General features: G+C 42.3%; 3 protein-coding genes across 3 annotated transcripts; 2 read left to right on the forward strand and 1 right to left on the reverse strand.

Annotated features, from left to right (window-relative positions):
* Positions 1-13,465: 13,465 nt before the first annotated feature.
* Positions 13,466-35,112, forward strand: LOC311124563 (trace amine-associated receptor 13c-like; the record flags this gene model as incomplete). The annotated part of the gene is made up of 2 exons (XM_084198682.1): positions 13,466-14,287; positions 34,987-35,112. 2 exons carry the CDS (start codon positions 13,466-13,468, stop codon positions 35,110-35,112), a joined length of 948 nt encoding a protein of 315 aa, XP_084054808.1.
* A 9,539-nt stretch (positions 35,113-44,651) lies between these two features.
* On the reverse strand, positions 44,652-45,608 carry LOC311124566 (trace amine-associated receptor 6-like; the record flags this gene model as incomplete). Its single annotated transcript, XM_084198685.1, has 1 exon — positions 44,652-45,608. The coding sequence occupies one exon, from the start codon at positions 45,606-45,608 to the stop codon at positions 44,652-44,654; it is 957 nt and encodes a 318-aa protein (XP_084054811.1).
* A 23,632-nt stretch (positions 45,609-69,240) lies between these two features.
* Positions 69,241-70,197, forward strand: LOC311124565 (trace amine-associated receptor 8b-like; the record flags this gene model as incomplete). The annotated part of the gene is made up of 1 exon (XM_084198684.1): positions 69,241-70,197. The coding sequence occupies one exon, from the start codon at positions 69,241-69,243 to the stop codon at positions 70,195-70,197; it is 957 nt and encodes a 318-aa protein (XP_084054810.1).
* Positions 70,198-72,089: the final 1,892 nt, after the last annotated feature.

Raw genomic sequence — 72,089 nt, forward strand, 5'->3', positions numbered from 1 at the left:
TGAGTAAAGAGTCTGAATATTTTTAAATTTACATTTTAGTCATTTAGCAGACGCTCTTATCCAGAGCGACTTACAGTTAGTGAGTGCATACATTTTTCATACTGGCCCCCCGTGGGAGTCGAACCCACAACCCTGGCGTTGCAAGCGCCATGCTCTACCAACTGAGCTACAGGAGGCCTATGTAAATAGATTATTTCCTTCTTTTTTTTATACATTTGCTAACATTTCTAAAAACCTGTTTTTGCTTTGTCATTATGGGGTATTGTGTGTAGATTGATGAGGACATTTTTTTTTTTTAAACCAATAGGCTGTAACGTAACAAAATGTGAAAAAGTCAAGGGGTCTGAATATTTTTAGAATGCACTCAGTAAAAAGTATGGTGGAAAAAGAATTGGGTACATCAATTTTTTATAAAATAATACTTATTTTGGTGAAAACTATGATTTCATTGTTGACAAGACACTACATTAGGCAACATACATTGGTTTAACAACATTTCATGACCCATGGGATTAATGAATCAATATTCAGACTTAAGGTCGCCTATAAAATAATACCTATAATAGTAATAAAAACTGCACTTTGTCATATATTATCTCAACATGTAGTCTGAACATGTGGGAAACATTGTGGAAGGACCTGGATTAATTGAAATTTAAGAAAACCAACACCACCTGAAAACGCATTCATTTAATACATACATATGCAATTAACGTCATTTACTAAAATGTGACATCAGTCCTCATTTAACAATGCTTAACCTGCATACAGTATAAAAGCCATTGGTATCGCTGGTATGACTCTCTTGACTTCTCAACTGCCAGGTAGAATAAACAGCAAGTTAAAGAAAAACACTATTGGAAATTCCTGTTTGAGTTGTTAGTAACAGGAATTTAAGATGAAATAATTGTTTCTACATGTTTTTCTAGAAGAGACAGTTAAAGAGATAAAGAACCATGATCGTAAGGTTCTAATTGAAACCTTTATGGTGCTTTAAAGAACCCTTTCCTAAGTTTCTATAAAGGTTCTGGGAACTAGTGACAGGTTGCCACTTATCAAACCCATCAAATATTTTGCATAGATGGAGCTCCAAACAGAGGTTGTGTTTCTGAAAAATGTTCAGCAATAAGCTAGTTATCATAAGATACAAAACTACCGGTGAGCGTTAGATGCCAGCCCTGCGATTCAAATGCAAAATCTTATACTGAAGTTCTTTAGACTTCCAATACTCAAGACAATGAAATTAGATTTGGAAGGAAGGCCTTGATAAACTACAGGACAGATCACGGCATATGTCATTTGGCCAGTGCATAATAAAATTGACAGTCAGGCAGTTGATAAGATGGCATATCTTTATGGTGGATGCACTAATGGCATTCCATAGGAACATTACATAGACTTGTAAAAATGTCCATCTGAACTGAATTATGAAATAATTATTCAAGTTGAGGGAGACAGTTACATCATTGGGACACATATTTGTCAGACATCAACCTGCATTATTCTGATCCAAACATATTTTTTGTCTGGTTTGTTGTTCTCTCAGATTCCAGAGGGACCTGTTAGCACTAACATGCAAGGCTCTGTAATAACGACACATACATCACTCTACCAATTAAAGGTGTCAAACAACACACACACACACACACACACACACACACACACACACACACACACACACACACACGCACACACACACACACACACACACACACACACACACACACACACACACACACACACACACACACACACACACACACACACACACACACACACACACACACACACACACACACACACACACACACACACACACACACACACACACACACACACACACACACACACACACACACACACACACACACACACAGTCAGTCAGTCACACAAACACACACACACACACACACACACACACACACACACACACACACACACACACACACACACACACACACGATTCTCAAAAAGCATATTACATCAGCAAAACTCAACCTGTGCTTTGTGACTGATGTCACTGGGACTATAGTGTCTCTACTGGGTAAGTGAACAACTCTTTAATGATGCTAGTTTGACTTGTTTAAAGTTTCTCACATCAGAGGGTCCTGTTATCACCTGTATGCAAGGCTCTGGAATAATGAAATGGCATTAATCAAGACACTCATGAAGAGGTAGGTTTTCAGACTACACCTCCCCCTAACCTCACTCAAGTCTCAATACTACACCCCTCTCTTTAGTGTTTTCGACAAATAACAAATCATTTTACAAATAACGTTTTTTATATGGCCTCTCTGAGTGGAACATCCTGATTTCATGGGGCATGATCCAGGATGAATACATCTAAACAACAATCCAGGATCAACACTGTTATATGACAATCCAGGATCAACACAGATGTAATATAATCTAGGTTCAACACAGATAGAATATGATCCAGTGTTAACACAACTAAATAATGATCAAGGATCAGCACAGATATATGATCCAGGATCAATATAGACACATCTTACATGCTAAATGCTTCTTTCACAAATGAAGCACTGATTTCACGACTTGAATCAGGCATCTGATAAGGCCTTCCCAAGCTGTGAACTCAAAGTAGCCATTAATTAGCTTTTTGAGATGTTACAACCTTCATAGTGTAACCCTAACTGGTAGCACTTGATAATAACACATTGTAATAAAGCATTTATAATTGGTTAGTAAATCGTTTATGTATCACTTATTAATCATTGCTCCCACATTTGTGACTTGTTTCAGGAAACTAGGCGTATGTCGCAAGTCACTACTTCACAGGAGATTTTTTATCGAAATGCGTTTTTTGGCAGAAACGCCTTTGGGAACATGTGAACTTTCATGTGCCATAATAACAAATGTGTATGCCATCTGTAAATACGAATTAAATTGTTAAATTACGAGCCTAGTTTGTTTAGCCACGGAAAAAGACAGGAACTTCCCGCTAGCCATGATTGGCAGAGATAAAGGATGGGCTGGACATGCTGAGAGATTGGTCTGACATGTAGCCTGCTTCTGTCTATAACATGAGCTGCTCAGTATGAGTAGGTAATCCTTTCGACAGCGGCTTTTTTAACAGATATCATGAAGAACTGCAAAAGTGTTGCTAATGCTCTCCACTTTCTGGAGGACGATCATGCCATGCTGACTCTCTCTGACTCTGAAAATGAATCAGACGTTGAGGAAATCCCTGATTTAGGTCAAAACATTTTCATTGAACCAGACATTGTAGAGTCTTCTGAAACAACGATCAAGATTGTTGTTGTCAAGTAAGAAGTTGACCGAGTTTAGAAATCAGTGGAATTCCTGGTGGAAGCAGAGTTTGATATCTAAGGAGATGGAGAAAATTCTGGCGTTTGATTGCATAAATGCAGAGGGAGTCGAAAAGAGAACACTCAGAAGGCTGTTGTATAAAACACCTGTCTCTGGATTACATCTTCAAACTAAGGGCAACCATGGCATCCGTGACAGAGAGGGAGAAGGGTTCATCCATGTATGCGGGTAAGAGAGTCTAGCTAGTTACATTTTCAGTTATTATACATTTCTAATTTTGTCAGAAAGTCATTTCCATTGCAAGTTAAAGCATACTGTTAGCTAGTTAGCTAATGTTAGCTGGCTGGCTCACTAGCTAACGTTACATGTATGATCTGTGTAGTAATATTGTTTGTATCTCAGAAAGCCAATTGCATTGCTAGTTGGTTAGCTTTAGCTTCCTGCAGAGTCATGCATGGTGGCTAGCTATGACAATCAGTTTGTATTGCTAGTAGTATGGGTTGGGATTATTGCCGCATTCAAAACAACTGGGAACTCGGAACTATGAAATCGCCGACTTCAGTGTGTTCAAGAAAACGGGGAACTCATAAAACAACAACACTCAACACTCGACAAAAATCAATTTGAACGGTCATCCAACTTGTAATTACAACTCGGGAACTCGGGCCTATTTCTAGAGCCCCAACTTTCCGACCTGAAGATCACTGACGTCATGATTTGACCTCAGTATTTTCCAAGTTCTCAGTTGTCTTGAAAGCACCATTAGGTTCATTGTTTAGCTAGCTAACTAGCTACATGTCTAAACAAAAGATTCCACTTCGCCAGATGATTACATGACCCTTTAAGGTAGCCAGGTGTGTCTGGGGGTGATTATGGTCATCTATTGTATTTCATGAACATGACCCATCCACTTACAGTGGCTTGCGAAAGTATTCACCCCCCTTGGCATTTTTCCCATTTTGTTGCCTTACAACATGGAATTTAAATGGATTTTTTGGGGGTTGTATCATTTGATTTACACAACATGCCTACCACTTTGAAGATGCAAAATATTTTATCTTGTGAAACAAACAAGAAATAAGACAAAAAAACTGAAAACTTGAGGTAGCATAACTATTCACCCCCCCCAAAGTCAATACTTTGTAGAGCCATGTTTTGCAGCAATTACAGCTGCAAGGGATGTAGAGCATGGCGTTTGCAACGCCAGGGTTGTGGGTTCGATTCCCACGGGGGGTATGAACATTTAAAAAAAATATGTATGCACTCACTAACTGTAAGTCGCTCTGGATAAGAGCGTCTGCTAAATGACTAAAATGTAAATGTAAAATGTAAGTCTCTTGGGGTATGTCTCTATAAGATTGGCACGTCTAGCCACTGGGATTTTTGCCCATTCTTCAAGGCAAAACTGCTCCAGCTCCTTCAAGTTGGTTGGGTTCCGCTGGTGCACAGCAATCTTAAAGTCATACCACACATTCTCAATTGGATTGAGGTCTGGGCTTTGACTAGGCCATTCCAAGACATTTAAATGTTTCCCCTTAAACCACTCAAGTGTTGCTTTAGCAGTATGCTTAGGGTCATTGTCAAATCAAATCAAATGTTATCTGTCACATACATGTGTTTAGCAGATGTTATAGCGGGTGTAGCGAAATGCTTGTGCTTCTAGCTCCGACAGTGCATTAATATCTAACAATTTCACAACATATACCCAATACACACAAAACTAGTAAGGAATGGAATTTAAGAATATATACATATATGGACAACCAATGACAGAGCGGCATGGACTAAGATACAGTATATACATATGAGATGAGTAGTGCAAGATATGTAAACATTATTAAAGTGACTAGTGTTCCATTTCTTAAAGTGGCCAGTGATTTCAATAGGCAGCAGCCGCCTCTAATGTGCTAGTGATGGCTATGAGAGTCTGATGGCCTTGAGATAGAAGCTGTTTTTCATTCTCTCGGTCCCAGCTTTGATGCACCTGTACTGACCTCGCCTTCTGGATGATAGCGGGGTGAACAGGCAGTGGCTAGGGTGGTTGAGGTCCTTGATGATCTTTTTGGCCTTCCTGTGACATCGGGTGTTGTATGTGTCTTGGAGGGCGGGTAGTTTACCCCAGCTAATGCGTTCGGCAGACCGCACCACCCTCTGGAGAGCCCTGCGGTTGTGGGCGGTGCAGTTGCCGTACCAGGCGGTGATACAGCCCAACAGGATGCTCTCAATTGTGCATCTGTAAAAGTTTGTGAGGGTTTTAGGTGTTAAGCCGAATTTCTTCAGCCTCCTGAGGTTGAAGAGGCTCTGTTGCGCCTTCTTCACCACACTGTCTGCGTGGGTGCACCATTTCAGTTTGTCTGTGATGTGTACGCCAAGGAACTTGAAGCTTTCCAACTTCTCCCCTGCAGTCCCTTTAATGTGGATAGGGTGGGTGCACCCTCTGCTGTTTCCTGAAGTCCACGATCATCTCCTTTGTTTTGTTGACGTTGAGTGAGAGGTTATTTTCCTGGAACTACACTCCCAGAGCCCTCACCTCCTCCCTGTAGGCGGTCTCATCATTGTTGGTAATCAAGCCTACTACTGTTGTGTCGTCAGCAAACTTGATGATTGAGTTGGAGGCGTGCTTGGCCACGCAGTCATGGGTGAACAGGGAGTACAGGAGGGGGCTGAGCACGCACCCTTGTGGGGCCACAGTGTTGAGGATCAGCGAAGTGGAGATGTTGTTTCCTACCTTCACCACCTGGGGGCGGCCCGTCAGGAAGTCCAGGAATCAGTTGCACAGGGCGGGGTTCAGACCCAGGGCCTCGAGCTTAATGATGAGCTTGGAGGGTACTATGTTGTTGCATGCTGAGCTATAATCAATGAACAGCATTCTTACATAGGTATTCCTCTTGTCCAGATGGGATAGGGCAGTGTGCAGTGTGATGGCGATTGCATCGTCTGTGGATCTATTTGGGCGGTAAGCAAATTGAAGTGGGTCTAGGGTGACAGGTAAGGTAGAGGTGATATGATACTTGACTAGTCTCTCAAAGCACTTCATGATGACAGAGGTGAGTGCTACAGGGCGAGTCATTTAGTTCAGTTACCTTTGCTTTCTTGGGTACAGGAACAATGGTGGCCATCTTGAAGAATGTGGGAACAGCACACTGGGAAAGGGAGAGATTATAATTAATATGCATGCTCTGAGGACGCGGCTAGGGATGCCGTCTGGGCCGGCAGCCTTGCGGGGGTTAACATGCTTAAATGTCTTAATCACGTCGGTCATGGAGAAGGAGAGGCCACAGTCCTTGGTAGTGGGCCTCGTCAGTGGCACTGTGTTATCCTCAAAGCGGCGAAGAAGGTGTTTCGCTTGTCTGGAAGCGAGACGTCGGTGTCGGCTGGTTTTCCTTTTGTAGTCCGTGATTGTCTGTAGACCCTGCCACATATGTCTCGTGTCTGAGCCGTTGAATTGCGACTCCACTTTGTCTCTATACTGATGTTTTGCCAGTTTAATTGCCTTGCGGAGTGAGTAGCTACACTGTTTTGTATTCTGCCATATTCCCAGTCATCTTGCCATGGTTGAATGCGGTGGTTCGCGCTTTTAGATTTGCGCGAATGCTGCCGTCTATCCACGGTTTCTGGTTACGGTAGGTTTTAATAGTCACAGTGGGCACAACATCACCTATTCACTTCCTGATAAACTCAGTCACTGTTTCAGTGTATTCGTCTCAATTATTTTCAGAAGCTACCCGGAACATATCCCAGTCCGCGTGATCAAAACAATCCTGCTCGAAGGTGAACCTTTGTCCCAGTCTCAAATCTCTGGAAGGCTGAAATAGGTTTCCTTCAAGAATTTCCATGTATTTAGCACCATCCATCATTCCTTCAATTCTGACCAGTTTCCCCGTCCCTGCCGATGAGAAACATCCCCACAGCATGATGCGGCCACCACCATGCTTCACTGTGGGGATGGTGTTCTCAGGGTGATGAGAGTTGTTGGGTTTGCGCCAGACATAGCGTTTTCCTTGATGGCCAAAAAGCCCAATTTTAGTCCCATCTGACCAGAGTACCATCTTCCATATGTTTGGGGAGTCTCCCACATGCCCTTTGGCAAACACCAAACGTGTTAGCTTTTTTTTTATTAAAGCAATGGCTTTTTTTATGGCCATTCTTCCGTAAAGCCCAGCTCTGTGGAGTGTACAGCTTAAAGTGGTCTTATGGACAGATACTCCCATCTCCGCTGTGGAGCTTTGCAGCTCCTTCAGGGTTATCTTTGGTCCCTTTGTTGCCTCTCTGATTAATGCCCTCCTTGCCTGGTCCGTGAGTTTTGGTGGGCGGCCCTCTCTTGGCAGGTTTGTTGTGCTGCCATATTCTTTCAATTTTTAAATAATGCTCCGTGGGATGTTCAAAGTTTCGGATATTTTTTTATAACCCAACCCTGATCTGTACTTCTCAACAACTTGTCCCTGACCTGTTTGGAGAGCTCCTTGGTCTTCATGGTGCCGCTTGCTTGGTGGTGCCCCTTGCTTAGTGGTGTTGCAGACTCTGGGGCCATTCAGAACAGGTGTATATATACTGAGATCATGTGACAGATCATGTGACACTTAGATTGCACACAGGTGGACTTTATTTAACTAATTATTTGACTTCTGAAGGTAATTGGTTGCACCAGAACTTATTTAGGGGCTTCAGAGAAAAGGGGGTGAATACACACCACTTTTTCTTTATTGTTTTTTTTCATTTGACTTCACCAATTTGAACTGTTTTGTGTATGTCCATTACATGAAATCCAAATAAAAAATCAATTTAAATTACAGATTGTAATTCAACAAAATTGGAAAAACACGAAGGGGGATGAATACTTTTGCAAGGCACTTTACATTTTCAAGTACATAACTATAGAGAACATACAAAAATGATATGGTAATTCAAAATGTAAGTTTACACACTCCCAAGAATGTCATACATGATGGATCATTAGCTTATACACTAACTTTCACACATCTAGATGGCCGGGTGGGGTGGGTGTGGAGCCAGAGACAGCAGGGGTTCAAACTGATTTTATCAAACAAAAATATACTACATTTTATCTCTGGGACCCTTAGGATTACAAATCAGAGCAAGATTACTGAATGTATGTACAATATTTACCTTCAGAGGTGAATGTATCAAAGCATTTGCCATGATAAGTTTTTGTTGTTGTTGTGCACTCTCCTCAAACAATAGCATGGTACTCTTTCACTGTAATAGCTACTGTAAATTGGAGAGTTTTGTTAGATTAACAAGACTTTAAGCTTTCTGCACATATAAAACATGTCTATGTCCTGGAAAGTTTGCTGTTACTTACAACAGTCATAATAATCACATTAGCGCACGTTAGCTCAACCGTCCTGTAGACGGGATACCGATCCCATGGAGGTTCACATCTTCTCTTTTGGCTAATGCTGTTGGTTTATTGTGCTTGGCATCACTGATTGTGCAACGTGCAGCATGTGAGACACTTCCAGACCATGCCTTAGTATAGAGCTTCACAAAGCCCTTGGCATTCTTTATCAACTCATTATCATCAGCCATTATTGCCAGACATTCCAACATTTCTGCCTCGTCTTTTAGGGAACTGCCTAACTTCACAACAAGTGTAGGAAATCCATAGGTATTTTCACTTTCGTTGAACTTACCAGTTTCTTTGACAGCTTCAATAACTTCATAAAAATTGTCTGGCTTGATGGATTCTAATACAGTGATGAGTGACATTGACTTTCTCAAGGTGACCAACAACCACCCCAAGTTCCCAGATTTTTTGTGAAATATATTGGTGCTGTGTCTTATCGTATCCAAGCCTCTTGAATGAGAACTTTGCATACTCCAAGGTCTCATTGTGATGAACATCTTGACAAGTCCTTCAGGTGTCTCTTTTGGGAGATGAGCCAAATCAGCCATGGACAAAGCTCTTTGCCTCCAAAATGGCTCCTCACCTAATGGACCATCTGATTTGGTGATACATCTTTTCATATGCCTCCATAGCTCCAAGCAGACAACCATGCTTTTGCAATGAGGGAAATATTAATATTTTCCTGTTTCCCCTTTCTTTAATAGTCTTTTCACCTTTAGGGCCCATGTTCCACCGTTGAGAACTTTATTGTTGTGAAGAAACTTTCCTTTATTCCGAAGTTGTTCAAGCTGTCTTCGAACCTGGAGGGGTCTATTTCTATTTCTGAGTTGTCTTTTTCATGCTTTTTGAAATGCCTTGTGATTTTTTGCTGTGGCTTGTCGCAAACAAAACAGAAGTTGTGCTTGTTTTCTTTCGACAGTGAAGATTCTGTATTTAGGTAGGCCTGGGATTGCGACGGTTCACAGTCTACTTGAATTGTAGACTATTTTGTTTGTATTGTGTCTTCTTGACCTTCATCTGATTCCTGAACTTCATCAGAAATTCAAAATTCAGATCTTTAAAAAATCACATTTTCTGAGTCTTCAATATCATTAGTGTAGTCTAGCACGTACTCCTCATCAGATGTACAGGTTTCTTCTCCACTGGATTCCTGGTATTAGTGGCAAGACAATTGAAGCCATATATTAGCAGAAACATAGAACCAATGGAATTGTATAGCCACAATGTTGCATTAGTTGGTATTTTACAAGTGGCCCAACATTTCTAGATGGAAACTTACACTTGAATCCACCCTTTGTATATCCGTTGTTTTGGAGAAACAAGACTTATGCCAAGCAGTGGAACAATCCGTAAGAAAACACAAAATGATTAGTGCTGTATGATCCTTTCAAAACTCAAGACTTCGAAGCATTAGAAGGCTCTTAGTAATCCTTCTTCCCCCACCCCCCATAAAAAAAAATAAAAAAAAAAAGAAAATAAGGTCATCGTCCCACTGGCTATCATAAGTTGAATGCACTAATTTGTAAGTCGCTCTGGATAAGAGCATCTGCTAAATGATGTAAATGTAAATGTAAATGTTGGAAATCTGATATCCCCCTAGCTGATCATTGTCTGCAGCCGGCTCTGATCGTATTGTAGGTCTAATGAAACATGCAGGGAGATTGAGCTCATCCGTGGTGGTCGGCGAGCCCTCAACCTTCTGGCCCGTAGCCCTGCGTGGCATCGACTGTGGTGGTCGGCGAGCCCTCAACCTTCTGGCCCGTAGCCCTGCGTGGCATCGACTGTGCCACAAAAGCATGCCGAAGTGGCAAAGTCGATACCCACGTTTTTAAACACAGTTATTATTTATAGTCATAAGCATTATTTAGAGTTAATTCTATGAGGGGGAAGGGTGTGTACTTTCTTTTTTACAGTACAAGGGGAGGGTCATGTGAAAATATTCCCAGAATATTTTTGAATTGTCCCTAAATACTTATCTCATCAACTGCCTGACTTTCAATTTTCTTATGCACTGTCCAAATGACATATGCTGTGATCTGTCCTGTAGTTTCTCAAGGCCTTCCTTCCAAATCTTGTTTCGTTCTCTCGACTGGAAGGATGGAGGAGTTTAAGGATGGGGTTTGAAGGGGAGGTGCTGGCTGGCTGCTTACACTCACCGTTAGTTTTGTGTCTTATGATAACTAGCTTGTTGCAAGTCAGAACATTTATCAGAAACACAACCTCTGTTTGGAGTCTGGGCTTCCGAGGCTATGTCTCCTGAGGTTGTGGATTATGGTCCAATCTGAGCACTGACATCACCCAAAACAGTTAGTCTTGAACAGTTATCCTGTTTCCCATGTAAAATAGCCTTTGAGTGACCAAAACATAAACCATACTATATTTTCTCCATTTAAATGGTCAGTTGAGAAAATGTACCTTTTCTCTGATGTCTAACTACAGTGGGGGAAAAAAGTATTTAGTCAGCCACCAATTGTGCAAGTTCTCCCACTTAAAAAGATGAGAGAGGCCTGTAATTTTCATCCTAGGTACACGTCAACTATGACAGACAAATTGAGGGAAAAAAAATCCAGAAAATCACATTGTAGGATTTTTTATGAATTTATTTGCAAATTATGGTGGAAAATAAGTATTTGGTCACCTACAAACAAGCAAGATTTCTGGCTCTCACAGACCTGTAACTTCTTCTTTAAGAGGCTCCTCTGTCCTCCACTCGTTACCTGTATTAATGGACCTGTTTGAACTTGTTATCAGTATAAAAGACACCTGTCCACAACCTCAAACAGTCAAACTCCACTATGGCCAAGACCAAAGAGCTGTCAAAGGACACCAGAAACAAAAGTGTAGACCTGCACCAGGCTGGGAAGACTGAATCTGCAATAGGTAAGCAGCTTGGTTTGAAGAAATCAACTGTGGGAGCAATTATTAGGAAATGGAAGACATACAAGACCACTGATAATCTCCCTCGATCTGGGGCTCCACGCAAGATCTCACCCCGTGGGGTCAAAATGATCACAAGAACGGTGAGCAAAAATCCCAGAACCACACGGGGGGACCTAGTGAATGACCTGCAGAGAGCTGGGACCAAAGTAACAAAGCCTACCATCAGTAACACACTACGCCGCCAGGGACTCAAATCCTGCAGTGCCAGACGTGTCCCCCTGCTTAAGCCAGTACATGTCCAGGCCCGTCTGAAGTTTGCTAGAGTGCATTTGGATGATCCAGAAGAGGATTGGGAGAATGTCATATGGACAGATGAAACCAAAATAGAACTTTTTGGTAAAAACTCAACTCGTCGTGTTTGGAGGACAAAGAATGCTGAGTTGCATCCAAATAACCCCATACCTACTGTGAAACATGGGGGTGGAAACATCATGCTTTGGGGCTGTTTTTCTGCAAAGGGACCAGGACGACTGATCCGTGTAAAGGAAAGAATGAATGGGGCCATGTATCGTGAGATTTTGAGTGAAAACCTCCTTCCATCAGCAAGGGCATTGAAGATGAAATGTGGCTGGGTCTTTCAGCATGACAATGATCCCAAACACACCGCCCGGGCAACAAAGGAGTGGCTTCGTAAGAAGCATTTCAAGGTCCTGGAGTGGCCTAGCCAGTCTCCAGATCTCAACCCCATAGACAATCTTTGGAGGGAGTTGAAAGTCCGTGTTGCCCAGCGACAGCCCCAAAACATCACTGCTTTAGAGGAGATCTGCATGGAGGAATGGGCCAAAATACCAGCAACAGTGTGTGAAAACCTTGTGAAGACTTACAGAAAACGTTTGACCTGTGTCATTGCCAACAAAGGGTATATAACAAAGTATTGAGAAACTTTTGTTATTGACCAAATACTTATTTTCCACCATAATTTGCAAATAAAATCATACAATGTGAATTTCTGGATTTTTTTCTTCTCATTTTGTCTGTCATAGTTGACGTGTACCTATGATGGAACTTACAGGCCTCTCTCATCTTTTCAAGTGGGAGAACTTGCACAATTGGCAGCTGACTAAATACTTTTTTTCCCCACTGTATATATAGATTTTTTTTGTTGTTGACATTTTAGTCACTTAGTAGACACTCTTATCCAGAGCGACTTAAAGGAGCAATTAGGGTTAAGTGCAAGGGCACATCGACAGATTTTTCACCTGGTCGGCTTGGGGATTAGAACCAGTGACCTTTCGGTTACTGGCACAATGCTCTTAACCACTAAGCTACCTGCCGCCCCATAAATACTACCAGTTAAATGTTTTAGAACACCTACTCATTCAAGGGTTTTCTTTATTTTTACTAATTTCTACATTGTAGTATAATAGTGAAGACATCTAAACTATGGAAGAAAACATTTGGAATCATGTAGTAACCAGAAAACTGTTATACAAATCAAAATTACAGGCCTCTCTCATCTTTTTAAGTGGGAGAACTTGCACAATTGTTGGCTGACTAAATACTTTTTTTCCCCACTGTATCAGTAAGAATGAATGACAGGCTAGGTGGCCATAGCAACATACAATCTTGTTTTACATTACATCATGCTTTCACAAATTATTTGTTCATTTCTGTGCTCACTTGTGTGTGTGTGTGTGTGTGTGTGTGTGTGTGTGTGTGTGTGTGTGTGTGTGTGTGTGTGTGTGTGTGTGTGTGTGTGTGTGTGTGTGTGTGTGTGCAGAGAGACGCTGGGGAGGGGAGTGTGTGTCAGTCATTCAGGGATAAATAGAGAGGCAGAGCTCAGAGTTTGTCAGAAGGCTGACCTGACAGGGTCACACACAGGACCAAGCAGGAGCAGGACCTCAGCATTTGGACCCTTTATTACAAATGGAGACACAGGAAGATGTTCAATACTGTTTTCAAGACAGAAACTCTTCTTGCAGAAAGTCTTCGCTATCGACATATATCTACATAACACTGTACATCTTCTTCTCATTGATTTCAGTAGTCACAGTATTTTTGAACATACTGGTGATCATCTCCATCTCTCACTTCAAGCAGCTCCACACTCCAACCAACCTGCTCATCCTCTCTCTGGCTGTGGCAGATCTCCTGGTGGGACTGATTGTGATACCAGTAACGACTGTAGCATTAATGGAACCATGCTGGGATTTTGGGGAATATTTCTGTGGGTTTTATTTCTATATCAGTTTTTTGTGTTCTTCTTTATCTGTGGGCAGTTTGGTCTTGATATCTATTGACCGTTATGTTGCTGTGTGTGATCCCTTATTGTACCACTCTAAAATAACAATAACAAGAATGATGTGTTGTATATCCATTACCTGGTGTTTTTATATCATATACAATGCTGCTATTGCAAAAATCTTTATAAATGTACAGGTACCCAGCAGGTGTTTGAAAGAATGTTTTACTGTAGAAGGGTCAGTCTGGGGTAATAGAATTGACTTTGTAATTACAATGTTTTTCCCGTGCTCTATTATTATAACACTTTATTTGAAAATATTTGTGGTGGCCAGATCACAGGCCAGAAAGGTATTTTCAAAAGAGGCTGCCAGTGTGTCTGGTGTTACAACTGTACAGGCAAATAAGTCAGAGAGAAAAGCAGCAAAAACTCTAGCTATTGTTGTTTTCACCTATTTAAGTTGTTGGATTCCATTTTATTTTTATGCACTTTTATTTTTAATTGACCAATTTGTATCATTTATCATCAGCTGTCTGCCACTTGCTAATTCCTTAATTAATCCAATAATTTATGCTTTCTTTTATCCATGGTTCAAAGTAACAGCTAAACTTATTTTAACTCAGAAGTTAAGACGTTCATAGTTCCTATGCTTTTATTCCTAAATATGACACACATAGGTTTGATATGTTTTGTAATACATTTGTTGTAATTGCTTCTTTCATGTAACAATACACTGACATTATTCATCTCAGTGTTGTCATCATAGATACATGTGGTGTTGATGCAGAATGATTTGGATGGATTGGAATGGAATGACTTGGAGAAGGCATAAGAGGGCATAAGCTTGTTTTATAAAATACATTGTAGTCATTTAGGGTTGTAAATTCCAAATACCAAAGTCTGTGGTTGTTCCATGTTATTTAATGATAAAAAGTAAGTATTCTAATAGTACATTCCGAGGACGTCAAGATTCATTCTATATGTTGTTTAACATCTCCCTCTAGTGGCTCAATTGGGACACAATGCCTTCATCAAGTGTGGTAAAGTTGAAATGTACAATAATGCATGATATCAGATAACGTCCAAGTCTATCTCAATGGTCTATTGTGTAAGTAAAATGCAAGAATATGCAATCATGGGTAACACTTTATAGTGTTCAGTAATAAACCATTTGTAAGGCATTTACAGTTTGCTCACCATTTATTAATCATTACTCCCACATTTGTTAAATGTTAGTAAGCTAGGTATTTTCACATTGATATATAACTACCATATGCATTAATGATAAAACACAACAGCGCAGGAGACCGCAGCTGACACTTCAACCTCAACATTCTGGGTATGAACACTACAAAAGTTGTTTATAAATGTGTGAATAACTAACTAAAACAAATGTGTGTGTAATGATAAATGATGAAGAAAATATTTAAAGCTTCAATATGTAACTTTTTGGGTGACCCGTCCAAATTCACATAGAAATATGAGTTATAGAGCTGTCATTCTCATTGAAAGCAGGTCTAAGAAGCGGTAGATCTGTTCTATGTAAGCTATTACCATGTTTCCAATTATTAAGTTTAGTTTTGTACTCCTTGGCTGTGTTGCCGACGGCTGTGTAGATGGCTGAGTTAACTTCTTTAGAGCCTGTACCATGTACAAATCATTTTTGGATTTGACATCAAATGTTTAATATGAGGCGACATTATAGAATGCCACCTTTTATTTGAGGTTATATTCATACATAAATTAGAACACCTTATGTATCTAGTCCCCCCATTTGAAGAAGTCATAAGTATTTGGACAACTTCACTTGTGGTGTATTGAAGGGAGTAACCCTTTAAACATAATGTATTTAATGAACTGCTCTAATGAGTGACTACAATCCACACTCACTGCCAACAAACACGAATGTTAGCATTTTCAGACAAAACATGTTACTTCTACTACTTTCAGCATACTACTACAACAGTGTGACTGTTTTGGAATAAAATGTTCATATATTTCCTTTAACATCCTCTGTGTTGTGTGCTTATTGTTTAACCATTGATATGTTCTAGGTCATTTTGAGACCTTAAGGAGCATCAGGTACTGCTGGAATGTCTACCAATGGCATGTCCATCTTTTTGTGAGAAAATTACACTGGTCACTCAACGTTTATTAAGGATGAATAGTCCTCGCTTTAGGGACTGCAACACAACTTTACCAATGATTTGTAAATGGTTTACAAGGACATTTATTAAACATCTTAGTATTACATACTATAAAAGTTATTATAAATGTGTGAACAACTAGCTTAGTAACACAAATGTGGGAGTAATTATAAATGAATAAATAAACTATTTCTTAATCTATTAAATATTCTTTATTACAAGGTGTTATTATAAAGTGGTACCATATTTCTATATTCATTCTGACTCAACAGCATCTGAGAGCTGCTCTGGCATGACCCCTGACCTGGCAGCAATCTGACACTATGAATCATTAATGCATATAGTAGTTATTTATGAATGTGAAATTACCTAGCTGACTAACATTTAACAAATCTGTCAGTTATGATTTAATAAATGGTGAGCAAACTGTAAATGCCTTACAAATAGTTTATTACTGAATGTTAAAGTTTTATCCATAATTACATATTCTTACATTTTACCATGAACTACTACAATACACCATTGAGTTAGACCTGGAAGTTATCTGATATCATGCATTATTGTACATTTCAACTTCACTTCACTTGTTGAAGACGTTGTGTCCCAATTGAGTCACTAGAGGGAAATGTTAAACAACATACAGAATGATCCATGACGTACTCAAAATGTACAATTTAAAATACTTATTTTTTATCATTAAATAACATGGAACAACCACAGACTTTAGTATTTGGAATATACAACCCTAAATGACTACAATGTCTTTTATAAAACAAGCTTATGCCTTCTTATGCCTTCTCCAAGTCATTCCATTCCGATCCATCCAAATCATTCTGTATCAACACCACATGTATCTATGATGACAACACTGAGATGAGTAATGTCAGTGTATTGTTACATGAAAGAAGCAATTACAACAAAACAGTACAACATAACTATGTCAAACTAGGGAATAAAAACATAGGAACTATACAACCTTAACTTCAGAGTTAAAATATGTTTAGCTGTTACTTTGAACCATGGATAAAAGAAAGCATAAATTATTGGATTGATAAAAGAATTAACAAGTGGCAGAAAGCTGATGAAAAGTGATGATGAATCTAAATTTGATAAAGAAAAAAAGAAAACAGAAATCCAACAACTTAGATAGGTGAAAACAACAATAGCTAGAGTTTTTGCTGCTTTTCTCTCAGACGTATTTGCCTGTACAGATTTATTTGCCTGTACAAACATATCAATAGCATGTAAAGTAGCTAGTTCGCTTTAAAATCGCCTAAGCAAACTGCACTATCAATTTAGGAGTCTACAATTTCACCATGTTCAACCTGCAGATCGATGTGCCTCAGAGACTGGAGTCTAACATTCACAACGCAGATATACTTGTGAGGAGATGGGAAACGTTGTCCATATATTGTCAATGGGCTGCGCGGTGCATTCTGGGTGATTCTGGGACAAGGAGCGCCCTCCTTCATAGAGTGAATGGGAGTCTATTGGGCGCTATCTTAAAAACCCAACATTAGCAAGTATTTCGTCAACAGGAAGTACAACATTACAAATCTTTAATGACCTCGCTATCTGTAATATCGTGTAGCTTTGGAATCGTGACATTACGTACTTTTGAGGAGAATAGGCACATTTCTCGACATACAGAGAAGGGGTTAAGTGACGATTAGCTCAGCAACCGCATGACGCAGCAAGACAATGTGAACGCGATTGGTTGACAGTCGGCTGGGTGGGGCGGTATACGTTCCTTCATTCATTGGATTCCTATCTCCTTTCTATAATATCTCTGGCAACAGCACCATGCAATGCACCCTGGACTAAAGAGGCAGACTGATAGGAAAAATGTGCTAGACCCTCCGTTAAATTACACATTTCTCGAGGTAGGAATATCACTAAAATATGATCAATGGCTCATTCGAGAGAAGACATCCTCCCGAGTTATGACATCGGCCAATATTGAAATCTGATATGTATGAGACATTGTCGCGATCTTAAAGTAGTATTCCTATTAACTTCCAGTGTAGTGAGAGCGACTTTATCACAGTGCTAGGTCATACCGGACAGATTTCTGCCTGTGTCACGTTCGTTCATAGACGGGTCAGACCAAGGCGCAGAGTGATATGCATACATGTTTATTTAAACTTAATAGACACTTGACAAAACATTAAACGAAACGTGAAGTCCAAGGTAGACACAAACAACATATCTTACATGGAACAAGATCCCACAACTCAATCGTGCCAATAGGCTGCCTAAGTATGGTCCCCAATCAGAGACAACGAGCGACAGCTGCCTCTGATTGGGAACCACACCGGCCAACATAGAAATACCCATACTAGATATAAAACATAGAACTACACAACATAGAATATACACACTAGACTGTACAACATGGAAAATACACACCCTGACTCAACATACAAGCGTCCTCTGAGTCAGGGCGTGACAGTACCCCCCCCAAAGGTGCAGACTCCGACCGCACAATATAAACATAACAGGGTAGGGGCCGGGTGGGCATTCCGCCTCGGAGGCGGATCCAGCTCAGGGCGTGACGACCACTTACTCTCCACCTCCCTGTTGCACCCCTGGTCTGGTCTGGACCTCGGTGCGCTGCTTCCCCTCTCCTTCCTCCCACGAAGTACCAAGCCCTGTCTGGACCCTGGTGTGGGAGACAACGAACCTGGAGAGGGGCTGATGTCTGGGTCTGGACTGGAGCCGCTGACCGGAGCTGGACCGGGCACCGCTGGAGCGGACTGCACAGGCTACGGACTGGAGCCGCTGACCGGAGCTGGACTAGGCACCGGTGGAGCGGACTGCTCTGGCTCCGGAGTGGAGCCGCTGACCGGAGCTGGACTAGGCACCGGTGGAGCGGACTGCTCTGGCTCCGGAGTGGAGCCGCTGACCGGAGCTGGACTAGGCACCGGTGGAGCGGACTGCTCTGGCTCCGGAGTGGAGCCGCTGACCGGAGCTGGACCGGGCACCGGTGGAGCGGACTGCACAGGCTCCGGACTAGAGCCGCTGACCGGATCTGGACTAGACCCCGGTGGAGCGGACTGCTCTGGCTCCGGAGTTATGACCTACAGTATTGTCAAGCAAGTTAATGTTTCCGACATTTTCGGACTACTAAACAACTATTGATTCATACTGAACAGAAATATAAACGCAACATGCAACAATTTCAAAGGTTTTACTGAGTTACAGTTCATATAAGGAAATAAGTCAATTTAAATAAATTCATTAGGCCCTAGTCTATGGATTTTACATGAATGGGCAGTGGTGCAGCCATGGGTGGGCCTGGGAGGGCATAGGCCCACCCACTGGGGAGCCAGGCACAGCCAATCAGAATGAGTTTTTCTCCACAAAAGCGGTATATTACAGACAGAAATACTCATCAGCACCCCCCCACCCCCCATCCCCCCTTAGACGATCCCGCAGGTGAAGAAGCCAGATGTGGAGGTCCTGGGCTGACATGGATAAATGTGGTCTGCAGTTGTGAGGCCGGTTGGACGTACTGCCAAATTCTCTAAAACAACGATGTAGGCAGTTTATGGTAGAAAAATTAACATGAAATTCTCTGGCAACAGCTCTAGTGGACATTTCTGCAGTCAGCATGCCAATTCCACGCTCCCTCAAAATATCAGACATCTGTGTGGCATTGTGTGACAAAACAGCACATTTTAAAGTGGTATTTTATTGTCCCTAGCACAACGTGCACCTGTGTAATGATCATGCTGTTTAATCAGCTTGTTGATATGCCACACTTGTCAGGTGGATGGATTATCTTTGCGAAGGAGAAATGCTCACTAACAGGGATGTAAAGGAATGTGTGCACAAAATTTGAGAGAAATAAGCTTTTTGTGCGTAGTAAGATTTCTAGGATTTCTAATTTCAGCTCATGAAACATGGGACCAACACTTTACATGTTGAGTTTATATTTTTGTTCAGTGTAGAACCACGGAGAGTTACTGCAAGTCTCAACGAAAACAGGAGCTGCCTCCACTATTCCAGCACCATTTCAACTTTAACATTTCACATCATCAAATCACCTATGCTTAGTCTAATACATTGACAACTGAAATATACCAAAAACAATTTAGTCCAATCTGTCACGTTGTATAATGATTTGAAGACAGGCGCAGGAATACGTAGGGCTTTTAATTACTCCACCCAACACAAGGTACGTCATGAAAAACAACGGGTACGAAGCCAAAAACATACATATATATAACACTGGGATGTAACCCAAACAAAAGAGTTAGGTGTAAACCTCCAAACAAATAAACGAGACAAGACCCATAATAACCAGAGCACAATACATGGTACTCACGAGACCAACGGACATCGGACATTAATCGTCAAGGACAATGGGGAACAGAGGGCACATATATATACACAAACTAATCAGGGGGAATGGGAACCAGGTGTGCGTAATGAGACAAGACAGTCCGGGGTTGGTGGTAATGATCCATGTCAGTGACGCCTAGAAGGCCGGTGACGTAGACCTCCGGAGCTGGTGAACGGAATGAGCAGCAGTACAGGGGGGATCCGTGACACAATCAACATAAGCTAAATATGATGTGGCTGTCCATGGACTCTGTCATACAGTCAGTGGCGACCCGTCATTCAGGGCAGGTGGGGAGCCCCACCTGTTTTGAGCCCTACCTGTTTAGCTAAAAATAAATAAATAAAAAACTACAGATTAAATAATTGGCCTGTTTTACATGTTATTTTGGCATTAATTTGTGTTACATATCAGTTTCCAAACAATGTAAAAAAAAAACTTGCATTATTAAAGCCGCATACAAACATGGTCTCTTGAGTAAGAAAAGTATTTAATAATGATCCTTAAGATAATTAATAAGTTGTTTAAAGCTGCAATATGTAACTTTCTGGGCAACCCGACCAAATTCACATAGAAATGTGAGTTATAGCTCTGTCATTCTCATTGGAAGCAAGTCTAAGAAGCATTAGATTTGTTCTATGTGCATATTTCTATGCTTCCCGTTCTTAAGTTTAGTTTTTGAGTCTTTTACTTTTGGTTTGGTAAACCAGCTTCAAACAGCCGAAAATACAATATTTTCTGATATGGAAAATGTGTTTCACAGTGGTTTAGATGGTACAATGATTCTCTACACTTAACTTACTTGTTTCGTCACATAAATTGAAATTATGGGAACTATCAGAATATTTGCAACCGGGAAATGGCGGAGTGCATCTTTAATAGTATATATTTAATATAGGTACTTATAAACCAATTACAAATCATTAGTAAAATAATTTTGCAGTCCCAAATCTAAAGTGAGGGCTATTCATACTTTCTTACTACTTTATAAATGTTTTGAGTGACCAGTGTAATTTCTCACAAAAAAACGGACATTCCATTGGTAGACATTCCAGCAGTACCTGATGCTCCTTAAAGGTAGACTCAGCAATTTGACGTAGATGCAGAAAGTAAACAGCATAGTGGGTCAATATCTGCAACAACTAAGAGCGTTGAAGCATGAGGCTCAACTTCTCCGCTCCACATTGAATTGTTTTAAGATCGTCATACCAAGGATAATTTATCTTTGATTTAGAATTTTATGACCCCTTTAGGTATCAAAAACATTTATAAAAACATTGAATTTGGTCTTACTGCTATTAGCCCATAGAAACGCATTGAATAACAGATTAATACATGGTAAAACACATAGTAAAAAAATTAATCTGAAGTAAATTTGTTTTGAAGGCTTTCCTATATCTGAGAGATATAATTACGATTGTATTTCTTTTACACATATTTCACCCCTTTTTTGGGGGGCACTAAACTACTTCCATATATACTTCCATAAATGTTTTAAGCTGGTACCAGGCTACCTTCAGGTGTGGCTTGTGAGGCTTGTGGGCGTCCTAGAGCAAAACATACTCACCTTTCCACAGAGGGGTCATATTAGTGTGTAGCCCAAACTGTTCGGACATTACAGACAGAAGTCCTGTGATGCTTGTGGGGGTCGTAGAGCAAAATCACTGACATGTTTGTGTTCATGAGACCGTTCGGATGCTACAGACCGATTTTTGGCAGATGCCGATATCGGCGGATGTGGTGGATTGGGATGCAGCCCATGCAAGAAAAACAGATATCTCTCTTAAACAGACATATTTGTATGGGTATTTTTTACATTATGCTAATTCGATTTTCTTACAGTAATGTAAATGTTTTGCTAATTTTGTCAACCTTGCAAACACAAACTAATCATAAAACAGGGAGATATAGCCTACACACCATCTGATGAACCGACCAGTTTTTCTCCTGTGGATTTCTATTCCTTCATTACTACTGAAATTCAGGTTGACATATATAACCTATGGACTATTTTCACACTTTGCTTCGCTGTGCCGCACTTTTTACTCTGCCTTAAAAGGTATTCTCTGGAGTCTAAGACGTTCGGGGTGACAGTGGGTAAGGGGCAGGGAGGGTTATAATCTGACAATTTTTTAAAGATAAAGAAACAAGGTTTTGAAGTGTGTCCTGTATTAATGAGTAGGTGTGTCCAATCTGTTGACTGGTACTGTATATACAGCTCAGGAAATAATGAAGAGACCACTGAAAAAATATACGTTTCTCTGGTTTGACTATTTATAGGGATGTGTTTAGGTGAAATTAACATTTTTGTTTTATTCTATAAACTACTGACAACATTTCTCCCAAATTCCAAATAAAAATATTGTCATTTAGAGCATTTATTTGCAGAAAATGACAACTGGTCAAAATAACAAAACAGATGCAGGCTTGTCAGACCTCGAATAATGCAAAGAAAATAAGTTAATGTTCATTTTTAAACAACACAATACTAATGTTTTAACTTTAAGGAAGAGTTGAGAAATCAATATTTGGTGGAATAACCCTGATTTTCAATCACAGCTTTAATGCGTCTTGGCATGCTCTCCACCAGTCTTTCACATTGATGTTGGGTGACTTAATGCCACTCCTGGTGCAAAAATTCAAGCAGCTCAGCTTTGTTTGATGGCTTGTGACCATCCAACTTCGTCTTGATCACATTCCAGAAGTTTGTTCTGGAATGTGATTGTGCTGGCCATGACAGGGTCTTGATCTGGTGGTCCTCCATCCACACCTTGATTGACCTGGCTGTGTGGCATGGCGCATTGTCCTGCTGGAAAAACCAATCCTCAGAATTGGGGAACAATGTCAGAGCAAAAGGAAGCAAGTTTTCTTCTAGGACAACCTTGTACGTGGCTGCCTCCCGAGTGGCCCAGTGGTCTAAGGCACTGCATCGCAGTGGTAGCTGTGCCACTAGAGATCCTGGTTCGAATCCAGGCTCTGTCGTAACTGGCCACGACCGGGAGACCCATGGGGCGGCGCACAATTGGCCCAGCGTCGTCTAGGGTAGGGGAGGTAATGGCCGGCAGGGATGTAGCTCAGTTGGTAGAGCATGGTGTTTGCAACGCCAGGGTTGTGGGTTCGATTCCCACAGGGGGTATGAAAAAACTAAAATAATAATGTATGCACTCACTAACTGTAAGTCGCACTAGATAAGAGCGTCTGCTAAATGACTAAAATGTCAATGTTGATTCATGCGTCCTTCACAAAGACAAATCTGCCCGATTCCAGCATTGCTGAAGCACCCCCAGATCATCACCGATCCTCCACCAAATTTCAGAGAAGATGACCTTACTCCAGTCCTCTACGGTCCAATCCAAATGGTCTTTTGCAAACCTCAGCCTGGCTCTTCTTTGCTTCTCATTGATGAAGGGCTTTTTTCTAGCTTTGCACGACTTCAGCCCTGCCCCTAGGAGCCTGTTTTGAACCGTCCTCGCTGTGCACCTCACCCCAGCTGCCATTTGCCATTCTTTTTGTAGGTCACTTGATGTCATCCTACAGTTGTTGAGTGACATTCGAATGAGTTGGCGGTCATCCCGGTCAGTAGAGTGTCGTTTTCGCCCTCTGCCGGTCTGTAGCTTTGTTGTCCCCAATGTCTGCTGCTTGACCTTGTTCTTATGAACCGCCGTCTTGTGGGGTCACATTAGTTTGTAGCCCAAATGGCTCGGACACTACAGACGTTTCCGTGAGAAGACCAGTTTTCGGGATGTCTCATGGTCTGACAAACTCGCTTTAGCTCTGCAACCTTTCACCGTAGATGCGGAAGTGTGACACTGGCGGAAGTGGTGGATTGAACAGATATCTCTAGCTTAAACTGAAGGTTTGATGGGGATTTTTTTGTTATGTAACTTAAATTGACGCACCGGTGCGTCATTCGACTCTAGGGGGTTTTAAAGGTAGTAACTCTTGAAACGTAATGGGATAGTAAAGCAAAATGATCTATTCAGTTAATTGTTTCCTTATTTCGTAAGCAGTCTATGGACTGCTCCAACGAGTGACAGCAATCCACACTTTAGGTTTTGGTAGAAAAGTACTGCCAAGAAACGTTAATATTAGCATTTTCGGACTAAAAACATAATTTTACTCAGTATAGAGAGTCTGAAGTTACACATCACACTAGGGGATCAGGGATGTAGAGCATTGCATTTGCAACGCCAGGGTTGTGGGTTCGATTCCCACGGGGGGCCAGTATGAAAAAAAAAAAATATATATAATAATAATCATGTTATATATAATAATATAATATATAATAATATAATAATAACTCACTAACTTTAAGTCGCTCTGCTAAATGACTAAAATGTAAATGTAAATAAACTACAACAGTGTGACTGTTTTGGAATAAAACGTTCAGTATATGTGCTTGTTCTTTAACTATGAATATGATATAGGTCATTTTGAGACCTTAAGGAGCATCAGGTACTAATGGAATGTCTACCAATAGCATGTCCATCTTTTTGTGTGAAATTACACTGGTCACTCAAAACATTTATACTAAAGTATTAAGAAAGTATGAATAATCCTCACTTTAGATTAGGGACTGCAAAAATACTTTACAAATGATTAGTAAATGGTTTATAAGGATATTTATTAAACATCTTATGATCTTATGAATTAATCAATCAATCAAATGTATTTATAAAGCCCTTTTTACATCAGCAGATGTCACAAAGTGCTATACAGATACCCAGCCTAAAACCCCAAACCATAAGCAATGCAGATGAATAATTATTACATACTGTAAAAGTGGTTTATAAATGTTTTAATAACTAGCTAGCTTACTAACATTTACAAATGTGACCGACCGGCTCGATTCGGTCCTATGTAGTAAAATTTGAAATAGTGTTTTTTACATTGGATAAAAGTAGAGAGTTAAAAAATGGGATGTCATGCACTGCAGTTGAGGAACAATGGGAAAGTAATTCTGCTTTGAAGGTTGATAAACTTGTAACCCCACTTTTGAGAAAATGGCCCTTGAATGTTTTGGTACACCTACTGGAGAGCTCTTCTTTGTCTACACCCAGCATCTTCCACACCCTCTTAATTAAGCCGTACCCATCTCTTTACATTTTACATTTACATTTTAGTCATTTAGCAGACGCTCTTATCCAGAGCGACTTACAGTTAGTGAGTGCATACATTTTTATTTTTTTATACTGGAATCGAACCCACAACCCTGGCATTGCAAATGCCATGCTCTACCAACTGAGCTACATCCCTGCCGGCCATTCCCTCCCCTACCCTGGACGACACTGGGCCAATTGTGCGCCGCCCCATGGGTCTCCCGGTCGCGGCCGGCTACGACAGAGCCTGGATTCGAACCAGGATCTCTAGTGGCACAGTTAGCACTGCGATGCAGTGCCTTAGACCACTGCGCCACTCGGGAGGACATCTTTAAGGGTTCACGTGAGACCATGTGCTAAACAGAGTAAGGTAGGGTAGTAAGCAACCAAAGATTTCAAGACTAAAAGTGGTGAAAGTAGTAGCAAAACTACACTGTATCTAGTCCTTGGCCTATATCCTAATCTGACTTTGGTGTAGCTCACGTTGTTCTTCACATTACCGTCTCTCAAATGTACATGATACCGAAGGTGTAAACGGTACAGTGAAATGTTTACTTGCATATTTGCATAGTAGAAATATATAAAAAAAAGTGTCCATATTGTATAAATATTATATAATTATTAGATGATTCTTACCTAGACACACTTGTCTAAATTGATGGGTCATGTGAAAGAAATGCTATAACCACCCCCCAGCCACATCTAGGTAAGTGGATGGGTCACTGTTGTCTTATAATAATAATATGCCATTTAGCAGACACTTTTATCGGAAGTCGGAGATTTCAGAGTTCCAAGGTCCGAGTTCCCAATTGTTTTCAATGCGGCAATAATCCCAACCCATACTACTAGCAATACACTAGATCTCAGGAGTGCATACAACCTGGTGCGTGTTCGGGAGGGGGATGAGTGGAAGACAGCATTCAGCAAAACCACAGGGCATTATGAATACCTCATGCCCTATGGTTTAAAGAATGCTCCATCCGTCTTCCAGTCCTTTGTGAACGAGGTGTTTCGGGACATGCTTGGTCGCGGTGTGGTGGTCTACATCGAAGACATTTTGGTGTATTCCGCTACTCGCGCCGAGCAAGTGTCCCTAGTTCGCAAAGTGCTGGCCCGACTGTTGGAAAATTACCTTTATGCCAAGGCAGAGAAGTGTATGTTTTTCTAGCAGTCCTTCTCCTTCCTCGGATACCGCATTACCACCTCAGGTGTGGAGATGGAGGGAGATTGCATTTCAGTTGTGCGTAATTGGCCGACTCAAACCACGGTTAAGGAGGTGCAGCGTTTCCTTGGCTTTGCCAGCTACTATCGGAGGTTTATCCGGGGCTTTGGCAAGGTTGCAGCTCCCATTACATCCCTGTTGAAGGGTGGGCCGTCACGGCTCCGCTGGTCTGCTGAGGCTAACCTGGCCTTCAGGAAACTGCGGGGCCTGTTCACCTCAGCTCCGGTACTGGCCCACCCCGATCCATCACTACCGTTCGTAGTGGAGGTGGATGCATCCGAGGTAGGGATAGGCGTTGTCCTGTCCCAACGCTCGGGCACGCCACCCAAGCTCCGCCCCTGTACCTTCTTCTCTAAGGAGCAGAACTACGACGTTGGTGATCGGGAGCTGTTGGCTGTTGTCCGAGGCTTGACCGTGTGGAGGCATTGGCTCGAATGGACGAAACACCCTTTCCTCGTCTGGACGGACCACCGTAACCTGGAGTACATCTGGGCAGCGAGGAGGCTGAATCTTCGCCAGGCCAGGTGGCCCATATTCTTAACCCGGTTTGATTTTACACAGTCATACATTCCGGGTACGAAGAACGTGAAGGCAGACGCACTGTCCCAAATATATGACACAGAGGAGATGCCCAGAGACAACACACCCATACTCCCGGCCTCCTGCATTGTGGCGCCGGTAGTATGGACGATGGACGCGGATATAGAGCAGGCATTACACACAGATCCATTTCCACCGCAGTGTCCAACTGGGCTTTGGTACGTGCCTGCTCTTATCCGTGATCGTCTGATCTTCTGGGCACACACGTCACCCTCCTCTGGTCACCCAGGTATCGGTCGTACAGTGCGCTGCTTGATCGGAAAGTACTGGTGGCCTACCTTGGCTAAGTGTGCGCCCAGAGTAAGGCACCTAGGCGGGTAAGCTACAACCGTTACCAGTTCCACAACGACCATGGTCTCACCTTAGTATAGATTTTTTGACTGATCTTCCCCTCTCCCAAGGTAACACCACCATCCTGGTCGTTGTGGACCGCTTCTCCAAGTCCTGCCGCCTCCTTCCTCTGCCCAGTCTCTCCACGGCCCTGCAGACTACGGAGGCCCTGTTTACTCATGTCTTCCGGCACTACGGGGTGCCAGAGGATATAGTGTCCGACCGAGGTCCCCAGTTCACGTCCAAGGTTTGGAAGGCGTTCATGGAAAGTCTGGGGGTCTCGGTCAGCCTGACCTCTGGGTTCCACTTTGAGTCAAATGGGCAGGTGGAACGGGTAAATAAGGATGTGGGTAGGTTGCTGCGGTCCTACTGCCAGGACTGGCCGGGGGAGTGGTCTGTGTTCTTGCCATGGGCAGAATATGCCCAGAACTCTCTCCGCCACTCCTCTACTAACCTAAAACCATTCCAATGTGTTTTAGGTTACCAACCGGTTCTGTCACTGTGGCATCAGAGCCAGACCGAGGCTCCTGCGGTGGATGACTGGTTTCGGGATGCAGAGGAGACGTGGGACGCTGCCCACGTTCACCTCCAGCGCGCTGTGCATCGTCAGAAGGCCAACGCTGACCGTCACCGCAGTGAGGCCCCGGTCTTCGTACCGGGTGATCGGGTCTGGCTCTCGACCCGGAATCTGCCCCTCTGCCTGCCCTGCCGGAAGCTGAGCCCGAGGTTTGTGGGGCCATTCAAAGTCCTCAGGAGAATCGACGAGGTCACGTATAGGTTATTACTTCCCCCTGATTACTGTATTAACCCTTCGTTTAATGGTTTTCTCCTCAGGCCGGTGGTGGTTGGTCCGCTCCAGGAGTCTGAGGTGCGGGAGGTTCCTCCACCTCTTCTGGATATCGAGGCTGGCCCCGGGGTACTCGGTCCATTCCATTCTGGATTCGAGGCGTCGGGTGGGGGGCCTTCAGTACCTCGTGGAGTGGGAAGGGTACGGTCCGGAGGAACAGTGATGGGTCCCGGTGAGGGATATCCTCGATCCCTCCCTGTTGCGGAATTTCCACCGTCGCCATTCGGTTCGCTCCGCGTCCTCCTGGTCGTCCCTGACGCCGGGGTCGGCGCGCTGCTGGAGCTGCGCGTCAAGGGGAGTGGGGGGTACTGTCACGACTTCGGCCGAGGCTGCCTCCCCTCCTCGTTCGGACAGGCTTCGGCGTTCGTCGTCACGGGCTTACTAACCACTGCCGCCCCAATCATCATCACAATTGTCTTGTCTTGTCAATCACACCTGTTTCCTATCCCCTAATTAGTCTGCGTATAAGTGTTCCCTCTGCCCCCTTGTCCTTGTGGGTGATTGTTATTTGTGAGAGTAGTGTAGCTTGGTGGAGCTGCTCGTAACTTATTGTTGCCTGGGTAGATTTCCCACTGTGCCTATGTATTATTGGATAGCCTGTTTCGTTGATCGCTATTTGAGCACATTTGTGTGTCTACGAAGGAATAAACTCTGTATTCGGTGATTATCATCGTTAGTTTTGTATCTTATGATAGCTAGCTTATTGCTGAAACATTTTCAGAAACACAACCTCTGTTTGGAGCTCCATCTATGCAAAATATTTGATTGCTTTGATAATTGGCAACCTGTCACTAGTTCCCAGAACCTTTTTTAGAAACTTAGGAAAGGGTTATTTATAGCACCATAAAGGTTTCAATTATCTCTTTAACTGTCTCTTCTAGAAAAACATGTAGAAACAATTATTTCATCTTAAATTCCTGTTACTGACAACTCAAACAGGAATTTCCAAAAGTGTTTTTCTTTAACTTGCTGTTTACTCTACCAGGCAGTTGAGAAGTCAAGAGGGTCATACCAGCGATACCATATTAGAATGGCAATTTGCATAGCATTTTTACTCATCTCAACAATATTACAAAAATTACTTTAGGTCTGCTTTAATGGCTTTTATACTGTATGCAGGTAAGCATTGTTAAATGAGGACTGATGTCACATTTTAATAAATGACGTTAATTGCATATGTATGTATTAAATGAATGCGTATTCAGGTGGTGTTGGTTTTCTTAAATTTCAATTAATCCAGGTCCTTCCACAATGTTTCCCACATGTTCAGACTACATGTTGAGATAATATATGACAAAGTGCAGTTTTTATTACTATTATAGGCATTATTTTACAGGCGATCTAAGGTCAGAATATTGATTCATTAATCCCATGGGTCATGAAATGTTGTTAAACCAATATATGTTGCCTAATGTAGTGTCTTGTCAACAATGAAATCATAGTTTTCACCAATATAAGTATTATTTTATAAAAAATAGATTCTTTTTCCCTATTCTTTTTCCACCGTACTTTTTACTGAGTGCATTCTGAAAATATTCAGACCCCTTGACTTTTTCACATTTTGTTACGTTACAGCCTTTTGGTTTAAATAAAACAATTTCCTCATCAATCTACACACAATACCCCATAATGACAAAGCAAAAACAGGTTTTTAGAAATGTTAGCAAATGTATAAAAAAAAAGAAAATAATCTATTTACATAGGCCTCCTGTAGCTCAGTTGGTAGAGCATGGCGCTTGCAACGCCAGGGTTGTGGGTTCGACTCCCACGGGGGTCCAGTATGAAAAATGTATGCACTCACTAACTGTAAGTCGCTCTGGATAAGAGCGTCTGCTAAATGACAAAAATGTAAATTAAAAAATATTCAGACTCTTTACTCAGTACTTTGTTAAAGCACATTTGGCAGCGATTACAGCCTCAAGTCTTCTTGGGTGTGACGCTACAAGCTTGGCACACCTGTATTTGGGAAGTTTCTCCCTTTCTTCTCTGCAGATCCTCTCAAGCACTGTCAGGTTGGATGGGGAGCGTCGCTGCACAGCTATTTTCAGGTCTCTCCAGAGATGTTCGATCAGGTTCAAGTCAGGGCTCTGCCTGGGCTACTCATAGACTTGTCCCGAAGCCACTCCTGCGTTGTCTTGGCTGTGTGATTAGGGTCGTTGTCCTATTGGAAGGTGAACCTTCACCCCAGTCTGAGGTCCTGGGAGCTCTGGAGCAGGTTTTCATCTCTCTGTACTTTGCTCTGTTCATCTTTCCCTCAATCCTGAATAGTCTGCTAGTGCCTGCCACTGAAAAACATCCCCACACATGATGCTGCCACCACCATGTTTCACCGTAGGGATGGTGCCAGGTTTCCTCCAGACGTGACTATTCGCATTCAGGCCAAAGAGTTCAATTTTGGTTTCATCAGACCAGATAATCTTGTTTCTCATGGTCTGAGAGTCCTTTAGGTGCCTTTTGGCAAACTCCAAGAGGGCTGTCATGTGCCTTTTACTGAGGAGTGGCTTCTGTCTGGCCACTCTACCATAAAGGCCTGATTGGTGGAGTGCTGCAGAGATGGTTGTCCTTCTGGAAGGTTCTTCCATCTCCACAGGGGAATTATGGTGCTCTGTGACCATCACCTCCCTGACCAAGGCAAATCTCCCCCGATTGCTGAGTTTGGCCGGGCGGCCAGCTCTAGGAAGAGTCTTGGTGGTTCCACTGTGTTCTTGGGGACCTTTCCAAATCATGTCCAATCAATTGAATTTACCACAGGTGGACTCCAATCAAGTTGTAGAAACATCTCAAGGATGATCAATGGAAACAGGATGCACCTGAGCTCAATTTCGAGTCTCATAGCAAAGTGTCTGAATACTTATCTAAATAAGGTTCTTGTTTTTTTATCTGCCAAAATTTGCAAAAAAAAAAGTTTTCGCTTTGTCATTATGGGGTATTGTTTGTAGACTGATGAGGAAAACCATTCATTTAATCCATTTGAGAATAAGGCTGTAACCTAAGAAAATGTGGAAAAAGTCACTGTATCAACCGCCTCGTTAAGCACATTTTTACGAAATTCTTGCTTTTGAACCTTTTTACATTGAAACTTTTGTATTTACATATTCCTACTATTCAAGGTCTCTACTGACAGGAATTGTGCTATATTAATCCCTCACTAATTGAATTCCGGACTTTTGCACAACAACTTTGGTGACTGATGTTGAGTTTTCTTACAGCCCTCTGAATGGGCAAAGTTAGAGTGCCACAACACTGATCTGCAGCAACCCAAAATCATACACATTATGTTAATTGGTGCAGGAGGGCTGGGGGAGTTGACCAATCAGGTTCAAGTGATGTTTTTTTTCATATCCACTTCTAAATCTATTGTCAAAACATGCCCTACAAGCTGGTTGAGAACAGGGTTCACTACATATTCGTCGCCAAACCCACTGGCTTCAGGTCATCTATAAATCACTTCTAGGCAAATCCCCGCCTTATCTTAGCTCATTGGTCACCATAGCAACACCCACCCGTAGTATGCGTTCCAGCAGGTATATCTCACTGGTCATCCCCAAAGCCAACATCTCCTTTGGTTGCCATTCCTTCCAGTTCTCTAATGCAAATGACTGGAGCGAACTGCAATAATCTCTGAAGCTGGAGACACATATCTCCCTCACTAACTTTAAGCATCAGTTGTCAGAGCAGCTTACCAATCACTGCACCTGTACACAGCCCATCTGTAATTAGCCCACCCAACTACCTCATCCCCATATTGTTATTTACATTGTTATTTATTTTTTCTCATTTGCACCCTAATATCTCTATTTGCACATCATCTTCTGCACATCTATCACTCCAGTGTTAATACTAAATTGTAATTATTTTGCACTATGGCCTATTTATTGCCTTACCTCCATAACTTACTACATTTGCACACACTGTATATAGATTTTCTATTGTGTTATTGACTGTACATTTTGTTTATTCCATATGTAACTCTGTGTTGTTGTTGTTTTTATCGCACTGCTTTGCTTTATCTTGGCCAGGTCTCGGTTGTAAATGAGAACATGTTCTCAACTGGTTTACCGGGTTAAATAATGGTGAAAAAAAAGATAAAAAAAGAAAAAGGGTAGAACCTTCAAAAATGGTTCCATATAGCACCAAAAAGGGATCCGCTATGGTTACAAGAGAAAGAACCCTTATCTGGCACCATGTGGAACCATTTGTTTTTAGTGTGCATATACACACTTCAGCTGATCACATACTACAGTATCTCTTCTACATCTGAAGAGACAGCTGGAAATGCAGGTATGGGCAACTTCAGAATAGCTGCCCTGTCTGTTTTCTGGAACTCAGCTGTCAGGATCAAGGGAAAGATGAACGGAGCAAAGTACAGAGCGATCCTTGATGAAAACCTGCTCCAGAGCGCTCAGGACCTCAGACTGGGGCGAATATTCACCTACCAACAGGATAACGAACCTAAGCACACAGCCAAGACAACGCAGGAGTGGCTTTGGGACAAGTCTCTGAATGTCCTTGAATGGCCCAGCCAGACCCCAGACTTGAACCCGATCTAACATCTCTGGAGAGACTTGAAAATAGCTGTGCAGCGATTCTCCCTATCCAACCTGACAGAGCTTGAGAGGATCTGCAGAGAAGAATGGGAGAAACTCCCCAAATACAGGTGTGCCAAGCTTGTAGCGTCATACCCAAGAAGACTCGAGGCTGTAATCGCTGCCAAAGGAGCTTCAACAAAGTACTGAGTAAAGAGTCTGAATACTGATGGAAATGTGATATTTCTATTTCTATATTTTCATAAATGTAAAAAAATTCATAAAATCCTGTTTTTGCTTTGTCATTATGTGGTATTGTGTGTAGATTAATGAGGGGGGAAAAACAATTTAATCAATTTTAAAATAAGGCTTTAACGTAACAAAATGTGAAAAAAGTCAAGGGGTCTGAATACTTTCCGAATGCACTGTAAATTCTTGCAATTCTACACATTTTGCCATGGGAAGTAAAGAAAATGTTGCAGTTTTAAAGCAAGTTTCCTGCAATTCTACTCATTTTGCCATGGGGCTGAGAATACTTTTTTGCAGTTTTACAGCTAATTTCCTGCAATTCTACTAATTTTGTCTTAGGGTGAAGAGAAATGTTTGCAGTTTTGAATATGATATCTGAGTTAGAGTGCCTAACAAAATCAATGGGGTACCCCTGTTGGTTAATTGACCTTGATTACTACAACTAATAACAGGACCCTCGATGTGAGAAACTTAAACAAATCAAACTAATATCATTGAAGAGTTGTTCACTTACACAGTAGAGACAATATAGTCCCAGTAACAGGTTGAGTTTTGCTGATGTAATATGCTCTTCAGGAATCATGCAGAGGTGGAATCATATTTTTTTGGTCTGTCATTTAACAGACGCTCTTATCCAGAGCGACTTACAAGAACAATTAGGGTTAAGTGCCTTGCTCCAGGGCACGTTAACAGATTTTTCACATAGTTGGCTCGTGGACTCGAACCAGCAACCTTTCGATTATTGGCCCAACATTTTAACCGCTAGGCTACCTGCCGCCAGTTTTTGAGAATTGTGTTTGTTTTGATTAATATTGTTGTATTTATTGTATGTTCATGTTCACAGGGCTTCCTTGCAAATGAGACGCTGGTCTCAATGGTGACCCACCCTGTAGAAATAAAAGTACAAAAAATATATATAAATATAAATGTAGTAGATGTATTTGAGTGTGTGGTTGACACCTTTCATTGGTAGAGTGATATAAGTGTCATTATGACAGAGCCCTGCATGTTTCCAATATGTGAATATGTTAATGTGTGACTTGTGTACTAACGTTCCAGTTTTCCGTACGTCATGTAATATATTGGGTTGTGTTTGTGTATTTCTGTGCTGATGTCTCTAAATGAATTTCCATGTAAATGGACAATAAAGTATATGGTATCGTAGCGCAAACAGGACCCTCTGGAATCTGACAGAACAGCATCTAACTAGATTTATTAAAATAAAAATATAATCAAATGATTGACAACCTTGATGAAGCTGAGAAATAATGACTGTATCGATAGAAGAGGAGGGTGCTCAACCAACGTGAGTCGAGGTGCAAAAAATGTAATCATCATTGCAAAGGAAAAGGCACAACACTTCCTCGCCATTAAAAATGATTTGTTTTATTTAAGCAAGGTTAAAAGATAAACGTTTCAGCCTTCAATGGCCTTCATCAGAATAATCACACAAAGGGAATGGACAAGTTCACACAGGGTACGGGGAACACAATTAGACAGAGAGAAAACTCTCTTCAGCTGCTGGTGCTAATGAGAGAGGGTGTGGTGGACTATACAGGTTGGTCCTCAGGGTGATGAGTGAGGAAGTTACAGAGGGTCAAAGATCATACCTCCCCAAAACTGCTAACCTCCCCTATTATTGGTAATGGTGAGAGGTTACATGGGACATTACTCTCAAGGTAGCAGGCTGGCTGAAAAACATCAAGGGGGATGACTGGGTCAGAATACTGTAGGGTGATGTCTGCCAGAGAAAAGCAGCAAAAACTCTAGCTATTGTTGTTTTCACCTATCTAAGTTGTTGGATTCCATTTTATTTGTATTTACTTTTTTTTTCATTGACAATCTATCATTATTTATCATCAGCTGTCTGCCACTTGTTAATTCCTTAATTAATCCAATAATTTATGCTTTCTTTTATCCATGGTTCAAAGTGACAGCTAAACATATTTTAACTCAGAAGTTATGACGTTCATAGTTCCTATGTTTTTATTCCTAAATATGACACACATAAGTTTGATATGTTTTGTAATACGTTTGTTGTAATTGCTTCTTTCATGTAACAATACACTGACATTATTCATCTCAGTGTTGTCATCATAGATACATGTGGTGTTGATACAGAATGATTTGGATGGATTGGAATGGAATGACTTGGAGAAGGCATAAGAAGGCATGAGCTTGTTTTATAAAATACATTGTAGTCATTTAGGGTTGTATATTCCAAATACCAAAGTCTGTGGTTGTTCCATGTTATTTAATGATAAAAAGTAAGTATTCTAATAGTACATTTTGAGGACGTCAAGATTCATTCTATATGTTGTTTAACATCACCCTCTAGTGGCTCAATTGGGACACAATGCCTTCATCAAGTGTGGTAAAGTTGAAATGTACAATAATGCATGACATCAGATAACGTCCAAGTCTATCTCAATGGTGTATTGTGTAAGTAGTTGAGGGTAAAATGCAAGAATATGCAATCATGGTTAACACTTTATAGTGTTCCGTAATAAACCATTTGTAAGGCATTTACAGTTTGCTCACCATTTATTAATCATTTCTCCCACATTTGTTAAATGTTAGTAAGCTAGGTATTTTCACATTTATAAATAACTACTATATGCATTAATGATAAAACACAACAGCGCAGGAGTCGCAGCAGACACTTCAACCTCAACATACTGTGTATGAACACTACAAAACTTGTTTATAAATATGTGAATTACTAACTAAAACAAATGTGTGTGTAATGATAAATGATGAAGAAAATATTTACTTTTTAAAGCTGCAATATGTAACTTTTTGGGTGACCCGTCCAAATTCACATAGAAATATGAGTTATAGAGCTGTCATTCTCATTGAAAGCAGGTCTAAGAAGCGGTAGATCTGTTCTATGTGAGCTATTACTATGTTTCCCATCATTAAGTTTAGTTTTGTACTCCTTGGCTGCGTTGCTGACGGCTGTGTAGATGGCTGAGTTAACTTCTTTAGAGCCTGTGCCATGTACAAATCATTTTTGGATTTGACATCAAATGTTTAATATGAGGCGACATTATATAATGCCACCTTTTATTTGAGGGTATTTTCATACATAAATTAGAACACCTTATGTATCTAGTCCCCCCATTTGAAGAAGCCATAAGAATTTGGACAACTTCACTTGTAGTGTATTAAAGGGAGTAACCCTTTCAACATAATGTTCAGTTAAATTATGTATTTAGATATTGGTTACCTTACCCTGTAAGCAGTTTATGAACTGCTCTAATGATAATCTTCTGACGATGCACAGCGCGCTGGAGGTGAACGTGGGCAGCGTCCCACGTCTCCTCTGCACTCCTCTGCACGCCGAAACCAGTCATCCACCGCAGGAGCCTCGGTCTGGCTCTGGTGCCACGGTGACAGAACCGGTTGGTAACCTAAAACACATTAGAATGGTGTTAGGTTAGTAGAGGAGTGGTAGAGAGAGTTCTGGACATATTATGCCCATGGCAAGAACACCGACAACTCCCCCGGCCAGTCCTGGCAGTAGGACCGCAGGAACCTACACACATCCTGATTTACCCGTTCCACCTGCCCATTTGACTCGGGGTGGAACCCAGAGGTCAGGCTGACTGAGACCCCCAGACGTTCCATGAACGCCTTCCAAACCTTGGACGTGAACTGGGGACCTCGGTCAGACACTATATCTTCTGGCACCCTGTAGTGCCGGAAGACGTGAGTAAACAGGGCCTCCGTAGTCTGCAGGGCCGTGGGGAGACCGGGCAGAGGAAGGAGGCGGCAGGACTTGGAGAAGCGGTCCACAACGACCAGGATGGTGGTGTTACCTTGGGAGAGGGGAAGATCAGTCAAAAAATCTATACTAAGGTGAGACCATGGTCGTTGTGGAACTGGTAACGGTTGTAGCTTTCCCGCCTAGGTGCCTTACTCTGGGCGCACACAGAGCAGGAGGAGACGTACACCCTCACGTCCTTAGCCTAGGTAGGCTACCAGTACTTTCTGATCAAGCAGCGCACTGTACGACCGATACCTGTGTGACCAGAGGAGGGTGACGTGTGTGCCCAGAAGATCAGATGATCACGGATAAGAGCAGGCACGTACCAAAGCCCAGCTGGACACTGAGGTGGAGATGGATCTGTGCGTAATGCCTGCTCTATATCCGCGTCCATCGTCCATATTACCGGCGCCACAATGCAGGAGGCCGGGAGTATGGGTGTGTTGTCTCTGGGCCTCTCCTCTGTGTCATACAGCCGGGACAGTGCGTCTGCCTTCACGTTCTTCGTACCCGCAATGTATGACAGTGTAAAATCAAACCGGGTGAAGAATAGCCTCCTCATTGCCCAGATGTACTCCAGGTTACGGTGGTCCGTCCAGACGAGGAAAGGGTGTTTAGCCCCTTCGAGCCAATGCCTCCACACGGTCAAGCCTCGGACAACAGCCAACAGCTCCCGATCACCAACGTCGTAGTTCTGCTCCGCCGGGCTGAGCTTCTTAGAGAAGAAGGTACAGGGGCGGAGCTTGGGTGGCGTGCCCGAGCGTTGGGACAGGACAGCGCCTATCACTACCCGATAGTAGCTGGCAAAGCCAAGGAAACGCTGCACCTCTTTAACCGTGGTTGGAGTCGGCCAATTACGCACGGCTGAAATGCCATCTCCCTCCATCTCCACACCTGAGGTGGTAATGCGGATTCAGTGGAAGGAGACGGACTGCTAGAAAAACATACACTTCTCTGCCTTGGCATAAAGGTCATTTTCCAACAGTCGGGCCAGCACTTTGCGAACCAGGGACACTTGCTTGGAGCGAGTTGCGGAATACACCAAGATGTCATCGATGTAGACCACCACACCGCAACCAAGCATGTCCCGAAACACCTCGTTCACAAAGGACTGGAAGACGGATGGAGCATTCATCAAACCATAGGGCATCACCAGGTATTCATAATGCCCCGTGGTTGTGCTGAATGCTGTCTTCCACTCATCCCCCTCCCGAACACGCACCAGGTTGTATGCACTCCTGAGATCTAGTGTATTGCTAGTAGTATGGGTAGGGATTATTGCCGCATTGAAAACAATTGGGAACTCGGAACTTGGAACTCTGAAATCTCCGACTTCCGACTTCAGTGTGTTCAAGACAACTGGGAACTTGTAAAAAAACTAGCTCCGACAGGGAAAAATCGCTTTGAACGGTCATCCAACTCGTAATTACAACTCGGGAACTCTGGCCTATTTCTAGAGCCCCAACTTTCCGACCTGAAGATCACTGACGTCATGATTTGACCTCAGTATTTTTCCAAGTTCCCAGTTGTCTTGAAAGCACCATTAGGTTCATTGTTTAGCTAGCTAACTAGCTACATGTCTAAACGAAAGATTCCACTTTGACAGATGATTACATGACCCATCAAGTTAGCCAGGTGTGTCTGGGGGTGATTACGGTCATCTATTGTATTTCATGAACATGCGTACATGTCAAGACAACAGTGACCCATCCACTTACCTAGATGTGGCTGGGGGGTGGTTATAGCATTTATTTCACATGACCCATCAATTTAGACAAGTGTGTCTAGGTAAGAATCATCTAATAATTATATAATATTTATTCAATATGGACACTTTTTTTTATATATTGCTACTAGGCAAATATGCAAGTAACCATTTCACTGTACCGTTTACACCTTCTGTATCATGTACATGTGACAAATAAACATTTATTTTATTTGAGAGACGGTAATGTGACCTACACCAAAGTCAGATTAGGTTATAGGCCAAGGACTAGATAAAGTGTATTTTTGCCACTACTTTCACCACTTTTAGTCTTGAAATCTTTGGTTGCTTACTACCCTACCTTACTCTGTTTAGCACATGGCCTCACGTGAATCCTTAAAGAGATGGGTAGGGCTTAATTAAGAGGGTGTGAAAGATGCTGGGTGTAGACAAAGAAGAGCTCTCCAGTAGGTGTACAAAAACATTCAAGGGCCATTTTCTCAAAAGTGGGGTTACAAGTTTATCAACTTTCAAAGCAGAATTACTTTCCCATTGTTCCTCAACTGCAGTGCATGACTTCCCATTTTTTAGCTCTCTACTTTTATCCAATGTAAATAAACACTATTTCAAATGATGCTACATACAGTGGCTTGCAAAAGTATTCACCCCCCTTGAAATTTTTCATATTTTGTTGCCTTACAACCTGGAATTAAAATTGATTTTTGGGGGGTTTGTATAATTTCATTCACCCAACATGCCTACCACTTTGAAGATGCAAAATATTTTTTATAGTGAAACAAACAAGAAATGTGACAATAAAACAGAAAACCTGAGCGTGCATAACTATTCACCCCCCCACCCCAAAGTCAATACTTTGTAGAACCACCTGTTGCAGCAATTACAGCTGCCAGTATCTTGGGGTATGTCTCTTAAAGCTTGGCACATCTAGCCACTGGGATTTTTGCCCATTCTTCAAGGCAAAACTGCTCCAGCTCCTTCAAGTTGGATGGGTTCCGCTGGTGTACAGCAATCTTTAAGTCATACCACAGATTCTCAATTGGATTGAGGTCTGGGCTTTGACTAGGCCATTCCAAGACATTCCAAGACATCGGCTTCCTATTTCGCAACAAAGCCTCCTTCACTCATGCTGCCAAACATGCCCTCGTAAAACTGACTATCCTACCGATCCTTGACTTCGGCGATGTCATTTACAAAATAGCCTCCAACACTCTACTCAGCAAATTGGATGTAGTCTATCACAGTGCCATCCGTTTTGTCTCCAAAGCCCCATACGCTACCCACCACAGTGACCTGTACGCTCTTGTTGGCTGGTCCTCACTACATGTTCGTCGTCAAACCCACTGGCTCCAGGCCATCTATAAATCACTGCTAGGCAAATCCCCACCTTATCTTAGCTCATTGGTCACCATAGCAGCACCCACCCGTAGTCTGCGCTCCAGCAGGTATATCTCACTGGTCATTCCCAAAGCCAACACCTCCTTTGGCCGCCATTCCTTCCAGTTCTCTGCTGCCAATGACTGGAACGAATTGCAAAAATCTCTGAAGCTGGAGACTCTTATCTCCCTCACTAACTTTAAGCATCAGTTGTCAGAGCACCTTACCGATCACTGCACCTGTACACAGCCCATCTGAAATTAGCCCACCCAACTACCTCATCCCTATATTGTTATTTATTTTGCTCTTTTGCACCCCAGTATCTCTGTTTGCACATCATCTCCTGTACATCTAGCATTCCAGTGTTAATACTAATTGTAAATATTTTGCACTATAGCCTATTTATTGCCTTACCTCCATAACTTGCTACATTTGCACACACTGTATATATATTTTCTGTTGTATTTTTTGACTTTGTTTTTTTTACCCCATATGTAACTCTGTGTTGTTGTTTTTATCGCACTGCTTTGCTTTATCTTGGTCAGGTCGCAGTTGTAAATGAGAACTTGTTCTCAACTGGCTTACCTGGTTAAATAAAGGTGAAATAAAAAAATAAAAAATAAACATTTCAATGTTTCCCCTTAAACCACTCGAGTGTTGCTTCAGCAATATGCTTAGGGTCATTGTCCTGCTAGAAGGTGAACCTCCGTCCCAGTCTCAAATTTCTGGAAGACTGAAACAGGTTTCTCTCAAGAATTTCCCTGTATTTAGTGCCATCCATCATTCCTTCAATTTTGACCAGTTTCCCAGTCCCTGCCAATGAAAAACATCCCCACAGCATGATGCTGCCACCACCATGCTTCACTGTGGGGATGGTGTTCTCGGGTGATGAGAGGTGTTGGGTTTGCGCCAGACATAGCGTTTTCCTTGATGGCCAAAAAGCTCAATTTTTGTCTGATCTGACCAGAGTACCTTCTTCCATATGTTTGGGGAGTCTCCCACATGCCTTTTGGCGAGCACCAAACGTGTTTGCTTATAATTTTTTTAAGCAATGGCTTTTTTCTGGCCATTCTTCCGTAAAGCCCAGCTCTGTGGAGTGTACAGCTTAAAGTGGTCCTATGTACAGATACTCCCATCTCCGCTGTGGAGCTTTGCAGCTCCTTCAGGGATATCTTTGGTCTCTTTGTTGCCTCTCTGATTAATGCCCTCCTTGCCTGGTCCATGAGTTTTGGTGGGCGGCCCTCTCTTGGTAGGTTTATTGTGGTGCCATATTCTTTCAATTTTTTAATAATGCTCCGTGGGATGTTCATAGTTTCTGATATTTTTTTATAACCCAACCCTGATCTGTACTTCTCCACAACTTTGTCCCTGACCTGTTTGGAGAGATCCTTGGTCTTCATTATTATTATTATTTTATTTTATTTCACCTTTATTTAACCAGGTAAGCCAGTTGAGAACAAGTTCTCATTTACAACTGCGACCTGGCCAAGGTAAAGCAAAGCAGTGCGATAAAAACAACAACACAGAGTTACATATGGGGTAAAACAAAACATAAAGTCTAAAATACAACAGAAACTATATATACAGTGTGTGCAAATGTAGCAAGTTATGGAGGTAAGGCAATAAATAGGCTATAGTGCAAAATAATTACAATTAGTATTAACACTCGAATGATAGATGTGCAAATAGAGATACTGGGGTGCAAATGAGCAAAATAAATAACAATATGGGGATGAAGTAGTTGGGTGGGCTAATTTCAGATGGGCTGTGTACAGGTGCAGTGATCAGTAAGCTGCTCTGACAACTGACGCTTAAAGTTAGTGAGGGAGATAAGAGTCTCCAGCTTCAGAGATTTTTGCAATTCGTTCCAGTCATTGGCAGCAGAGAACTGGAAGGAATGGTGGCCAAAGGAGGTGTTGGCTTTGGGGATGACCAGTGAGATATACCTGCTGGAGCGCAGACTACGGGTGGGTGTTGCTATGGTGACCAATGAGCTAAGATAAGGCGGGGATTTGCCTAGAAGTGATTTATAGATGGCCTGATTTATAGATTTTTAGATGACTAAATTCTGTGGTTGTTCCATATTATGACTGTAAGTCGCTTTGGATAAAAGCGTCTGCTAAATGGCATATTATTATTATTATTATTATTATTATTATTATTATTATTATTATTATTATTATTATTATTATTATTATTATATGATTTAATGATAAAAAGTATGTATTCTAAATTGTACATTTTGAGGACGTCATGGATCATTCTGTATGTTGTTTAACATCACCTTCTGTGCAAACCAGCCCGGCTTTGTTGAATTGAAATAAAGTCAATCTTGATTCTACAAAAAATCTGGAAGAACATTGATTTTTAATAAAGTATAGTGATTATTTCCCACATCAGTCATGGATCATTCTGTATGTTGTTTAACATCACCTTCTAGTGTCTCAATTGGGACACAACGTCTTCAACAAGTGCAGTGAAGTTGAAATGTACAATAATGCATGATATCAGATAACTTCCAGGTCTAACTCAATGGTGTATTGTAGTAGTTCATGGTAAAATGTAAGAATATGCAATTATGGATAAAACATTAACGTTCAGTAATAAACCATTTGTACGGCATTTACAGTTTGCTCACCATTTATTAATCATTACTGACAGATTTGTTAAATGTTAGTCAGCTAGGTATTTTCACATTGATAAATAACTACTATATGCATTAATGATTCATAGTGTCAGATTGCTGCCAGGTCAGGGGTCATGCCAGAGCAGCTCTCAGATGCTGTTGAGTCTGAATGAATATAGAAATTGGGCACCACTTTATAATAACATCTTGTAATAAAGAATATTTAATAGATTAAGAAATAGTTTATTCATTCATTTATAATTACTCCCACATTTGTGTTACTAAGCTAGTTGTTCACACATTTATAAATAACTTTTATAGTATGTAATACTAAGATGTTTAATATATGTCCTTGTAAACCATTTATCAATCATTGGTAAAGTTGTGTTGCAGTCCCTAAAGCGAGGACTATTCATCCTTAATAAACGTTGAGTGACCAGTGTAATTTCTCACAAAAAGATGGACATGCCATTGGTAGACATTCCAGCAGTACCTGATGCTCCTTAAGGTCTCAAAATGACCTAGAACATATCAATGGTTAAACAATAGGCACACAACACAGAGGATGTTAATGGAAATATATGAACATTTTATTCCAAACCAGTCACACTGTTGTAGTAGTGTGCTGAAAGTGGTAACGTGTTTTGTCAGAAAATGCTAACATTTGTGTTTGTTGGCAGTGACTACCAAAACCAAAGTGTGGCTTGTAGTCACTCATTAGAGCAGTTCATAGACTGCTTACAGGGTAAGGGAACCAATATCTAAATACATAATTTAACTGAACATTATGTTTAAAGGGTTACTCCCTTTAATACACTACAAGTGAAGTTGTCCAAATTCTTATGACTTCTTCAAACGGGGGGAGTAGATACATAAGGTGTTCTAATTTATGTATGAAAATAACCTCAAATAAAACGTGGCATTCTATAATGTCGCCTCATATTAAACTTTTGATGTCAAATCCAAAAATGATTTGTACATGGTACAGGCTCTAAAGAAGTTAACTCAGCCATCTACACAGCCGTCAGCAACGCAGCCAAGGAGTACAAAACTAAACTTAATAATGGGAAACATAGTAATAGCTTACATAGAACAGATCTACCGCTTCTTAGACCTGCTTTCAATGAGAATGACAGCTCTATAACTCATATTTCTATGTGAATTTGGACGGGTCACCCAAAAAGTTACATATTGCAGCTTTAAAAAGTAAATATTTTCTTCATAATTTATCATTAAACACACATTTATTTATAGTAAGCTTGTTATTCACACATTTATAAACAACTTTTGTAGTGTTCATACCAAGTATGTTGAGGTTGAAGTGTCTGCTGCGATCTCCTGCGCTGTTGTGTTTTATCACTAATGCATATAGTAGTTATTTATAAATGTGAAAATACCTAGCTTACTAACATTTAACAAATGTGGGAGTAATGATTAATACATGGTGAGCAAACTGTAAATGCCTTACAAATGGTTTATTACTGAACACTATAAAGTGTTAACCATGATTGCATATTCTTGCATTTTACCCTCAACTACTTACACAATACACCATTGAGATAGACTTGGACGTTATCTGATATCATGCATTGTTGTACATTTCAACTTTACCACACTTGATGAAGGCATTGTGTCCCAATTGAGCCACTAGAGGGTGGTGTTAAACAACATATAGAATGAATCTTGACGTCCTCGGAATGTACTATTAGAATACTTACTTTTTATAATTAAATAACATGGAACAACCACAGACTTTGGTATTTGGAATTTACAACCCTAAATGACTACAATGTCTTTTATAAAACAAGCTTATGCCTTCTTATGCCTTCTCCAAGTCATTCCATTCCAATCCATCCAAATCATTCTGCAACAACACCACATGTATCTATGATGACAACACTGAGATGAATAATGTCAGTGTATTGTTACATGAAAGAAGCAATTACAACAAATGTATTACAAAACATATCAAACCTATGTGTGTCATATTTAGGAATAAAAGCATAGGAACTATGAACATCTTAATTTCAAAGTTAAAATATGTTTAGCTGTTACTTTGAACCATGGATAAAAGAAAGCATAAATTATTGGATTAATTAAGGAATTAACAAGTGGCAGACAGCTGATGATAAATAATGATAAATTGTCAATGAAAAAAAAAAGAAAATACAAATAAAATGGAATCCAACAACTTAGATAGGTGAAAACAACAATAGCTAGAGTTTTTGCTGCTTTTCTCTCTGACTTATTTGCCTGTACAGTTTTAACACCAGACACACTGGCAGCCTCTTTTGAAAATACCTTTCTGGCCTGTGATATGGCCACCACAAATATTTTCAAATAAAGTGTTATAATTATAGCGCACGGGACAACCATTGTAATTACAAAGTCAATTCTATTACCCAAGACTGACCCTTCTACAGTAAAACATTCTTTCAAACACCTACTGGGTACCTGTACATTTACAAATATTTTTGCAATAGCAGCATCGTATATGATACAACAACACCAGGTAATGGATATACAACACATCATTCTTGTTATTGTTATTTTAGAGTGGTACAATAAGGGATCACACACAGCAACATAACGGTCAATAGATATCAAGACCAAACTGCCCACAGATAAAGAAGAACACAAACAAGTGATGCAGAAATAAAACCCACAGAAATATTCCCCAAAATCCCAGCATGGTTCCATTAATGCTACAGTCGTTAATGGTATCACAATCAGTCCCACCAGGAAATCTGCCACAGCCAGAGAGAGGATGAGCAGGTTGGTTGGAGTGTGGAGCTGCTTGAAGTGAGAGATGGAGATGATCACCAGTATGTTCAAAAATACTGTAACTGCTGAAATCAATGAGAAGAAGATGTACAGTGTTATGTAGATAGATGTCGATAGCAAAGCCTTTCTGCAAGAAGAGTTTCTGTCTTGAAAACAGTATTGAACATCTTCCTGTTCCTCCATTTGTAATAAAGGGTCCAAATGCTGAGGTCCTGCTCCTGCTTGGTCCTGTGTGTGACCCTGTCAGGTCAGCCTTCTGACAAACTCTGAGCTCTGCCTCTCTATTTATCTCTGAATGACTGACACACACTCCCCTCCCCAGTGTCTCTCTGCACACTCACACGCGCACACACACACACACACACACACACACACACACACACACACACACACACACACACACACACACACACAAGCCCACAAATGAACAAAAGGTTGGATAAACAAATTATTTGTCAAAACATGATGTAATGTATTACAAGTTTGTATGTTGCTATGGCCACCTAGCCTGTCCTTCACTCTTACTGATAGTTAGAGATGAGAGAAAAAGGTATGTTTTATCAACTGAGGGAAAATATAGTATGGGTGATGATTTGGTCACCCAAAGGCTATTTTACATGGGAAATAGGATAAATGTTCAAGACTAACTGTTTTGATTGATGTCAGTGCTCAGATTGGACCATAATCCACAACCTCAGGAGACATAGCCTCGGAAGCCAAACAGAGGTTGTGTTTCTGATAAAAGTTCTGACTTGCAACAAGCTAGCTATCATAAGACACAAAACTATCGGTGAGTGTAAGCAGCCAGCCAGCCCTCCCCTTCAAACCCCATCCTTAAACTCCTCCATCCTTCCAGTCGAGAGAACGAAACAAGATTTGGAAGGAAGGCCTTGAGAAACTACAGGACAGATCACAGCATATGTCATTTGGACAGTGCATAAGAAAATTGATAGTCAGGCAGTTGATGAGATGGCATATCTTTAAGGTGGATGCACTAATGGCATTCCATAGGAACATTCCATAGACTTGTAAAAATGTCCATCTAAACTGAATTATGAAGTAATTATTCAGGTTGATGGAGCCAGTAACATTGTGGGGACACATAATATTTGGCAGACATCACCCTACAGTATTCTGACCCAGTCATCCCCCTTGATGTTTTTCAGCCAGCCTGCTACCTTGAGAGTAATGCCCCATGTAACCTCTCACCATTACCAATAATAGGGGAGGTTAGCAGTTTTGGGGAGGTATGATCTTTGACCCTCTGTAACTGCTAGATGCTGTTCTCTCAGTTTCCAGAGGGTCCTGTTTGAGCTACGATACCATATACGTTATTGTCCATTTAGAGACGTCAGCATAGAAATACACAAACACAACCCAATATATTACATGACGTACGGAAAACTGGAACGTTAGTACACAAGTCACACATTAACATATTCACATATTGGAAACATGCAGGGCTCTGTCATAATGACACTTATATCACTCTACCAATGAAAGGTGTCAACCACACACTCAAATACATCTACTACATTTAGATGTTGTTGTTTTTTTACATTTATTTCTACAGAGTGGGTCACCATTGAGACCAGGGTCTCATTTGCAAGGAAGCCCTGTGAACATGAACATACAATAAATACAACACTATTAATCAAAACAAACACAATTCTCAAAAACTGGCGGCAGGTAGCCTAGCGGTGTCAGAATGGTGTAGGTGGATGATAGGAATCAGGCGCAGGAAACCAGGAGGACGTCAACAGAACTTTACTAAGTCCAAACACAAGTATAAGTCGCCAACCCAACCGGGTGGCGCGAACAATTACGCACGAAATACTCAGTGCGAGAAAACAAGGAAAAGCGCACACAGTGCGAGCTCTCGTAATTAACACAACGAGAGAACAAACTCGAAGAGGCAGGCTGACATAAACAATCACGCATAACACCTGACCCAAACAAACAAACTAAATAAGGGGAACAATCAAGACACAAATAAGGGACAGGTGTTATGAACAGACAAAACCAAAAGAACAAGAAACATCGAACGGTGGCAGCTAGTACTCCGGAGACGACGACCGCCGAAGTCCGCCCGAACAAGGAAGAGGAGCAGCCTCGGCCGAAACCGTGACAGTACCCCCCCCTTGACGCGCGGCTCCAGCCGTGCGCCGACCCGGAGCTCGAGGACGACCCGGACGACGCGGAGCAGGGCGCGCAGGATGACCCCGATGGAAATCGGTCAGTAGGGACTGGTCTAACACGTCCCTCCTTGGCACCCAGCACCGCTCCTCCGGACCGTACCCCTCCCACTCCACGAGATATTGAAGACCCCCCATCCGGCGTCTAGAATCCAGGATGGACCTCACGGTGTACGCCGGAGCCCCCTCGATGTCCAACGGGGGCGGAGGAGTCTCCTCAATCTCAAAGTCCTGGAGTGGACCAGCTACCACCGGCCTGAGGAGAGACACATGGAACGAGGGGTTAATATTTTTGTAGTCAACAGGTAGTTCTAACCTATAACTCACCTCGTTCAATCTCCTCAGGACTTTAAACGGCCCCACAAACCGCCGACCCAGCTTCCGGCAGGGCAGGCGGAGGGGCAGGTTTCTGGTTGAGAGCCAGACTCGATCTCCAGGTGCGTACACTGGCCCCTCACTGCGGTGTAGGTCGGCGCTCGTCTTCTGTCGACGTATGGCACGCTGCAGATGGACGTGTGCAGCGTCCCACGTCTCCTCCGAGCGCCTTACCCACTCATCCACAGCGGGGGCCTCGATCTGGCTCTCATGCCATGGTGCCAGCACCGGCTGGTACCCCAACACACACTGAAACGGGGTTAGTTGGGTGGAGGAGTGGCGAAGAGAGTTCTGTGCCATCTCGGCCCAGGGCACATATCTCGCCCACTCCTCCGGCCGGCCCTGACAGTATGACCTCAGAAACCTACCCACATCCTGGTTGACACGTTCAACCTGCCCATTACTCTCCGGGTGGTAACCCGAGGTAAGGCTTACCGACACCCCCAACCGTTCCATAAATGCCCTCCACACTCTAGAGGTGAACTGGGGGCCTCGGTCAGACACTATATCCTCGGGTACCCCGTAATGCCGGAAGACATGGGTGAACAGAGCCTCAGCGGTCTGTAGGGCAGTGGGTAGACCCGGCATGGGAAGGAGACGACAGGCCTTCGAGAACCTATCCACAACGACCAGGATGGTAGTATTCCCCTGTGAGGGGGGAAGGTCGGTAACAAAATCCACCGAGAGGTGGGACCAGGGTCGTTGTGGAATAGGCAGGGGTTGTAACTTACCCCTGGGCAAATGTCTGGGCGCCTTACACTGGGCACACACCGAACAGGAGGAGACATAAATCCTCACATCCCTAGCTAACGTTGGCCACCAGTACTTCGTGCTAAGGCAGTGCACTGTCCGGCCGATACCCGGATGGCCAGAGGAGGGGGACGTATGAGCCCAACAAATGAGGCGATCGCGTATCTCGAGCGGAACGTACGTCCGACCCACAGGACACTGAGGAGGACTCGGGTCGGTGCGTAACGCCCGCTCGATCTCACCATCAACCTCCCACACCACCGGAGCAACCAGACAAGACTCCGGTAGTATGGGCGTGGACTCAACTGACCTCTCCTCTGCGTCATACCGCCGGGACAGAGCATCTGCCTTCCCGTTCTGGGACCCAGGGATGTATGTGATCTTAAACACAAACCGGGCCAGGAACATAGTCCAACGAGCCTGGCGAGGATTCAGTCTCCTAGCTGCCCGGATGTACTCCAGGTTACGATGGTCAGTTTGAATGAGGAAAGGGTGTTGAGCCCCCTCGAGCCAATGCCGCCACACCTTTAGGGCCTGTACCACGGCTAACAGCTCCCTGTCTCCTACGTCATAATTCCGCTCCGCCGGACTGAGCTTCTTAGAGTAGAACGCACAGGGACGGAGTTTAGGTGGAGTACCAGAACGCTGGGAAAGAACGGCCCCTATCCCGGCCTCTGACGCGTCCACCTCTACTTGGAACGGTAAAGAGGGATCCGGATGCGCCAACACCGGCGCCGAGGTAAACAGGTCCTTCAGTCTCCCAAATGCCCTGTCCGCCTCAGCTGACCACCGCAAGCGCACCGGACCCCCCTTTAACAGAGACGTTATGGGAGCTGCCACCTGTCCAAAACCCCGGATAAACCTCCGGTAGTAATTCGCAAAACCCAAGAACCGTTGCACCTCCTTCACAGTGGTTGGGGTCTGCCAATTACGCACAGCTGACACCCGGTCTACCTCCATCTTCACCCCTGACGCAGATAACTGGTAACCCAGAAAGGAGACCGACTTCTGAAAAAACAGACATTTCTCTGCCTTGACATATAGGTCATGCTCCAACAGTCTCCGCAATACTCGGCGCACCAGGGCTACATGCTCAGCACGGGTAGGACTATACACCAGAATGTCGTCGATGTACACAACCACTCCCTGTCCCTGCATGTCCCGGAAAATCTCATCAACGAAGGATTGGAAGACTGAGGGAGCATTCATCAACCCATATGGCATGACTAGATACTCGTAGTGCCCGGAAGTCGTGCTAAACGCTGTCTTCCATTCATCGCCCTTTCGGATGCGCACCAAGTTATATGCGCTCCTAAGATCCAATTTTGTAAAGAACTGCGCACCGTGCAGTGACTCCGTCATAGTCGCAATCAGAGGAAGTGGATAGCTGTACTTCACTGTGATCTGATTGAGACCGCGGTAATCAATACACGGCCGCAGACCTCCATCCCTCTTCTTCACAAAAAAGAAACTTGAGGAAACGGGTGAAACGGAGGGCCGTATGTATCCCTGTCTAAGAGACTCAGAGATGTATGTCTCCATAGATTTTTTCTCCTCTTGAGACAAGGGATACACATGGCTCCGCGGGAGAGCTGCGCCTGACTGGAGATCTATCGCACAATCCCCCCGTCTATGAGGCGGCAGCTGCGCAGCCCTAGTCTTACTGAACGCCAATGCCAAATCCTCATACTCGGGGGGAATCTGCAGTGCTGGCATTAGATTCGGACTCTCCACCGAGGTCGCCCCTATGGAAACACCCAGACACCGCCCCTCACATTGAGCAGACCACCCTTTAAGAGCTTTCTCTCGCCACCCAATAATAGGGTCATGAGTCATCAACCAGGGAAGACCCAGCACCACCGGATACGCAGGAGAGTCAATCAGATAAAGCTGAATTCTCTCCTCATGACCCTCCTGCGCCATCATCTGAAGTGGTGCTGTGACCTCCCTAATCAACCCAGACCCTAACGGACGGCTATCTAGGGCATGGACGGGGAAAGGCTTATCCACTGGAAGAAGGGGAATCCCTAACTCTAAACAGAACTGGCGATCTATAAAATTCCCAGCTGCGCCTGAATCTACCAGCGCCTTATGCTGGGAACGAGGTGCAACCTGTGGGAAACAAACAGGCAAGGTTAGGTGCACGACAGAAAGCTCTGGGTAAGCAGGGCGCCTACTCACCTGGGGGGACCCCCCAATGCTAGACCTGCCATCTCCTCCCCTGGCGGACCCGCCCCAGCACCTAGCCGCAGTGTGCCCTCCACGACCACAGTTGGTGCAAGGGCCGGGTCCCCGTGGGCTCCTCCTCCTCCTTTCCCTAGCGCCAGCACCCCCGAGCTCCATAGGACTCGGCTCGGAGGCGCTGGAGAGTGGAATGGGCGAACCCCCCCCTCCGGGACGCCCACGGGTGGCGAGCAGGGTATCCAGCCGGATGGCCATGTCGACCAGTTGGTCGAAAGTTAACGACGTGTCCCTGCACGCCAACTCTCGCTGGACGTCCTCTCGGAGGCTGCAGCGGAAATGGTCAATATGGGCCCGCTCATTCCACCCTGCATCAGCCGCTAGGGTCCGGAACTCTAAGGCAAAGTCCTGTGCGCTCCTCATCCCCTGTCGGAGGTAGAACAGACGTTCCCCCGCCGCCTTCCCTTCTGGTGGATGGTCGAATACAGCACGGAAGCGGCGGGAGAACTCCGCATAGTTCGTGGTTGCGGCGTCCATTCTCCTCCACTCGGCGTTGGCCCACTCCAACGCCTTGCCGGTGAGACAGGAGATGAGGGCTGAGACGCTCTCGTGTCCCGAGGGCGCCGGGTGTACGGTGGCGAGGTAGAGCTCCACCTGCAGCAGGAACCCTTGACACCCGGCGGTGGAGCCGTCGTACGCCCTCGGGAGCGAGAGCCGAATCCCACTGGGTTCCGGAGATGAAACCGGAGGGCTGACCGCTGGAGCTGGGTCGGTGGTTGGAGGTGTGGGCACCCCGCTGGTCTCCCATCGGTGTAGAGTGTTCATCACCCTCTCCAGGGCGTGACAGACCTGGTTCATTCGGTCCTCCTGACCACGAAGACGTTCGTCCATATCGGCGGTCGGCGCGGTCGCTCCTGCTGATTCCATTGTGATGCGTGATTCTGTCAGAATGGTGTAGGTGGATGATAGGAATCAGGCGCAGGAAACCAGGAGGACGTCAACAGAACTTTACTAAGTCCAAACACAAGTATAAGTCGCCAACCCAACCGGGTGGCGCGAACAATTACGCACGAAATACTCAGTGCGAGAAAACAAGGAAAAGCGCACACAGTGCGAGCTCTCGTAATTAACACAACGAGAGAACAAACTCGAAGAGGCAGGCTGACATAAACAATCACGCATAACACCTGACCCAAACAAACAAACTAAATAAGGGGAACAATCAAGACACAAATAAGGGACAGGTGTTATGAACAGACAAAACCAAAAGAACAAGAAACATCGAACGGTGGCAGCTAGTACTCCGGAGACGACGACCGCCGAAGTCCGCCCGAACAAGGAAGAGGAGCAGCCTCGGCCGAAACCGTGACAAGCGGTTAACGTGCCCAAGGCACTTAACCCTAATTGTTCTTGTAAGTCGCTCTGGATAAGAGCGTCTGTTAAATGACAGACCAAAAAAATATGATTTCACCTCTGCATGATTCCTAAAGAGCATATTACATCAGCAAAACTCAACCTGTTACTGGGACTATATTGTCTCTACTGTGTAAGTGAACAACTCTTCAATGATATTAGTTTGACTTGTTTAAGTTTCTCACATCGAGGGTCCTGTTATTAGTTGTAGTAATCAAGGTCAATTTACCAACAGGGGGTACCCCATTGATTTTGTTAGGCACTCTAACTCTGATATCATATTCAAAACTGCAAACATTTCTCTTCACCCTAAGACAAAATTAGTATAATTGCAGGAAACTTGCTTTAAAACTGCAACATTTTCTTTCCATCCCATGGCAAAATGTGTAGAATTACAAGAATTTACAGTGCATTCGGAAAGTATTCAGACCCCTTGACTTTTTTCACATTTTGTTACGTTACAGCCTTTTCCCCCTCATCAATCTACACACAATAACCCATAATGACAAAGCAAAAACAGGATTTCATGAATTTTTTAAAATTTATAAAAATATAGAAATAGAAATATCACATTTATATAAGTATTCAGACTCTTTACTCAGTACTTTGTTGAAGCACCTTTGGCAGCGATTACAGCCTCGAGTCTTCTTGAGTATGACGCTACAAGCTTGGCACACCTGTATTTGGGGAGTTTCTCCCATTCTTCTCTGCATATCCTCTCAAGCTCTGTCAGGTTGGATAGGGAGAATCGCTGCACAGCTATTTTCAAGTCTCTCCAGAGATGTTAGATCGGGTTCAAGTCTGGGGACTGGCTAGGCCACTCAAGGACATTCAGAGACTTGTCCCAAAGCCACTCCTGCGTTGTCTTGGCTGTGTGCTTAGGTTCGTTATCCTGTTGGTAGGTTATTATTCGCCCCAGTCTGAGGTCCTGAGCGCTCTGGAGCAGGTTTTCATCAAGGATCGCTCTGTACTTTGCTCCGTTCATCTTTCCCTTGATCCTGACAGCTGAGTTCCAGAAAACAGACAGGGCAGCTATTCTGAAGTTGCCCATACCTGCATTTCCAGGTGTCTCTTCAGATGTAGAAGAGATACTGTAGTATGTGATCAGCTGAAGTGTGTATATGCACACTAAAAACAAATGGTTCTACATGGTGCCAGATAAGGGTTCTTTGTCTTGTAACCATAGCGGATCCCTTTTTGGTGCTATATGGAACCATTTTTGAAGGTTTTACCCTTTTTCTTTTTTAATATTTTTTTTCCACCTTTATTTAACCAGGTAAACCAGTTGAAACAAGTTCTCATTTACAACTGCGACCTGGCCAAGATAAAGCAAAGCAGTGCGATAAAAACAACAACAACACAGAGTTACATATGGAATAAACAAAACGTACAGTCAATAACACAATAGAAAATCTATATACAGTGTGTGCAAATGTCGTAAGTTATGGAGGTAAGGCAATAAATAGGCCATAGTGCAAAATAATTACAATTTAGTATTAACACTGGAGTGATAGATGTGCAGAAGATGATGTGCAAATAGAGATATTGGTGTGCAAATGAGCAAAAATAAATATCAATGTAAATAACAATATGGGGATGAGGTAGTTGGGTGGGCTAATTACAGATGGGCTGTGTACAGGTGCAGTGATTGGTAAGCTGCTCTGAACACTGATGCTTAAAGTTAGTGAGGGAGATATGTGTCTCCAGCTTCAGAGATTATTGCTGTTCGTTCCAGTCATTTGCAGCAGAGAACTGGAAGGAATGGCGACCAAAGGAGGTGTTGGCTTTGGGGATGGCCAGTGAGATATACCTACTGGAACGCATACTACGGGTGGGTGTTGCTATGGTGACCAATGATCTAAGATAAGGCGGGGATTTGCCTAGAAGTGATTTATAGATGACCTGGAGCCAGTGGGTTTGGCGACGAATATGTAGTGAACCCTGTTCTCAACCAGCCTGTAGGGCATGTTTTGACAATAGATTTAGAAGTGGATATGAAAAAAAACATCACTTGAACCTGATTGGTCAACTCCCCCAGCCCTCCTGCTCAATTAACATAATTTGTATGATTTTGGGTTGCTGCAGATCAGTGTTGTGGCACTCTAACTTTGCCCATTCAGAGGGCTGTAAGAAAACTCAAAATCAGTCACCAAAGTTGTTGTACAAAAGTCAGGAATTCAATTAGTGAGGGATTAATATAGCACCATTCCTGTCAGTAGAGACCTTGAATAGTAGGAATATGTAAATACAAAAGTTTCAATGTAAAAAGGTTCAAAAGAAAGAATTTCGTAAAAATGTGCTTAACCAGGCGGTTGATACAGTGCATTGGGAAATTATTCAGACCCGTTGACTTTTTCCACATTTTGTTAGGTTACAGCCTTATTCTCAAATGGATTAAATAAATGTTTTTCCTCATCAGTCTACAAACAATACCCTATAATGACAAAGTGAAAACAGTTTTTTTGCAAATTTTGGCAGATAAAAAAACAAGAACCTTATTTAGATAAGTATTCAGACACTTTGCTATGAGACTCGGAATTGAGCTCAGGTGCATCCTTTTTCCATTGATCATCCTTGAGATGTTTCTACAACTTGATTGGTGTCCACCTGTGGTAATTTCAATTGATTGAACATGATTTGGAAAGGTCCCCAAGAACACAGTGGAACCACCAAGACTCTTCCTAGAGCTGGCCGCCCGGCCAAACTCAGCAATCGGGGGAGATTTGCCTTGGTCAGGGAGGTGATGGTCACAGAGCACCATAATTCCCTGTGGAGATGGAAGAACCTTCCAGAAGGACAACCATCTCTGCAGCACTCCACCAATCAGGCCTTCATGGTAGAGTGGCCAGACGGAAGCCACTCCTCAGTAAAAGGCACCTAAAGGACTCTCAGACCATGAGAAACAAGATTCTCTGGTCTGATGAAACCAAAATTGAACTCTTTGGCCTGAATGCGAAGAGTCACATCTGGAGGAAACCTGGCACCATCCCTACGGTGAAACATGGTGGTGGCATCATCATGTGTGGGGATGTTTTTCAGTGGCAGGCAATAGCAGACTATTCAGGATTGAGGGAAAGTTGAACAGAGCAAAGTACAGAGAGATGAAAACCTGCTCAAGAGCTCTCAGGACCTCAGACTGGGGTAAAGGTTCACCTTCCAACAGGACAACGACCCTAATCACACAGCCAAGACAATGCAGGAGTGGCTTCGGGACAAGTCTATGAGTAGCCCAGGCAGAGCCCTGACTTGAACCTGATCGAACATCTCTGGAGAGACCTGAAAATAGCTGTGCAGCAACGCTCCCCATCCAACCTGACAGCGCTTGAGAAGATCTGCAGAGAAGAATGGGAGAAACTTCCCAAATACAGGTGTGTCACACCCAAGAAGACTTGAGGCTGTAATCGCTGCCAAATGTGCTTTAACAAAGTACTGAGTAAAGAGTCTGAATATTTTTAAATTTACATTTTAGTCATTTAGCAGACGCTCTTATCCAGAGCGACTTACAGTTAGTGAGTGCATACATTTTTCATACTGGCCCCCCGTGGGAGTCGAACCCACAACCCTGGCGTTGCAAGCGCCATGCTCTACCAACTGAGCTACAGGAGGCCTATGTAAATAGATTATTTCCTTCTTTTTTTTATACATTTGCTAACATTTCTAAAAACCTGTTTTTGCTTTGTCATTATGGGGTATTGTGTGTAGATTGATGAGGACATTTTTTTTTTTTAAACCAATAGGCTGTAACGTAACAAAATGTGAAAAAGTCAAGGGGTCTGAATATTTTTAGAATGCACTCAGTAAAAAGTATGGTGGAAAAAGAATTGGGTACATCAATTTTTTATAAAATAATACTTATTTTGGTGAAAACTATGATTTCATTGTTGACAAGACACTACATTAGGCAACATACATTGGTTTAACAACATTTCATGACCCATGGGATTAATGAATCAATATTCAGACTTAAGGTCGCCTATAAAATAATACCTATAATAGTAATAAAAACTGCACTTTGTCATATATTATCTCAACATGTAGTCTGAACATGTGGGAAACATTGTGGAAGGACCTGGATTAATTGAAATTTAAGAAAACCAACACCACCTGAAAACGCATTCATTTAATACATACATATGCAATTAACGTCATTTACTAAAATGTGACATCAGTCCTCATTTAACAATGCTTAACCTGCATACAGTATAAAAGCCATTGGTATCGCTGGTATGACTCTCTTGACTTCTCAACTGCCAGGTAGAATAAACAGCAAGTTAAAGAAAAACACTATTGGAAATTCCTGTTTGAGTTGTTAGTAACAGGAATTTAAGATGAAATAATTGTTTCTACATGTTTTTCTAGAAGAGACAGTTAAAGAGATAAAGAACCATGATCGTAAGGTTCTAATTGAAACCTTTATGGTGCTTTAAAGAACCCTTTCCTAAGTTTCTATAAAGGTTCTGGGAACTAGTGACAGGTTGCCACTTATCAAACCCATCAAATATTTTGCATAGATGGAGCTCCAAACAGAGGTTGTGTTTCTGAAAAATGTTCAGCAATAAGCTAGTTATCATAAGATACAAAACTACCGGTGAGCGTTAGATGCCAGCCCTGCGATTCAAATGCAAAATCTTATACTGAAGTTCTTTAGACTTCCAATACTCAAGACAATGAAATTAGATTTGGAAGGAAGGCCTTGATAAACTACAGGACAGATCACGGCATATGTCATTTGGCCAGTGCATAATAAAATTGACAGTCAGGCAGTTGATAAGATGGCATATCTTTATGGTGGATGCACTAATGGCATTCCATAGGAACATTCCATGGACTTGTAAAAATGTCCATCTGAACTGAATTATGAAATAATTATTCAAGTTGAGGGAGACAGTTACATCATTGGGACACATATTTGTCAGACATCAACCTGCATTATTCTGATCCAAACATATTTTTTGTCTGGTTTGTTGTTCTCTCAGATTCCAGAGGGACCTGTTAGCACTAACATGCAAGGCTCTGTAATAACGACACATACATCACTCTACCAATTAAAGGTGTCAAACAACACACACACACACACACACACACACACACACACACACACACACACACACACACACACGCACACACACACACACACACACACACACACACACACACACACACACACACACACACACACACACACACACACACACGCACACACACACACACACACACACACACACACACACACACACACACACACACGCACACACACACACACACACACACACACACACACACACACACACACACAGTCAGTCAGTCACACAAACACACACACACACACACACACACACACACACACACACACACACACACACACACACACACACACACACACACACACACACACACACACACGATTCTCAAAAAGCATATTACATCAGCAAAACTCAACCTGTGCTTTGTGACTGATGTCACTGGGACTATAGTGTCTCTACTGGGTAAGTGAACAACTCTTTAATGATGCTAGTTTGACTTGTTTAAAGTTTCTCACATCAGAGGGTCCTGTTATCACCTGTATGCAAGGCTCTGGAATAATGAAATGGCATTAATCAAGACACTCATGAAGAGGTAGGTTTTCAGACTACACCTCCCCCTAACCTCACTCAAGTCTCAATACTACACCCCTCTCTTTAGTGTTTTCGACAAATAACAAATCATTTTACAAATAACGTTTTTTATATGGCCTCTCTGAGTGGAACATCCTGATTTCATGGGGCATGATCCAGGATGAATACATCTAAACAACAATCCAGGATCAACACTGTTATATGACAATCCAGGATCAACACAGATGTAATATAATCTAGGTTCAACACAGATAGAATATGATCCAGTGTTAACACAACTAAATAATGATCAAGGATCAGCACAGATATATGATCCAGGATCAATATAGACACATCTTACATGCTAAATGCTTCTTTCACAAATGAAGCACTGATTTCACGACTTGAATCAGGCATCTGATAAGGCCTTCCCAAGCTGTGAACTCAAAGTAGCCATTAATTAGCTTTTTGAGATGTTACAACCTTCATAGTGTAACCCTAACTGGTAGCACTTGATAATAACACATTGTAATAAAGCATTTATAATTGGTTAGTAAATCGTTTATGTATCACTTATTAATCATTGCTCCCACATTTGTGACTTGTTTCAGGAAACTAGGCGTATGTCGCAAGTCACTACTTCACAGGAGATTTTTTATCGAAATGCGTTTTTTGGCAGAAACGCCTTTGGGAACATGTGAACTTTCATGTGCCATAATAACAAATGTGTATGCCATCTGTAAATACGAATTAAATTGTTAAATTACGAGCCTAGTTTGTTTAGCCACGGAAAAAGACAGGAACTTCCCGCTAGCCATGATTGGCAGAGATAAAGGATGGGCTGGACATGCTGAGAGATTGGTCTGACATGTAGCCTGCTTCTGTCTATAACATGAGCTGCTCAGTATGAGTAGGTAATCCTTTCGACAGCGGCTTTTTTAACAGATATCATGAAGAACTGCAAAAGTGTTGCTAATGCTCTCCACTTTCTGGAGGACGATCATGCCATGCTGACTCTCTCTGACTCTGAAAATGAATCAGACGTTGAGGAAATCCCTGATTTAGGTCAAAACATTTTCATTGAACCAGACATTGTAGAGTCTTCTGAAACAACGATCAAGATTGTTGTTGTCAAGTAAGAAGTTGACCGAGTTTAGAAATCAGTGGAATTCCTGGTGGAAGCAGAGTTTGATATCTAAGGAGATGGAGAAAATTCTGGCGTTTGATTGCATAAATGCAGAGGGAGTCGAAAAGAGAACACTCAGAAGGCTGTTGTATAAAACACCTGTCTCTGGATTACATCTTCAAACTAAGGGCAACCATGGCATCCGTGACAGAGAGGGAGAAGGGTTCATCCATGTATGCGGGTAAGAGAGTCTAGCTAGTTACATTTTCAGTTATTATACATTTCTAATTTTGTCAGAAAGTCATTTCCATTGCAAGTTAAAGCATACTGTTAGCTAGTTAGCTAATGTTAGCTGGCTGGCTCACTAGCTAACGTTACATGTATGATCTGTGTAGTAATATTGTTTGTATCTCAGAAAGCCAATTGCATTGCTAGTTGGTTAGCTTTAGCTTCCTGCAGAGTCATGCATGGTGGCTAGCTATGACAATCAGTTTGTATTGCTAGTAGTATGGGTTGGGATTATTGCCGCATTCAAAACAACTGGGAACTCGGAACTATGAAATCGCCGACTTCAGTGTGTTCAAGAAAACGGGGAACTCATAAAACAACAACACTCAACACTCGACAAAAATCAATTTGAACGGTCATCCAACTTGTAATTACAACTCGGGAACTCGGGCCTATTTCTAGAGCCCCAACTTTCCGACCTGAAGATCACTGACGTCATGATTTGACCTCAGTATTTTCCAAGTTCTCAGTTGTCTTGAAAGCACCATTAGGTTCATTGTTTAGCTAGCTAACTAGCTACATGTCTAAACAAAAGATTCCACTTCGCCAGATGATTACATGACCCTTTAAGGTAGCCAGGTGTGTCTGGGGGTGATTATGGTCATCTATTGTATTTCATGAACATGACCCATCCACTTACAGTGGCTTGCGAAAGTATTCACCCCCCTTGGCATTTTTCCCATTTTGTTGCCTTACAACATGGAATTTAAATGGATTTTTTGGGGGTTGTATCATTTGATTTACACAACATGCCTACCACTTTGAAGATGCAAAATATTTTATCTTGTGAAACAAACAAGAAATAAGACAAAAAAACTGAAAACTTGAGGTAGCATAACTATTCACCCCCCCCAAAGTCAATACTTTGTAGAGCCATGTTTTGCAGCAATTACAGCTGCAAGGGATGTAGAGCATGGCGTTTGCAACGCCAGGGTTGTGGGTTCGATTCCCACGGGGGGTATGAACATTTAAAAAAAATATGTATGCACTCACTAACTGTAAGTCGCTCTGGATAAGAGCGTCTGCTAAATGACTAAAATGTAAATGTAAAATGTAAGTCTCTTGGGGTATGTCTCTATAAGATTGGCACGTCTAGCCACTGGGATTTTTGCCCATTCTTCAAGGCAAAACTGCTCCAGCTCCTTCAAGTTGGTTGGGTTCCGCTGGTGCACAGCAATCTTAAAGTCATACCACACATTCTCAATTGGATTGAGGTCTGGGCTTTGACTAGGCCATTCCAAGACATTTAAATGTTTCCCCTTAAACCACTCAAGTGTTGCTTTAGCAGTATGCTTAGGGTCATTGTCAAATCAAATCAAATGTTATCTGTCACATACATGTGTTTAGCAGATGTTATAGCGGGTGTAGCGAAATGCTTGTGCTTCTAGCTCCGACAGTGCATTAATATCTAACAATTTCACAACATATACCCAATACACACAAAACTAGTAAGGAATGGAATTTAAGAATATATACATATATGGACAACCAATGACAGAGCGGCATGGACTAAGATACAGTATATACATATGAGATGAGTAGTGCAAGATATGTAAACATTATTAAAGTGACTAGTGTTCCATTTCTTAAAGTGGCCAGTGATTTCAATAGGCAGCAGCCGCCTCTAATGTGCTAGTGATGGCTATGAGAGTCTGATGGCCTTGAGATAGAAGCTGTTTTTCATTCTCTCGGTCCCAGCTTTGATGCACCTGTACTGACCTCGCCTTCTGGATGATAGCGGGGTGAACAGGCAGTGGCTAGGGTGGTTGAGGTCCTTGATGATCTTTTTGGCCTTCCTGTGACATCGGGTGTTGTATGTGTCTTGGAGGGCGGGTAGTTTACCCCAGCTAATGCGTTCGGCAGACCGCACCACCCTCTGGAGAGCCCTGCGGTTGTGGGCGGTGCAGTTGCCGTACCAGGCGGTGATACAGCCCAACAGGATGCTCTCAATTGTGCATCTGTAAAAGTTTGTGAGGGTTTTAGGTGTTAAGCCGAATTTCTTCAGCCTCCTGAGGTTGAAGAGGCTCTGTTGCGCCTTCTTCACCACACTGTCTGCGTGGGTGCACCATTTCAGTTTGTCTGTGATGTGTACGCCAAGGAACTTGAAGCTTTCCAACTTCTCCCCTGCAGTCCCTTTAATGTGGATAGGGTGGGTGCACCCTCTGCTGTTTCCTGAAGTCCACGATCATCTCCTTTGTTTTGTTGACGTTGAGTGAGAGGTTATTTTCCTGGAACTACACTCCCAGAGCCCTCACCTCCTCCCTGTAGGCGGTCTCATCATTGTTGGTAATCAAGCCTACTACTGTTGTGTCGTCAGCAAACTTGATGATTGAGTTGGAGGCGTGCTTGGCCACGCAGTCATGGGTGAACAGGGAGTACAGGAGGGGGCTGAGCACGCACCCTTGTGGGGCCACAGTGTTGAGGATCAGCGAAGTGGAGATGTTGTTTCCTACCTTCACCACCTGGGGGCGGCCCGTCAGGAAGTCCAGGAATCAGTTGCACAGGGCGGGGTTCAGACCCAGGGCCTCGAGCTTAATGATGAGCTTGGAGGGTACTATGTTGTTGCATGCTGAGCTATAATCAATGAACAGCATTCTTACATAGGTATTCCTCTTGTCCAGATGGGATAGGGCAGTGTGCAGTGTGATGGCGATTGCATCGTCTGTGGATCTATTTGGGCGGTAAGCAAATTGAAGTGGGTCTAGGGTGACAGGTAAGGTAGAGGTGATATGATACTTGACTAGTCTCTCAAAGCACTTCATGATGACAGAGGTGAGTGCTACAGGGCGAGTCATTTAGTTCAGTTACCTTTGCTTTCTTGGGTACAGGAACAATGGTGGCCATCTTGAAGAATGTGGGAACAGCACACTGGGAAAGGGAGAGATTATAATTAATATGCATGCTCTGAGGACGCGGCTAGGGATGCCGTCTGGGCCGGCAGCCTTGCGGGGGTTAACATGCTTAAATGTCTTAATCACGTCGGTCATGGAGAAGGAGAGGCCACAGTCCTTGGTAGTGGGCCTCGTCAGTGGCACTGTGTTATCCTCAAAGCGGCGAAGAAGGTGTTTCGCTTGTCTGGAAGCGAGACGTCGGTGTCGGCTGGTTTTCCTTTTGTAGTCCGTGATTGTCTGTAGACCCTGCCACATATGTCTCGTGTCTGAGCCGTTGAATTGCGACTCCACTTTGTCTCTATACTGATGTTTTGCCAGTTTAATTGCCTTGCGGAGTGAGTAGCTACACTGTTTTGTATTCTGCCATATTCCCAGTCATCTTGCCATGGTTGAATGCGGTGGTTCGCGCTTTTAGATTTGCGCGAATGCTGCCGTCTATCCACGGTTTCTGGTTACGGTAGGTTTTAATAGTCACAGTGGGCACAACATCACCTATTCACTTCCTGATAAACTCAGTCACTGTTTCAGTGTATTCGTCTCAATTATTTTCAGAAGCTACCCGGAACATATCCCAGTCCGCGTGATCAAAACAATCCTGCTCGAAGGTGAACCTTTGTCCCAGTCTCAAATCTCTGGAAGGCTGAAATAGGTTTCCTTCAAGAATTTCCATGTATTTAGCACCATCCATCATTCCTTCAATTCTGACCAGTTTCCCCGTCCCTGCCGATGAGAAACATCCCCACAGCATGATGCGGCCACCACCATGCTTCACTGTGGGGATGGTGTTCTCAGGGTGATGAGAGTTGTTGGGTTTGCGCCAGACATAGCGTTTTCCTTGATGGCCAAAAAGCCCAATTTTAGTCCCATCTGACCAGAGTACCATCTTCCATATGTTTGGGGAGTCTCCCACATGCCCTTTGGCAAACACCAAACGTGTTAGCTTTTTTTTTATTAAAGCAATGGCTTTTTTTATGGCCATTCTTCCGTAAAGCCCAGCTCTGTGGAGTGTACAGCTTAAAGTGGTCTTATGGACAGATACTCCCATCTCCGCTGTGGAGCTTTGCAGCTCCTTCAGGGTTATCTTTGGTCCCTTTGTTGCCTCTCTGATTAATGCCCTCCTTGCCTGGTCCGTGAGTTTTGGTGGGCGGCCCTCTCTTGGCAGGTTTGTTGTGCTGCCATATTCTTTCAATTTTTAAATAATGCTCCGTGGGATGTTCAAAGTTTCGGATATTTTTTTATAACCCAACCCTGATCTGTACTTCTCAACAACTTGTCCCTGACCTGTTTGGAGAGCTCCTTGGTCTTCATGGTGCCGCTTGCTTGGTGGTGCCCCTTGCTTAGTGGTGTTGCAGACTCTGGGGCCATTCAGAACAGGTGTATATATACTGAGATCATGTGACAGATCATGTGACACTTAGATTGCACACAGGTGGACTTTATTTAACTAATTATTTGACTTCTGAAGGTAATTGGTTGCACCAGAACTTATTTAGGGGCTTCAGAGAAAAGGGGGTGAATACACACCACTTTTTCTTTATTGTTTTTTTTCATTTGACTTCACCAATTTGAACTGTTTTGTGTATGTCCATTACATGAAATCCAAATAAAAAATCAATTTAAATTACAGATTGTAATTCAACAAAATTGGAAAAACACGAAGGGGGATGAATACTTTTGCAAGGCACTTTACATTTTCAAGTACATAACTATAGAGAACATACAAAAATGATATGGTAATTCAAAATGTAAGTTTACACACTCCCAAGAATGTCATACATGATGGATCATTAGCTTATACACTAACTTTCACACATCTAGATGGCCGGGTGGGGTGGGTGTGGAGCCAGAGACAGCAGGGGTTCAAACTGATTTTATCAAACAAAAATATACTACATTTTATCTCTGGGACCCTTAGGATTACAAATCAGAGCAAGATTACTGAATGTATGTACAATATTTACCTTCAGAGGTGAATGTATCAAAGCATTTGCCATGATAAGTTTTTGTTGTTGTTGTGCACTCTCCTCAAACAATAGCATGGTACTCTTTCACTGTAATAGCTACTGTAAATTGGAGAGTTTTGTTAGATTAACAAGACTTTAAGCTTTCTGCACATATAAAACATGTCTATGTCCTGGAAAGTTTGCTGTTACTTACAACAGTCATAATAATCACATTAGCGCACGTTAGCTCAACCGTCCTGTAGACGGGATACCGATCCCATGGAGGTTCACATCTTCTCTTTTGGCTAATGCTGTTGGTTTATTGTGCTTGGCATCACTGATTGTGCAACGTGCAGCATGTGAGACACTTCCAGACCATGCCTTAGTATAGAGCTTCACAAAGCCCTTGGCATTCTTTATCAACTCATTATCATCAGCCATTATTGCCAGACATTCCAACATTTCTGCCTCGTCTTTTAGGGAACTGCCTAACTTCACAACAAGTGTAGGAAATCCATAGGTATTTTCACTTTCGTTGAACTTACCAGTTTCTTTGACAGCTTCAATAACTTCATAAAAATTGTCTGGCTTGATGGATTCTAATACAGTGATGAGTGACATTGACTTTCTCAAGGTGACCAACAACCACCCCAAGTTCCCAGATTTTTTGTGAAATATATTGGTGCTGTGTCTTATCGTATCCAAGCCTCTTGAATGAGAACTTTGCATACTCCAAGGTCTCATTGTGATGAACATCTTGACAAGTCCTTCAGGTGTCTCTTTTGGGAGATGAGCCAAATCAGCCATGGACAAAGCTCTTTGCCTCCAAAATGGCTCCTCACCTAATGGACCATCTGATTTGGTGATACATCTTTTCATATGCCTCCATAGCTCCAAGCAGACAACCATGCTTTTGCAATGAGGGAAATATTAATATTTTCCTGTTTCCCCTTTCTTTAATAGTCTTTTCACCTTTAGGGCCCATGTTCCACCGTTGAGAACTTTATTGTTGTGAAGAAACTTTCCTTTATTCCGAAGTTGTTCAAGCTGTCTTCGAACCTGGAGGGGTCTATTTCTATTTCTGAGTTGTCTTTTTCATGCTTTTTGAAATGCCTTGTGATTTTTTGCTGTGGCTTGTCGCAAACAAAACAGAAGTTGTGCTTGTTTTCTTTCGACAGTGAAGATTCTGTATTTAGGTAGGCCTGGGATTGCGACGGTTCACAGTCTACTTGAATTGTAGACTATTTTGTTTGTATTGTGTCTTCTTGACCTTCATCTGATTCCTGAACTTCATCAGAAATTCAAAATTCAGATCTTTAAAAAATCACATTTTCTGAGTCTTCAATATCATTAGTGTAGTCTAGCACGTACTCCTCATCAGATGTACAGGTTTCTTCTCCACTGGATTCCTGGTATTAGTGGCAAGACAATTGAAGCCATATATTAGCAGAAACATAGAACCAATGGAATTGTATAGCCACAATGTTGCATTAGTTGGTATTTTACAAGTGGCCCAACATTTCTAGATGGAAACTTACACTTGAATCCACCCTTTGTATATCCGTTGTTTTGGAGAAACAAGACTTATGCCAAGCAGTGGAACAATCCGTAAGAAAACACAAAATGATTAGTGCTGTATGATCCTTTCAAAACTCAAGACTTCGAAGCATTAGAAGGCTCTTAGTAATCCTTCTTCCCCCACCCCCCATAAAAAAAAAAAAAAAAAAAAAGAAAATAAGGTCATCGTCCCACTGGCTATCATAAGTTGAATGCACTAATTTGTAAGTCGCTCTGGATAAGAGCATCTGCTAAATGATGTAAATGTAAATGTAAATGTTGGAAATCTGATATCCCCCTAGCTGATCATTGTCTGCAGCCGGCTCTGATCGTATTGTAGGTCTAATGAAACATGCAGGGAGATTGAGCTCATCCGTGGTGGTCGGCGAGCCCTCAACCTTCTGGCCCGTAGCCCTGCGTGGCATCGACTGTGGTGGTCGGCGAGCCCTCAACCTTCTGGCCCGTAGCCCTGCGTGGCATCGACTGTGCCACAAAAGCATGCCGAAGTGGCAAAGTCGATACCCACGTTTTTAAACACAGTTATTATTTATAGTCATAAGCATTATTTAGAGTTAATTCTATGAGGGGGAAGGGTGTGTACTTTCTTTTTTACAGTACAAGGGGAGGGTCATGTGAAAATATTCCCAGAATATTTTTGAATTGTCCCTAAATACTTATCTCATCAACTGCCTGACTTTCAATTTTCTTATGCACTGTCCAAATGACATATGCTGTGATCTGTCCTGTAGTTTCTCAAGGCCTTCCTTCCAAATCTTGTTTCGTTCTCTCGACTGGAAGGATGGAGGAGTTTAAGGATGGGGTTTGAAGGGGAGGTGCTGGCTGGCTGCTTACACTCACCGTTAGTTTTGTGTCTTATGATAACTAGCTTGTTGCAAGTCAGAACATTTATCAGAAACACAACCTCTGTTTGGAGTCTCGGCTTCCGAGGCTATGTCTCCTGAGGTTGTGGATTATGGTCCAATCTGAGCACTGACATCACCCAAAACAGTTAGTCTTGAACAGTTATCCTGTTTCCCATGTAAAATAGCCTTTGAGTGACCAAAACATAAACCATACTATATTTTCTCCATTTAAATGGTCAGTTGAGAAAATGTACCTTTTCTCTGATGTCTAACTACAGTGGGGGAAAAAAGTATTTAGTCAGCCACCAATTGTGCAAGTTCTCCCACTTAAAAAGATGAGAGAGGCCTGTAATTTTCATCCTAGGTACACGTCAACTATGACAGACAAATTGAGGGAAAAAAAATCCAGAAAATCACATTGTAGGATTTTTTATGAATTTATTTGCAAATTATGGTGGAAAATAAGTATTTGGTCACCTACAAACAAGCAAGATTTCTGGCTCTCACAGACCTGTAACTTCTTCTTTAAGAGGCTCCTCTGTCCTCCACTCGTTACCTGTATTAATGGACCTGTTTGAACTTGTTATCAGTATAAAAGACACCTGTCCACAACCTCAAACAGTCAAACTCCACTATGGCCAAGACCAAAGAGCTGTCAAAGGACACCAGAAACAAAAGTGTAGACCTGCACCAGGCTGGGAAGACTGAATCTGCAATAGGTAAGCAGCTTGGTTTGAAGAAATCAACTGTGGGAGCAATTATTAGGAAATGGAAGACATACAAGACCACTGATAATCTCCCTCGATCTGGGGCTCCACGCAAGATCTCACCCCGTGGGGTCAAAATGATCACAAGAACGGTGAGCAAAAATCCCAGAACCACACGGGGGGACCTAGTGAATGACCTGCAGAGAGCTGGGACCAAAGTAACAAAGCCTACCATCAGTAACACACTACGCCGCCAGGGACTCAAATCCTGCAGTGCCAGACGTGTCCCCCTGCTTAAGCCAGTACATGTCCAGGCCCGTCTGAAGTTTGCTAGAGTGCATTTGGATGATCCAGAAGAGGATTGGGAGAATGTCATATGGACAGATGAAACCAAAATAGAACTTTTTGGTAAAAACTCAACTCGTCGTGTTTGGAGGACAAAGAATGCTGAGTTGCATCCAAATAACCCCATACCTACTGTGAAACATGGGGGTGGAAACATCATGCTTTGGGGCTGTTTTTCTGCAAAGGGACCAGGACGACTGATCCGTGTAAAGGAAAGAATGAATGGGGCCATGTATCGTGAGATTTTGAGTGAAAACCTCCTTCCATCAGCAAGGGCATTGAAGATGAAATGTGGCTGGGTCTTTCAGCATGACAATGATCCCAAACACACCGCCCGGGCAACAAAGGAGTGGCTTCGTAAGAAGCATTTCAAGGTCCTGGAGTGGCCTAGCCAGTCTCCAGATCTCAACCCCATAGACAATCTTTGGAGGGAGTTGAAAGTCCGTGTTGCCCAGCGACAGCCCCAAAACATCACTGCTTTAGAGGAGATCTGCATGGAGGAATGGGCCAAAATACCAGCAACAGTGTGTGAAAACCTTGTGAAGACTTACAGAAAACGTTTGACCTGTGTCATTGCCAACAAAGGGTATATAACAAAGTATTGAGAAACTTTTGTTATTGACCAAATACTTATTTTCCACCATAATTTGCAAATAAAATCATACAATGTGAATTTCTGGATTTTTTTCTTCTCATTTTGTCTGTCATAGTTGACGTGTACCTATGATGGAACTTACAGGCCTCTCTCATCTTTTCAAGTGGGAGAACTTGCACAATTGGCAGCTGACTAAATACTTTTTTTCCCCACTGTATATATAGATTTTTTTTGTTGTTGACATTTTAGTCACTTAGTAGACACTCTTATCCAGAGCGACTTAAAGGAGCAATTAGGGTTAAGTGCAAGGGCACATCGACAGATTTTTCACCTGGTCGGCTTGGGGATTAGAACCAGTGACCTTTCGGTTACTGGCACAATGCTCTTAACCACTAAGCTACCTGCCGCCCCATAAATACTACCAGTTAAATGTTTTAGAACACCTACTCATTCAAGGGTTTTCTTTATTTTTACTAATTTCTACATTGTAGTATAATAGTGAAGACATCTAAACTATGGAAGAAAACATTTGGAATCATGTAGTAACCAGAAAACTGTTATACAAATCAAAATTACAGGCCTCTCTCATCTTTTTAAGTGGGAGAACTTGCACAATTGTTGGCTGACTAAATACTTTTTTTCCCCACTGTATCAGTAAGAATGAATGACAGGCTAGGTGGCCATAGCAACATACAATCTTGTTTTACATTACATCATGCTTTCACAAATTATTTGTTCATTTCTGTGCTCACTGTGTGTGTGTGTGTGTGTGTGTGTGTGTGTGTGTGTGTGTGTGTGTGTGTGTGTGTGTGTGTGTGTGTGTGTGTGTGTGTGTGTGTGTGTCAGAGAGACGCTGGGGAGGGGAGTGTGTGTCAGTCATTCAGGGATAAATAGAGAGGCAGAGCTCAGAGTTTGTCAGAAGGCTGACCTGACAGGGTCACACACAGGACCAAGCAGGAGCAGGACCTCAGCATTTGGACCCTTTATTACAAATGGAGACACAGGAAGATGTTCAATACTGTTTTCAAGACAGAAACTCTTCTTGCAGAAAGTCTTCGCTATCGACATATATCTACATAACACTGTACATCTTCTTCTCATTGATTTCAGTAGTCACAGTATTTTTGAACATACTGGTGATCATCTCCATCTCTCACTTCAAGCAGCTCCACACTCCAACCAACCTGCTCATCCTCTCTCTGGCTGTGGCAGATCTCCTGGTGGGACTGATTGTGATACCAGTAACGACTGTAGCATTAATGGAACCATGCTGGGATTTTGGGGAATATTTCTGTGGGTTTTATTTCTATATCAGTTTTTTGTGTTCTTCTTTATCTGTGGGCAGTTTGGTCTTGATATCTATTGACCGTTATGTTGCTGTGTGTGATCCCTTATTGTACCACTCTAAAATAACAATAACAAGAATGATGTGTTGTATATCCATTACCTGGTGTTTTTATATCATATACAATGCTGCTATTGCAAAAATCTTTATAAATGTACAGGTACCCAGCAGGTGTTTGAAAGAATGTTTTACTGTAGAAGGGTCAGTCTGGGGTAATAGAATTGACTTTGTAATTACAATGTTTTTCCCGTGCTCTATTATTATAACACTTTATTTGAAAATATTTGTGGTGGCCAGATCACAGGCCAGAAAGGTATTTTCAAAAGAGGCTGCCAGTGTGTCTGGTGTTAAAACTGTACAGGCAAATAAGTCAGAGAGAAAAGCAGCAAAAACTCTAGCTATTGTTGTTTTCACCTATTTAAGTTGTTGGATTCCATTTTATTTTTATGCACTTTTATTTTTAATTGACCAATTTGTATCATTTATCATCAGCTGTCTGCCACTTGCTAATTCCTTAATTAATCCAATAATTTATGCTTTCTTTTATCCATGGTTCAAAGTAACAGCTAAACTTATTTTAACTCAGAAGTTAAGACGTTCATAGTTCCTATGCTTTTATTCCTAAATATGACACACATAGGTTTGATATGTTTTGTAATACATTTGTTGTAATTGCTTCTTTCATGTAACAATACACTGACATTATTCATCTCAGTGTTGTCATCATAGATACATGTGGTGTTGATGCAGAATGATTTGGATGGATTGGAATGGAATGACTTGGAGAAGGCATAAGAGGGCATAAGCTTGTTTTATAAAATACATTGTAGTCATTTAGGGTTGTAAATTCCAAATACCAAAGTCTGTGGTTGTTCCATGTTATTTAATGATAAAAAGTAAGTATTCTAATAGTACATTCCGAGGACGTCAAGATTCATTCTATATGTTGTTTAACATCTCCCTCTAGTGGCTCAATTGGGACACAATGCCTTCATCAAGTGTGGTAAAGTTGAAATGTACAATAATGCATGATATCAGATAACGTCCAAGTCTATCTCAATGGTCTATTGTGTAAGTAAAATGCAAGAATATGCAATCATGGGTAACACTTTATAGTGTTCAGTAATAAACCATTTGTAAGGCATTTACAGTTTGCTCACCATTTATTAATCATTACTCCCACATTTGTTAAATGTTAGTAAGCTAGGTATTTTCACATTGATATATAACTACCATATGCATTAATGATAAAACACAACAGCGCAGGAGACCGCAGCTGACACTTCAACCTCAACATTCTGGGTATGAACACTACAAAAGTTGTTTATAAATGTGTGAATAACTAACTAAAACAAATGTGTGTGTAATGATAAATGATGAAGAAAATATTTAAAGCTTCAATATGTAACTTTTTGGGTGACCCGTCCAAATTCACATAGAAATATGAGTTATAGAGCTGTCATTCTCATTGAAAGCAGGTCTAAGAAGCGGTAGATCTGTTCTATGTAAGCTATTACCATGTTTCCAATTATTAAGTTTAGTTTTGTACTCCTTGGCTGTGTTGCCGACGGCTGTGTAGATGGCTGAGTTAACTTCTTTAGAGCCTGTACCATGTACAAATCATTTTTGGATTTGACATCAAATGTTTAATATGAGGCGACATTATAGAATGCCACCTTTTATTTGAGGTTATATTCATACATAAATTAGAACACCTTATGTATCTAGTCCCCCCATTTGAAGAAGTCATAAGTATTTGGACAACTTCACTTGTGGTGTATTGAAGGGAGTAACCCTTTAAACATAATGTATTTAATGAACTGCTCTAATGAGTGACTACAATCCACACTCACTGCCAACAAACACGAATGTTAGCATTTTCAGACAAAACATGTTACTTCTACTACTTTCAGCATACTACTACAACAGTGTGACTGTTTTGGAATAAAATGTTCATATATTTCCTTTAACATCCTCTGTGTTGTGTGCTTATTGTTTAACCATTGATATGTTCTAGGTCATTTTGAGACCTTAACCCTCCCGTTGTCCTAGGGTCAAAATGACCCGCCACTGTGTTGAACCAACTTTATTTAATTTTGATATTTTTGGGATCTTTTGTGAGAAGGAGGCAGTGAGACTTTAAAGAAAGTATCACTGCCTCCTCCTCACAAATTATCCAAAAAATATAAAAATTAAATAAAGTTGGTTCAACACAGTGGCGGGTCATTTTGACCCTAGGACAACGGGAGGGTTAAGGAGCATCAGGTACTGCTGGAATGTCTACCAATGGCATGTCCATCTTTTTGTGAGAAAATTACACTGGTCACTCAACGTTTATTAAGGATGAATAGTCCTCGCTTTAGGGACTGCAACACAACTTTACCAATGATTTGTAAATGGTTTACAAGGACATTTATTAAACATCTTAGTATTACATACTATAAAAGTTATTATAAATGTGTGAACAACTAGCTTAGTAACACAAATGTGGGAGTA

The sequence above is a fragment of the Coregonus lavaretus genome, assembly GCF_964263955.1.
Source record: "Coregonus lavaretus genome assembly, contig: HAP1_SCAFFOLD_1669, whole genome shotgun sequence".
Taxonomy (NCBI): Eukaryota; Metazoa; Chordata; class Actinopteri; order Salmoniformes; family Salmonidae; genus Coregonus; species Coregonus lavaretus.